The sequence below is a fragment of the Lathyrus oleraceus genome, chromosome 7 (assembly GCF_024323335.1).
Source record: "Lathyrus oleraceus cultivar Zhongwan6 chromosome 7, CAAS_Psat_ZW6_1.0, whole genome shotgun sequence".
NCBI classification, from domain to species: domain Eukaryota; kingdom Viridiplantae; phylum Streptophyta; class Magnoliopsida; order Fabales; family Fabaceae; genus Lathyrus; species Lathyrus oleraceus.
In genome coordinates this window covers 487,806,368-487,878,456 of record NC_066585.1, presented here as the reverse complement: position 1 = coordinate 487,878,456, position 72,089 = coordinate 487,806,368, and the positions used below count along the sequence as shown (strand labels likewise).

The following is a 72,089-nucleotide window of genomic DNA, read 5'->3' as shown; positions in this document are numbered from 1 at the left end:
TTCAGTCGACGACGATCGAGAACTTTCTGGCGGATGACAGATGTAGAACACAGTCTTGTCAGGATGTAGTTACTTTCCAAATCCCTAATTTTTGCCTAGATTGCCCCAGTGTGAGGTACTCAATCTAGCGGGATGCAAATTCTTTTTTTTTTCAATGTCTCTAACTTTTACCTGGATCGCCCTTTCGGGTTTTCAATCCACCGAGACGCTCCTTTTTGCCTAAGTCGCCCTCTCGGGTGTTCGACTTAGCGAGCTATTCTGCTTTTTAGGCGAAGTATTTCTTGACTGCATCTGAATTCACAGGACGAGTGAAATCTCCCAGTCCATTGTTGTAAGTGTCAAAGCACCACCTGAAAAGGCTCTCTTGACAACATATGGACCTTCATAGTTTGGAGTCCACTTGCCCCTGGAATCGGGTGCGAAAGACACGACTTTCTTAAGCACGAGGTCACCTTCTCGGAACACACGAGGCTTGACCTTCTTATCGAATGCTTTCTCTGCTGATATAACTGACCATGACACATGGCAGTTAATCTCTTCTTTTCGATCAGATTCACTTGATCGTAACGACTCTGAATCCATTCAGCATCAGTCAACTTGGGATTTGAGGGTGCTATTATTCTTTTGTTTCTTTCTTTCTTTCTTTTTTCTTTTTCTTTTGATTTTGATTTTGATTTTGATTTTGATTTTGATTTTTCAACCCCCTCTCTTTTTTTTATTACATTTGTAATGCCCCAGTTTGACTGTTTTGCTGATTCTCGAGATGCAGCTGAGTGATCTTCTTTTCTTGCTCAAGAAGTCGGGAACTCTCGTCAGGAATCCTTTCAACATCATCTTCCTCTGCTTCGAATACAGGGAATTCAAAATTGGGAGATGGCGTTGGATCATTATGTTCAATGGGTTTTAGAATCAACCTGCATAATGATTTTGATATGAAAAGCTTTTTGGAAATCAAACAAGGCAATCATTATGCAGATGAAAAGATTGCTTTTATTCTTGTTTTTAGGGTTTTTTGTGATCACCAATTTCATGCAAAAAGCGAAAAGGGAAAACAAATGGAAAAACAAATATTTTACCATGCTTTATTTGAATGAAAATATCATTGCACAAATGTTGCCAACAATGTCATCACTTCTCCTTTTGGCATGGGAGAAGGGTTTTTAAACAAAGTGATTATTACTCTGACTTATGAACGACTGTAGGAACACCCACAGCGACCCAATGGTGGCAGATCCCGCCAGGGATGACAAATGTCAGTATCCTCTGCATCATCAGCTTCCCCACTCTGATTGACGTGGATAAAACCTCCACTCTTGAACAAACCTTTTTCGTTGAAGACCTCAGAAGAAAAGTCATCGCCAGCCCGGGACTTGTTGTCTTCAAGCTCGATTAACATTGGGACATAAGTTCTCAAAGCTCAGAATACCTGATCTCATAAGGTCTTGAACCTTATTCTTCAACTGAAAGCAACTATCCACATCATGACCAGGAGCACCCGAATGATACACACAATGCTGATCAGGCTTATACCACCACCGAGGGTTGACGGGTATAGCCGGCGGGTCTCTGGGAGTAATCAAGTTCCGCTCTATCAAAGAGGGATACAGTTCTGCATACGACATAGGAATCGGATCAAAAATGATCTTCTTCCTCTCATTACTCGTACTAGCTTGATTATCATTGTGAGGCTGGTAAGCCTGCTGTTGAGGACGATGTTGTTGATGTTGATATTGCTGAGTTGGCCTTCTTTGCTGTTGGGGTTGAGTTGCTGGAATAGTCACAGCAGCAACCTGACGATATTGTCTTCTGTTCACACTCCTCCGACGGTGCACAACATTTGTTTCACCCTCTCCCCTTCTGGGTGCCCCAGAGGATGGCTTTTTAGAACTGGAAGATGAAGAACTAGAATCTTGAATCTTCCTTGCTTTGATAAGACTTTCAGTCCTCTCTCCACAGATAACCACATCGGAAAAGCTACCGAACGGGCAACTCCCCATACGGTCCATAAACACTCCTTGTAGCGTCCCAATAAACATATCGGTCAGCTCTCTCTCCAGCATCGGAGGTTGCACCCTTGCAACTAACTCACGCCATCTCTGGGCGTACTCCTTGAAACTTTCACCAGATTTTTGGAATAAGCTCTGCAGCTGAGTTCGGCTCGGAGCCATGTCCATGTTGTGCTTATACTGCCTCAAGAAGGCTTCACCCAAATCCCTCCAGCTTCTAATGGATTCTCTCCTCAAGTCCATATACCAGTCCAAGGACGCTCCAGACAGGTTGTCTTGGAAAAAGTATATCCACATCTTCTCGTCGTCTGTATATGCTGAGATTTTTCTGTAATAAGCCTGCACATGGGTGCGAGGACAAGAAGTGCCATTATATTTATCAAAGGATGGCGCCTTGAATTTATAAGGGATCCTCAGCCCATCAACCAAACCCATATCGGTTACATCAAACCCCAAAGAGTTCTGACACTCCATGGCGCGGATTTTCTCAGCTAGGGCATCAACTTTCCTATCCCTCTCTTCAGTTCTCACAACTTCATCATCCTCACTGAGGAGAGTAAACATATCCTCCTGTCTGTCAACTAACGGAGCAGGATGACGAACTGGAGCACGGGTTGCTCGAACATTAATAGTCTCTGCAGCAATAGGTTGTCCATTGATCCTAATACCCCTCAATTCATCACCCACAGCATAGTTGTTGACAGGAATAGTGGAAGCAACATTGTCATTAACAGGGACCCCCTCTGGTGAAGCACGGTTGACCGGTGGAATCACAACTTCCTGTCTCTGGGCTAAGGCTCGCAGCTCCTCTTGCCCTTGTACAACCCCTTGCATCATGCTCATAAACTGGGCCATGTTAGCCCTCATTTCTGCCAACTCAGCTTGAACTTGGTCCATACTTCTCTGTTGATTCAGTCTTGTCGCGTAGCGGTGCGGACGACGATCAACAATCCTTCCTAAGACAGGAACTAGAATGAGAAGTCTCTTCAAGAACATCTGTAATGCAAGAATGATATGTATATGATGCGTATGATGCGGATGCTGTTTTATCATGAATGATCCTGGAAAAGGATATGCGTATGCGGGTTAACTTTTCCTTTTTTGCATTTTTCATCATTCATTTTTTCACTTTTTTTTACTTTTTTTTTTTTGAAAATAAACATGCTATGATGCAAATGATGCAACTATGATTGGCTGGTTGTGCATCACAAGGCACAGGATCAGAGCTTCGGCATGAATTCGGAACCGGAAACCACAGATCAAAATCATCTGGAACCCAAGGTCATCTGGAACCCATACTTCAGAACCAAGTCACCAACAGGACCAAACAGAAGTCACCAACAGGGTACGATCACCAACAGATCAAGTCACCAACAGTACCTGTAAAATGATTCATTCCCGCCCCACTCACGGGTGTCATCTAAGCCAGGGTAAGGTCAAGAGAAACGCAAGATAAACAACCCTTTCAAGAATATCATCATATACACACCAGATGTATGCAACGATAATACCCCATCAGGATCTGAACTGCTCGTGATACCATGTTCCGCTAAGTGGCGTTATACCACCCGCTTCCCATGAATCACTCTATTCCTAGGTGTCCTAAAGTTCACTCATAGCCTGGGTATTGGGCCTCTTACCTCTTGTAACTCCCACCCCACAGAGAGACAGATACGCAACCAGCCTAATGATAATATGATGCATGCAAACACATAATGCATATATATACAATCACAGCATGATAAACATAAATGCAATAAATAAAGCAGTAAAAGCAACCACAAAACTCTCCTAGAGAGCGCTAGGATTGACTCGCTTAGGGAAGATGGACCAACAAGAGGTCAACTTCTATCTTATCCCCAGCAGAGTCGCCAGCTGTCGCATTACGCGAAAAACCGGCGGGAAAAAGACACAGAGTCGCCACCGTGCGTTATTTATCCCAAAAGGAGGGAAAGGAAACGCTCAAAGTAAACTTGGAAAGGAATGGTCTCGCGACCAGAGATGCAAGGATCGGGAGTCGGTTATGCGAACGGAAGGTATTAGCACCCCTACGCATCCATCGTACTCGATGGGATCCACGCTCAGAAAGGATAGAAGAAAGGTTGCTAGATAACTGCTCAAGACTGCACAAATTGGAGGGAAACACAGATGACAGACGGAAGAAATGGACTCGGCAGGATATCGCATCATGGGCCTACGTAGTTTGTCAGACACAAACATCAGAGTCGACGTAGTTCGGGGATATGGGAGACGTGCTCGCTAGGACATCGCATCCTATGCATACGTATCTTCTCTAACCAGAGAAAGAATCAGAGCACTCGTAGCTCGGCTAACGCACGCTAAACAGAACACACACAGGAAACTGACTGCCAATCGTTGGGCTTACGTCAGACTCCAACACACAACCACACACAGGAAACCAACTGCCAATCGTTGGGCTTACGTCAGACTCCAACAAGCAAACAAGAGGGTTGAAAAAGAAAAAGGGCGCCCGGAGAGATCAGCTCATCTCCTGCCTATGTACCTCATCTGGTATGAGGATCAGGGCGACGTAGTTCCCCTTAACAGGGAAAAACTTCTAACCTAACCAGAGACTAGGGAGATAACAAGCTACTAGGGAGACTACGACTCGAGCCTAGAAGTTGTCATGCATACGATCCCTACGTTGAGGTCTCTAGTCCTAACTCGCACAGGAAGCAAGCTAGCCTAAACATCAATCAAGCAAGCACAAGCACAAGAGAGCAAGCACACACACTATATGCAAACAAGTGGCTCATACAAGGCTGGGCTTTAGTCAAGGGGTCAAATCAACCTCGACAAACAAGCCAACTGGAAGGGGTGTTTTGAGCTCTTAACCCTAACATTAAAAGTTAGGGTGAAGCAGATGAAATAGGAAATGAGGGTAAGACCTCACAGCTCTTATCCCTGGCCTGGGAGAGCTTCAAACAATGAAAGTGTGGGAGTCCAGAATGTGGGACTCTATTCCACAATGACTGACACAAGATCTTGGGTTTTTATTCAAAGTACATCAACACATGGTGTGAGCAAGATGAAAGACACAATTGAATAGCAGGGGATGGATTGCACATCCCTTGTATCTGCCAATGCCTCTTCACTTAGGAGGTCTTTAACTGTACAAGGCACAAAAATAAACAAGCGCAAACATTGCCTCTTAAGGAGGGCTTCAGACAGGTGTCTGCCAAAGTAACATGACAAGTCTTCCAGACTACATGAAGAATAGGAAATTACCTAAGTGGTATGCCAACCACAAGCAAAGCAAAGCAACTCAAATAATGAGTTAAAGTGGCTAAAGTACCTGTGTAAACAACCAAACAATCAGTATAGTATTCAGACAAACAAATAGTATAAGGCCTAAGAGGCAAGCAACTCAAATTGTTTCATCATTCAAAGAACCTACAAAACAGCAAATGTTAGTGGAACACATCATTTTGCATCTCAATTTATGAGATCAACATCATCCATCAAGACTAGGAGCTTGAACCTGAAATGCACAACTCAAATGTGAGTTCAAACCCCTAGGTCAAAGCCTAGGGTCAAAAGTGGGGAAAAAATTCAAAACAGGAGCTAACACTCAACACAAAGCAACTTTAATCAATCATGAACATGTCCTAAAAAGGACCAAGTCAAAAGCATTAGGAAAATCCATTTCATGTGCAAGAGAAAGCAACGGGCAAATTCAAAGCTCACCAGTGATCATCATGAATAAAAATTCCACATCAAAACAGAAATGACATAAACAATTCTGGAAATTTTTGTGAGCATACAACATGTCCAATAGAATCAACATACCAAAAATCATAAACAGAGAAGCTCATTTGATATGGACATAAAAATGCACAAATTGATCATCCAATTGTGTGACACAAATTGTCACACCTAAAGTACATGTGTCCCAAACAGTGGAGATAATAGCAAAAAATGCCAAATAAAATCACACAAGTCCATTAACATGTTAAGAATCATTATGCAAAATTTCATGGCATTTGGACCAATATCAAGCATTTCACAATGGAAAGAATAAGGCAATGTCACAAAAGAATACATGTTCAAAGAATCTAGCACCATTCAAAATCCAGCCAGGCACAATTCCAGAAATTTGCATCAAAAAATAGAAGACATTTCAAGGATCATGTAGCAAAAAACCTGTAATTAATTGGATTATTCTACTATTTTTCATCATTTTTTGAAGTTCATGAAAAAAATGAAATTAAAATTGAAATAACATGAAATAATGAAAATGAATTAATAAAATGTGGAATTGTCACAGGCCACATTCGAAGCATGTTTCAGGCGCGCTACAAAACTACGTCGTTTCAGGCTAATGGAATTAAACTGAAAAAAAGAACAGAAACACGCTAGGCTGGGATCGAAGGGGGTAACGCGGATCAAAAGATGTTCCAGGCGCGTTCTTCATCAAGAACCCTAGCGCTGCACACAAGGTGGCGCATGGTGGAAACCACCGTCTTCCTCATGAAGACGGTGGCGGTGAACAGTAACATCACCATTTTTTTCCAGATTTTGCAAAGCCATATACCAAACGAATCGTCTTGACATGAGGAAACCAAATCTACAATTATTTCATCCTAAAACCTAATGAATCATGCAAATCGATGAAGAACATATATGAACATTCAAACTTTAATCTCATGTATCTCACTCAATTCTTATCCGTTTTTCAAGAATTTTATATCAGTGTAATCAGGAGAACAAGCACTACAAGACTAGGGCAATAGAAATAAGAATTAAGATGCGCGAAATTTTGACCTTCTTGAAGCTTCAACAATGGCAGTGGTAGATTCAAGTGTCCAGCAGCATCCAAACCTCTTCTATCAACCTTGTTAACACCTCTGAAGTTGATCTGGAAGCTTGAAACAAATTGGATCTAGCTTAAACTCAAAGCTCCATGTTCATGCTCATGTATGGAGATGCTTGATTCTTCACCAATTTCATCAATCAAAAGCTTGAATTCTACCAAAACATGATCAAGAAAACAGAATATGCAATAAAAATCAAGTGTTCTTTGAAGAATTTTTGAATTATGGTGGAGAGAAAATTTGGAGGGAGATTTTGGATCTAGATCTAGAATTGTGTCATTGTGAAAATTCTGTTACAATTATCTATTTATATGCTGGCTTAATCCATTTCCTAGTCACACTTAACTTGGCTAATGAAACTTTAATTCAAAAATGAGGTGTAGTGCAAAATTTGGTTTTTTCACCCCATGCATGCAACATGCACGTGAACAGTAATAATGGCCATGCAATTTCACTTAAAATCCTCCTATGAACATGTTGGAATGGTTAAAAACTCCATATGATGCACCAATTTTGAATTCATGATTTTCCCTCCAAAATGGGCATGAAAATGCAAGTGATCATGTGATGAAATTTCATGCAATATGATGAATGATTTGGAAAGTTCATGTCATGAGAAGAATTTTGCAAAAAGGAGCACTCCATTTGGAGTAATGAGTCAAAAGTTATGTCCTCTTGAAGTTCCATGCACACTTGGCAATGATTTGATCATATCTCCTCAACCATTCATCATAAATTCATGATCTTGAACTTTTTGGAAATGGGAGAGAAACATCTTCAACTTTCATGTTGGACAAAAATTCATTTGAAGCTTCTTTGATGTTGGAAAGTTGAGTTGAAGTTGGTCCAAAAACTTGCCATTTTTGGAAACTTGAAATTACAGGTCACTTTCCATTTTGGGAAACTTTTGATCTGGCTTCAAAATCTTCAATGTAGACACTTGTCATGATGAATGAACCTCTTTGGGACATGAATGAAGTGTCTCAAACCATTTCTCCACCTCCTAGCCCTCAGTTGACTTGCAGTTGACTTTTATGGGCCTCAGATGACTTGGACATGTACCGATGACCTTGAGCCTCTAACACTTGGTCAAGTTGCTTCAAAATGAACCTTGATTCATGTAAGCTCTCTAGAACAACCATAGGGCCTTTTTTCTCATGGAAATGCCTTGCCTTTTGCACAGATGAATCCTCTTGATACCAGTCTTGACTGATGGGATGCAATGTACTATGCAATGTTAATGTAATGTCACTGAAATGTTAATGACCTAAAAATGAAATGAATGAATGAATGGAGGGTGCAAATTTGAGGTGCTACACCGTTTAGTAAAAACCAAGATCCATTTGCTTAAAATCTTGTCCAATCCACTCTAATTGATGCATTCATATTCAAATCCACATTAAATGTCCACTTAGCCAAAAATCCAATAATAGTCATGTATCAAAGCTACTAACCAACTTAATAGCACTATGGCAGTAATATCAGGAAATGTTCCTAGCAATATTATCCCAACCAAATTTTTACAATCAATTTCTAATGCAAATACATGGTAATCACATTCCAAATAATTCATGTCATTGCATCTTACTTTACAAGCAACTTTGATCTTGATAAAGCTAAGTCATAAAATAAACATTATAAGAAAAATATACAAAGCTGCCAGGTGAAAACAGAACACAATGGAGAATAGCAACAACAACATAAAACGGCAACGGAATAACAACTACAACACCAGCATCCAAATCAAACTAAGCAGACCTGCACAACGTGAAAATCCAAATTCGCGGCACTTTGAATCGGTTGTCTCTGTTCAGTGTCGAGAGTGATGGGATGATAGCATGGACATAGTCTTCTTCTAAACCTTGTCATGCTAATAAAGGACCTCCAATGATCATAACCTCTGCTGACAAAAATGTGAACCGCAACGTCCAAACTTCCCACTGTTCGCTGTGAAATTTGGCGAACAACCTCTGGTTTACCAAAACGTGTAGAATTGGGTTACTTGCAGGATCAACCACACAAATCCTAGGACATGTGCAAATCTAGATGGTCTTGAAGATGTTTAAAATTACTTCCATATCTTTCAGTTCTGTTTCTCTAAGTGTTTTACGTCGAGATGTGTTGATTACAATGCTACGTAGATGTAAATTTAACAAGATAAAGTAAATGGCAGAAGTTAACTGATGAAATGTAAAGTGTCGAAAAGTAGAAAGTGCAGAAAGATAAATGACTGGAAAACATAAAAGGAATCGGTAAAGAACTTTGAACTTTATAAAATAAACTTTGAAAGAATTGGTGTTTGTTTACACATACATTTTCCAAATGTGACTCTTTTCTCTCACACGGGTACTTTGAGTGTTTTCAGGAATTTTGTATAAGTAATTTTTCACACCCTTTTTAGATAATAACTACCCTATATATACACAAATAACATAACTGTCATTAACGACTAAATCCTAAAACTACGACACATGGCTTTCCTCCTTTCGCCAGATGCTTCCACGCGTCTTCTGCCAATCGTCACAACCTTTTAAATTCAAATTTACTTTTAAGTCGAAATGACGTCTTCCTTCAGGATTTTGTCGAAAGTATCTTACTAGTTGCAAATATCTTTGTCGAAATGACGAAACCTCCATTTTGTCGAAGTGTCGAACCATACTAATCAAATCGTTCCAACCCATGTCATCATTTGTCGAAAACATCACTTTTACACCAAATCTCATGGCGTCGAAAACGCACGTATACAAATTGCCCCCCAGCAAAGACGTTTCGACTGTTTGTTCTAGGAGAAACAGTCATTTGTTGTCAATCAGTGCTTTGATGCCATGTCACTTAAACCTCATTAAATGTAATTCTGATAATCTCAATTTCCAATGCAGATTCATCATTACACTTTCTCCAAAATGTCACGTCTAGCCCACGTTCACAGTCTACTTCCATCATTTCCTCACATCATGGTTTCTTTTCAACTTCTATCTCTTCATTATTTCTATCAGAGATGGCCACGTGTCCCACTAACACCATTACCAAAAACGTTTCAACATCTTCTTCCTATAAATACCCATAAACCTGTTCTTTAAACCTTTTCACGTTTCAGATTTCCTTTTTTCATACCCATTTCTCAAGCTTTTCACATTTTCTGAGAAATCTTCTTCAGTTTTTTCAGCAATGGCGCCTCAAAAACCCTCAAGCAGTAAACACTCCAAGAAGAAACAAGACTTATCTTTTCCTCCCGTGCATGATTTAAAAGGGCCAATGACCATAGGAAATCAACAGTATGTTCCGGAACCTCCAAATGAAAAGGAAAAAGACTGCATCTATAAATCTCAGGTACTAATCCCTGTTCTTATTTCTGGAAATTATCACGCTATGTTAGGTCCCCTTCCGAACCTAGAGATTAAACCAGAGCGTTTAAGAGAGTTTTTTCCATCTTACTTTCACACAAAACCCATAGGCGCTGGAAGAAAACCTCAGCCTAAAGAGAAAGTTGTAGAACAGAAAGATTCATCAAGTTCGACAGATATTGGAGAGTTGGACTTAGCCTATTTGAATTTTCCCAGGATATTTAGAACCTGCCCATGGTCGAAAGATCCTTCTGACTACATATCTTGGTTAGATAAAATCGAAAAAGTTAAAGGGTCTTTTTGGAAAGAAGTAGGCATTTTCGACCTTATCCAGTTGTCGAGAGTAGGACCCAATATCTGTCCAAATATGCTTTTGGCTTCTCTCTATTTTTGGGATAGTACTTACAACACCTTCCACCTTCCTTGTGGGATGGTTACGCCTACTCTTTTCGACGCAGCAGCCATTGTGGGTCTTCACCCCAATGGTATAGATTTCGACCCTACTGTCTTAAGTGAAGATACCATTGCCTTCGAGACTAGCCTTGCCCCATACTCCTTATTCATGTCCTATTACCATGATAAGAGTACCACTGAAGTTTTAGATGTCGAACATATAGCCTTTTTGACATTATGGCTGTCCAAATATGTGTTCTGTTCTCGCTCTCTTCAAGTTGCCAAGAGATTTATTACCATAGCCAATCAGCTTCATGCAGGCACGAAACTATGTTTGAGCGAAATGATTCTGGCGAATCTCTATGAATCTCTGAGTGAGAGTGTACATTTCTTAAAGAACACCAAAACCCAAGGGAAAATCAACTTATCAGGCCCTTTTTGGCTCTTGCAATTATGGCTTAATGCCACGTTTGAAGCCAATCTGCCTGTAGCACCAGAAATAGATGAAGAAGAAGTAAGCGATAGGACTGTCGAATGGCCAAGGTTAGTGCTACTAACGCCAACTGACGAAGGAATCAGCCTTCGACAAGCTTTTAAAAGCTATGTTATGATGTTTGCTAAAAGGTATCAATTTGCTTCGACTATGGCACCTTTTGCTGATAGAAAGATTGGACCTAAATGGTTTACCCAACAACTGCCTCTGGAGATGCAAAAGGACGAAAATACATTTCTGAATGTTTGGGAATCATTCTTAACCCCTAGGCTCCTCTTTTCTTACCGTACCACTACTAAACATCAAATTGCTTTGATAGTTTATCAACCCAACCTTGTCTCTAGACAGTTTGGTCTAATCCAAATCAAACCTCAACCCATATTTCCCAAAAAGGGATCCATCATCTTTTACAACTCCCTTCACACTGAAGACGAAGGCAAAGAGCTGTCGAAGAAACTAGCTGATGCTTCTCTCGACATTCGACCAGTTATTTTTCGACCATCATTCTTATGCACTCCTGAGTTTGATGAATGGTGGAAGGATTATTATTCCAACAAATTTTTCGATGTAGCTGCTTTTGCTACACATTTGACAAATGCTTTTGCTTTTGTGCAGGATCGGACCAAAAAAGGTATTCAACGACATATTAAGGAAATACAGAAATTTCAAAAATATTTTGAAACTGCGTATAGACCTGATGATCTTAGTCGAACCATATGTGAAGCAGCGGCTGAATTAAAACATAAATTGACAGAGAAGTTTAAAAAACTGTCATTGCCTTCCAATCTTTCACCAGAGGCGCGCTATGACCTTGCTTTCACTTGTCATCCACCAAAGTTTCCTCCCCTGCCAACTGCTGACTTTGGGGTGGCGTTTGGTTTTCCACTTCCAGACTGGTTCCTTTGTGGGGATTTTATGAAAATTCTTCGTCAAAAGTATCAAAAACCTGCTGAGCGTGTGGTTCCGACTAAGTATCATCTGGGCGAATATCCAGGACACCTTCATATTGGAATAGAACACGTTCGCGTGGAAGATACCATTCTTGAAGGTGTTCACAGAAAAATATGATTTTTCTTTCTGTTATTCTAACTGTCTTATCATGTATCTCTTATATTTGTTTCTGAATTTTATTTCTTTCCTTAGCCGTGAAGATCCCTGCTAAGAAAGCTGCTGTCGAAGCGTCGCCCAGTACTGCTAAAAAGCCTTCGACAAAGGTGCAAAACTTTTTCTCTTCTTATTATTTTCCTTCCATTATTTGGAACTAACTGGCTTTGGCCTGTATGACTAGGTAAGTCGAAAACCCCCAACAATCCAAAAGAAAAAGAATGAAGAGGAGAAAGAAGAGGATAAAGTCCCTAATGAAGAGTCTGGTGATGAATCTCCAGAGTTAATCCCTCCCCCTCAGAAGAAAAAGAAACTCATGAAGGTCTCTTCCCAAAGGTCCATTGCTAACCCAACCAGGAAGGATCCTGCCAGTGCTTCTCCTGCCAAGCCTCAGTCGAAAGATATGGGGAGTGGGAAGTCCAGTTTTAATACTGAAATTCCTGAGGTAATTTTTATTTCGACAGCGTATGTTTTACCTTTCCTACATCTTTCCTTCTAAATCTTAGAATTTATTTTCAGGAACAAGTGGTTGTCGAAAAAACGCCTGAGAAAATTCTGGAGGAAATAGCCCCAGAGGCAGATGTCTCCACAAGTGACCATGATATGCAGACCGTAGGAGAGTTCGACACCACTGTGGGTGAAGCCTCTGAAGATGAATCTCCTCCTCATCCAGGATTACGTGCTGCACCTCAGGGTGATGATATTGAAATGGAGGTTGTGGTCGAAGATACTCCTGAAGATGAAGCTGCCAGAGACGGGGACAATCAGTCGAAACGAACAGAGGTCGAGCACACTTCGACGCGAAACACTCCACCTGCTCCTGACCGGGTCCAAGGGAGTAGCAAATCAACTGGTTCGACCAGTTTCTCTCGCGAGGAGCTTGAAAATCTCAAAGTGCAAAGACCTTTGGAGTATCTGAAAGCCATGCTTAGCACCCGTTTCAATTTCCAGGATTCTTCTCAGAGTAGTTCGACCACTTCTGGGGCAACTTCTGAAGCACCATCACTTGGCAGCCTCCTGACCAAGATCAAAATGAAAATCCTTGATGTCGATTTGTTTAAAGTCTTGGAAGAGAATTCCCTTGCTCAAATTAGTCTTAAGAAACTCTTGAAGCAAGTGAATGTTTTGGAAACTTCTGCTGAGATTGGAAGTTTTGTGATGGAGTTGATGACTCTTATTGACTTGGCCACTGCGGATCTCCATCGTCAAAGGGATCTTACCGCTCAAATCTCCTCCAAGTCTGACACTCAAACTGCTGAATGGGATGCCGTTTCGACTTCGACTGACAAAGTTTCAAAATTGCAAAAGCTTTCTGAAACGTACGTCGAAGAAGTTGCTGCTTGCAATGACAATATTCAAAAATGGAAAACACAGATAGCAGCACTTCAAGAAAAATCTCTCAAGAGGAGAAACGTAAGGCATCTATTCAGCAACCCAAACAGAGCGAGATTGACGAAGAATTGAGGGTGGGTATTCGACATGCGGAGAAAGCCCATCAACTTAGCCAAGAGATTGAGACTCTCTCTACTCACAAAAGTCTTTGTGATCATCGACTCCAACTCCAGAGGCAGAAGTTTGCCACTTTGAAGGATACTTTTGCCAATTTTAATTTTTAGTCGAATTTATTTTAGCAACTTTCAGCCCTGTGAGGCTTTCTTTGTAATAACTTTTGAATGCCATTTTTATTTGGCCCATCTTATCACAATTATGTTTTGCACTCATTCTGTTACTATTTTTATTTCCTGCAATATAGGCTTATATTTTTCAAATACTTGCCATTTATTCTTAGGATTCTCTTATCCTTCTCTATTTCTTCTATTTCATATGCGCCGTTTGAGAATGTTCTCAAAATCTGGAAAGGTCCTTCCCATTTAGGAGACCACTTTCCCATTAATTTATCTTTTCGATCCATCGGAAGGATTACTTTCCACACAAGATCACCTATTAAGAAGGTCTTGGATCTCACTTTCTTGTTGTAAAATCTTTCGACTCTCCTCTTTTGTCTTCTTATTAGGTCTAGCGCGCGCAATCTCTCTTCGTCTAGGTCAACTAGTTCGTCCATCATCATGCTCCAATACGTATCTGATGGGATTTCATGATGCCTTTGCACTCTAACTGACTGCAGATATATTTCGACTGGCAAAACTGCATCATGTCCATAAGTCAACTTGAATGGAGTCGAACTTGTTGCCTCTTTGGGGGACGTTCGACAAGCCCACAAGGCTTGATCCAAAGTCTTATGCCAATTTCTGGGTTTTTTCCCCACATGCTTCTTAATCAAGTTTATCACTACCTTGTTGGCTGCTTCAACCTGCCCATTTGCTTGAGCGTAGTAAGGTGTCGAAGTAAGGAGCTTAAAACCTGTTTCTTGTGCAAACTTCTGCATGTTTTTACCAGTGAACACAGATCCTTGATCTGTTGTTATTGTCTCAGGTATCCCAAATCTGTAAATTATGTATTTTTGGATAAAGTCTATGACTGCTTCTTGATCCACATTTACCAATGGTATGGCTTCGGTCCATTTTGTGAAATAATCTATCCCAACCAAAATGTACCTTTGCCCTTTTGAGGAAGCTGGTCGAATCTCCCCGATCAAGTCCAACGCCCATCCTCTGAATGGCCAAGGTTTTATAATTGAGTGCAACTCACTTGCAGGGACATGAGGTATGCCTGCATGTACTTGACATTCCTGACAACCTTTTGCGAATTCGACACAATCTTTCAGCATTGTTGGCCAATACATCCCTTGTCGAAATAGAAGCCACTTCATTTTGTGACCTGCTTGGTGCGCGCCACACGCTCCACTGTGTACATTCGACAAGGCTATGTAGGCTTCATCCTCACTCAGGCATTTCAACAAAACTCCTTCTGCAGTCTTTTTGAACAATTCATTTCCCAAAAGTACGTAACTCAAAGCTCTGTATTTTACCTTTCTTTCTGCTTTCTGATTTGGGTCTTGTAGATAATCTTTGACAGGCTTTCTCCAGTCTGTTATTCCTGAATCATCTATGTTGAATATCTCGAAGTTTTCTTCGTCACCGTATCCTAATCTTATTGACTCTAGATCTGATGGGGACAACTTGGTGGACACGACTCTTCTTCTGACTTTAATGGCTTCTTCTAACTTTTCCTTCGACACTTTGTATCCGGACGCTAGTTGAGCAAGATCATTCGCTTCTTGATTCTCCAACCTGGGAATGTGCCTGAAGACGACGTTGTCGAATGCTTTGAGAAGTCTATTGGCTATTACAAAGTACATGATTAAATTTTCTTTCACGCACTTATACTCTTTCGTCAACTGCTTTATTACCAGTTCGGAATCACCCATTATTTCGACTCTCGTTGCCCCCAATTTCAACAAGATTTCAAGTCCAGCGATCAAAGCTTCGTATTCTGCTTCATTATTTGAACACAGACTTTCAACTTTGTACTTGAATTTTGTTGGAATTTTTTCAGGAGAAATAATCAACATCCCAACGCCCGTTCCGTTTTTATGACTGGAACCGTCGAAGTACAGTTTCCAAGGTTCCAGTTCGACGTATTCTACGTCTTCGTTTATAGAGTGGTCCGCTATGAAATCAGCGACCACTTGTCCTTTCACTGCTTTTAAAGGCAGATATTTCAAGGAGTATTCTGTTAAAGCTAAAGCCCACTTTCCAATTCGACTATGTAAAATAGATTTAGATAACATATACTTTATTACGTCGAAATGGGAAGAAATATATACATCGACAGGTTTTATATAATGCTTTAGTTTAATACAAGAGAAATATACACACAGGCATAACTTTTCTATAATGCTATATCTAGTTTCGGCATCGTTCAGGACTCTACTGAGATAATAAATGGCCCTTTCGACGCCATTCTCATCTTCTTGACACAACATACTTCCTAATGTTTTGTCTGATGCCGAAATGTACAATCTCATATTTCTTTTTCTGCAAGGAGACATCAGGATTGGGGGATTAGCCAGGTACTCCTTGATTTTGTCGAAAGCCGCTTGCTGTTCTTGCCCCCATGCGAAGTCTTCTTTCTTTAGTCGAAGTAGAGGAGAGAAAGCTTGTGTCTTCCCACTGAGGTTGGAGATGAATCTTCTGAGAAAATTGATTTTCCCTAGCAGAGACTGCAATCCCTTTTTGGTTGATGGCGCTTTCGCTTCCATTATGGCCTTGGCTTTATTTTCGTTTATTTCGATCCCCTTCTTATGGACCACAAAGCCTAAGAAATCACCCGCCTGCACACCAAAAGCACATTTAAGTGGGTTCATTTTCAAACCAAACTTCCTCATCCTTTCAAAGGATTGTCGAAGATGATCTATATGATCTTTTCCTGAAACAGACTTAATCACAATGTCGTCAATATACACTTGCATGAAAGTTTCGATGAAATCATGAAAGATGGAGTTCATGGCACGTTGGTAAGTCGCTCCAGCGTTCTTTAAACCAAAAGGCATTACTACCCATTCGTACGTTCCTATGGCTCCAGGACAACGGAAAGCCGTTTTAGGAACGTCTTCTTCGGCGATAAAAATTTGGTTATAGCCAGAGTATCCATCTAACATGCTTAAGTACTCATGGCCGGCTGCAGAATCTATGAGCATTTCTGCCACTGGCATAGGATATTCGTCCTTTGGGGTAGCCGAGTTTAAGTCTCGAAAATCAATACATACCCTTAGTTTGCCATTTTTCTTAATTACTGGAACAATATTTGCAATCCATTCGACATACCTGGTTGTGCGGATGAACTTGCATCTTAGAAGTCTTTCGACCTCTTCTTTTATCTTCGACAGGATTTCTGGTGCGAAGCGTCTCGGAGTCTGCTTTACTGGCTTCTTCCCTTCCATTATTGGCAACTGCATTTCGACCAGATTTCTGTCAAGACCAGGCATTTCGTCATAATCCCATGCGAAGCAATCTTTGAATTCTTTCAGCAACTGGACTATTTCGACCTTGAACTGGGGGTCCATTTTTGCACTTATGTACGTTGGTCTCTGTTCTGCCCCCACTCCCAAGTTTATTTCTTCTAAAGGATCCTGCGCCACCATCTTCTCGTTTGTTGACACTGGATCTTTTTCGAATCCCAGGGGTTCGTCGTCGTAAATGGCGTCAAGCTTTTGGTGTTGCCATCCGCCTATTTGGTTGGTGACATGATCTTCCGCAACGTCCTCTTGGGGACATCGTTCGTTGGAGTTCTCTTGGTTGGCTTCGACAGCCATATTTTTTACTTTGGCCTCAAGGGCCTCTTTTAGTTTGTTCTCGGCTATGTAAGCCGTAATCTTTTCGATCGCTGATTGTTCACTCGTCATCGTCGAATTCACTACCCCATCCCGTCGGCGCTATATGAGTGGTACCCCATATGTAAGTCTCGCCAATCACTTCTTTATCCCATTGGAATCCATGCGTTGGATGCAGGTACATGGAACAATAGGCATTGTCTGTCGTCTTCAAGTCGAATCCTGCCGGACTGCAAGGAGGTATATGAGCCAAGTTTTTGTCGAAGCTCTGGCTGTTGACAGTGTTTACTTCGGTCATGAAGTAGCTTTGGTCAGCCTCGATGTTTTCGACGATTCCATCTGGCCTCCATATGGCTATCCGCTGGTGCATTGAAGAGGGTACCGCTCCTATGCCGTGAATCCATTCCCTACCAAGCAGCAGGTTGTAGTTGGCTTTTGAAGCGATGACTATGAACATCGTAGGTCTTGTTATGGTTCCTACAGTCAAGTTCACTTGGATGACTCCCATGGTTGTTCCTATCTTCCCTTCGTAGTTCGACAGCACCATGTTGTGGGGCTTCGCGTCCGAATCGTCTTTTCCAATCTTCTTCAGCATGCAGTGGGGCATCAAATTCACTGCCGCTCCCCCGTCCACCAGTATCTTATTCACGCCTACATTTTCCACCTTTCCTTTTATAAACAGAGGTTTCAAATGCGCTTTCATGGAATCGTCCGGTCTTTCGAAAAAAGCGTTCTGCTCTTCGACGCATCCGTTGTTCATCACATAGTAGCAGACGGGCTTGTGTGCCATTGTTTCTTCCTCCATTTCGTCTCCTTCATCCTCAATTTCCATGACTCTGTCGTAGTCTCTAGGGAGAACAGAGACAACGTTGCAAATCACGTTGAAGGATGCCTCTGAGTCAGAGTTAAAACTGTCGGTTACTTCATCCTCTTCCTGCATCTTCTCTTTCGACGCCACTGATTCGACAACTCTGCTAGGATTGATCTGGAGGGGAGTTTCTTTCCTGCTCCTTGTCTGACGATTGTTGCTAGATTCTGCTTCGTTTGGACCATTCATATTCCTTTTCGCCATCTCCGTTTCTGCCCTCTTTTGCCTTTGGAACCTCCTCCATTGGGACCTGGACATGGGATTTTTGCCTTTGTAATTCTCTGATGGGTATGGTCGTGGCTTGTGTTTTTCCATTTCCTTCTTGCCCTCCATCGACGCACCTCTCTGAACCTCGAACTTTCCCCATTTCTTCTGCCCCTGGGCGTCCCTAATGGGTTGAACCCATTTGTCGTCTGTGGCTTTGTCAGATGGTTTATAGGTGTTCTGGCGTCTCTCTCCGTGCCTCCATTGGTGGTGATTACTTCTCCTTGGGTCGTATCTCACTGTTCCCCAACTTTCTTTCCTTTTGGTCTTATCCACCGCTTCCAGGTTGGTTGCTGCCTTCCTGTCGAAGACTGCGCTGCAGCGTGGGCACAACATTACTTCGGTTTTCATCCTTTGGCATCTCTTGATGAATTCCATTAAGTTTTCCTCCTCTCTAGGGTATGCCAGCCTTTGGTATTCTTTCTGACGGCGGTCTTCGCCCTCTTCGACTTTGTCCTTCTGAGATATTTCTACCATATTTACCCCAACATTTCGTCCGTCAGCGATGCTCAATTCGTTCATCTTCCTGATGAGCCTCTCTTCCTCGCCTTCGACGCCTTGTGGTGTTTGGCCGAATTCTTTCTCTGGGCAGCAACACCAAGATATGGTCCTGGGACCATGTTTGCAACAGCATTTGTTCCAGTTTCTTCTGGGGTCTTCCATTGTCCTACGCAGAATCCCACTGATCACGGGCTTCGAGGGACCGTTAGCGGCTTCCGCTTTGATTTTTGTGATTTCTTTACTGAAAGGCCCCATAGTGCTGACGCAGTTGGCGATATCACCATTCTTCGTTCTGGTAGAATCAAAGCCTCCAACAGCCTCGTTTTCAAACGCTGGGTCTTCAGTAACCCTCTCCTTCGTATTAGGGGTATGCTCCGTTTCGTCGCCTGTTTCCTCATTGTTTTCTGAAGAAGCATCTCCCCAACCGCTTGGTTGGATTGTGTCGATGTCGCTCTGAGAGCTTGCCGGCGCGTTGTACTTCACAAGAAAATCATATTTCCCACTTGGCTGTCCCAAGCGGTCCCAATTCTTCTCCTGTCGAAACTCCACATTCTCGACAGCATTGTCAACGTCCTTCTTGTCGAACCCTTCAGTAGTTTCTATTCTTTTCTGGCTTGCGAGATCATCAGTAATCTCGACCATGTTGACATTTGCGTCGAAGCTTCCAGGGGCTTCCACCATTTCCGAATTGCCATCAGGAGCAACTTTGGCCTCCACCATATTTATGACGGATGGTTCAGCGTAGTGAGCTTCGACTGCTTGCATAGGATTCGAGTCGATCTTCATTTGTTGTTTTGGTTTATCACCGAACTTGAGCCTCCCGTCACGGATAGCATTCTGCACAAGATCCCTGAAAAGGAAACAACGAGACGTCTTATGGCCCAGAAAATTATGGTACTTACAAAACCTCTCTTTTTCTGTTGTTCTACAGGCGGTTCTTTAGCGCCTGGTGGCTTTATTAATTGACCATCTTTAACCAACAGATCGAAGATTTCGTCACATTTAGTAATGTCGAACGTATAAGTCCTTTTGGGGAACTTATCGTTGGCTTCGATTGGGTTCCCGTTCGACGGCGTTAGTACTCTGCACGAATAAGGTGGGCCTTGCTTTAGTTCTGCTAGGTCGATCTCCTGTTCGTCGAAGTTACTTGGTTCGTCTACGTCGAACTCATCATCTTGGCGAACCCCTACGTAGGCTACCCTCTCTTTTTTATTCTTATTTGCCCTGAATTTTTCGTCCCTTAATCTTTCGACCTGTCTCACTCTATCCGCTAATTGTGCCATATCCCTCAGATACTGGGTATCTAGTTTCTTCCTTATGGAATAATCTAGTCCCCCTACGGCCATTTCGACCAACTCATGTTCTGGCACTGGGGTGAAACATCTAGCCTTTAGCAATCTGAACCTATTTAAATAATCATCTATTGGTTCGGAGTGTTTTCTCTTGACACTGGCTAATTCTTTCAGGCTTATTTTCGTTTGTCCCATGTAGAATTGTTCATGGAACAGTCTTTCTAATTGGGTCCACGTGTATACTGAGTTTGCAGGCAAAGATGTAAACCAAGTAAACGCGTTTTTTGTCAAGGAACTAGGGAAGTATTTTATTTTCAAATTTTCGTTACGGGCTATCTCTCCTGCCTCGATCAGATAACGTGCCACATGTTCTATAGTGGACTCACTAGTGTCCCCTGAAAACTTTGTGAACTTAGGGACTTTCCACCTTGGTGGCAGTTCTTCTTGCAGAATGTACTCTGATAGTGGGGATGCGTAACTAGGCCTTTGTAAACCCATGTTCATCCCGTTTTGTGCCATTATCGTTTCGACCATGGCTGCCAAGTTGTTTTCGACAGGCGGATTATTATACCGTATCCGTTGTTGCAATACAGCATCCGCGTCCTGGCCTCTCTGGATTACTATCCTTCTAGGCTCTTGTGGAATGGGGATTTCGACACGAGGCTGTTCGACTACATCCTCTTGGTTTCTGACGTTCGTTTGAGGATTGTCTAACGGTATCTGGTTTATCGTAGGCTCTTCCTGGACCGCTACCGCTGGGTTATGAACCACTTGCTCTCTGTGTCGAGTTTGAGGGACTCCAAAGAAATCAGCAATGCGCGTCATTTGCGCTGCCAATACTTGGTTTGTTTGAGTGGTGTTCTGTATCAGTGGATTAAACACCGCTCCCATTTGTTGCGTCAACATTTGGACCATATCGTGATTACTCTCGTCCATCTGCTGTCTAATCACTTGCGCCGAATTATTCGTTATTGGCGGCACGTAAAGTGGTTGTTGATTCAATCTACCCATGTTTCCACCATATCCTGACCCTTGTAAGGGTGAAGACATGTTGGCCATCGAATCTGAATATATTAACGGGGAATTATGTAAACTTGCCATCACCGAGGTTGGCATTCCGAAGGGATGTTCCCTACCAGGCGGAGGCAAGGTGAAATTCGTTACGAAAGGCCTAGAAGTGTTTCCCACAGGGGGGGTGTCCCAATGGGCATTTGTTGTGCCCTGAAGGACGAACTAGGCGCGTTTTGCGACATCGAAACCGCTGGTATCGACCCTGCTGACGAAGGTACGGCCTCTGACACAGGGACCGATCCTATATTGCCTTCTGTCGAAGGGACAGGGTTAGATACTGGGATGGATTCGTTGGGATTATTTGGCTGGTTCGCCATTTTCCTTACTCTTGTTCTTTTAGGTATTTCTACTTCGGACACGGCTAATTTACCGCTTCTCAGTCTCATACAATGAAGAACAAATTTTGATTAGTGATTATCTAAATTTCTAGATTTCTGCACGGTCCCACTGGGCGTGCCAATTTGTTCGCTGTGAAATTTGGCGAACAACCTCTGGTTTACCAAAACGTGTAGAATTGGGTTACTTGCAGGATCAACCACACAAATCCTAGGACATGTGCAAATCTAGATGGTCTTGAAGATGTTTAAAATTACTTCCATATCTTTCAGTTCTGTTTCTCTAAGTGTTTTACGTCGAGATGTGTTGATTACAATGCTACGTAGATGTAAATTTAACAAGATAAAGTAAATGGCAGAAGTTAACTGATGAAATGTAAAGTGTCGAAAAGTAGAAAGTGCAGAAAGATAAATGACTGGAAAACATAAAAGGAATCGGTAAAGAACTTTGAACTTTATAAAATAAACTTTGAAAGAATTGGTGTTTGTTTACACATACATTTTCCAAATGTGACTCTTTTCTCTCACACGGGTACTTTGAGTGTTTTCAGGAATTTTGTATAAGTAATTTTTCACACCCTTTTTAGATAATAACTACCCTATATATACACAAATAACATAACTGTCATTAACGACTAAATCCTAAAACTACGACACATGGCTTTCCTCCTTTCGCCAGATGCTTCCACGCGTCTTCTGCCAATCGTCACAACCTTTTAAATTCAAATTTACTTTTAAGTCGAAATGACGTCTTCCTTCAGGATTTTGTCGAAAGTATCTTACTAGTTGCAAATATCTTTGTCGAAATGACGAAACCTCCATTTTGTCGAAGTGTCGAACCATACTAATCAAATCGTTCCAACCCATGTCATCATTTGTCGAAAACATCACTTTTACACCAAATCTCATGGCGTCGAAAACGCACGTATACACCCACACATAACCTTCACATAACTCATAAAAAACTGAAAAACCGACATAACGGAACTGACTTCAAACTAAGCCGCTTCAACCAAACCTTCTAACAAAACCCGCATAAAAGAAAGCAGCACATAACAAAATCAGGGGAAAATTGCAAACTAACTTTATAACAGAAATTCCACCTCCTTAGCAAACCTCTTAACCAACCGAAATAATAGAAATCTAACTGTCAAAACAAACTCAAACCAAACTCTAACAGAATTCAACAAACTCTAACTACTTCCAACTGTCATAACCAACCATCTCTCTAACCTTACTCTCCTATAAGAACCATCCTCCATCTTCAATTCAAGCTCTCCATCATCTTTCCCATAATTCAACAATTCACAAATTCTTCAACCATCCCTCTTCTCTTCTTCAACCATCACCATTCTTCAAAAACCACCATCAACCTTCCACCACACTCTTCAATCCTTCAACCTGCTACCTTCTCCATCTTCCATTCATCAACAACCATTCAACCAAAAAACTCCATAACAGGACTCCGCCTTTTACATCCACCAAACCTCCCTTCACCTCCACCCTGCAACCCGCCACGGAATCCTCCAACTTCTCCCAATAACCACCAGCTTCCACCATCTGCTCTGAATGAGGTCCACATAAAAAGTCGTCAACCTGCATAATTTTACGAAATCTCCTCCAATCAACAACAGAACGTAACAGAAACAGAAGAAGAGAAACGAAGTCGAATCAGAAAAGGAGAAGAAGTGAAGAAGAACGGTAGGGCAAGAAATTGAAGGGGAAAACTCACGACGTTGTTGGAGGAGAGAACCTCACCTTCATCGAGGATTCACATTTCACCATGCTGAAGAAGCGATTTCGGCATCATAACAAGGTCGCCTTCAATAATCATCACTTCAACTATCCTCACATGAGCTCAACCCACACACGGCGAAACTAAAGAGCGCTTCAACAACGATCCACGCTTTGCCGTCGGTCGTCGCGATTAACGAATAACTGTAAGAGAACAACTAGCCGTAATGATAGATCAATACCTTAACTCTTCGATTCATCATCATCACGAACTCATCGGTAACTCGACGAAATGCTTCATCGCTAATCCTCATAGATCCTCGCGACCTCCTCATCATCAACAACACGAATCAAGGAATTAGCGACCACGGAAGAATGCGACGGTTGAATAACGACAAAAGCGTCACCTTAGCCACCACGTCGAAGTTATCAGGTAGTTATTCTTTCATTCAGCTTCTCTTCCATTTCGTAGGTGTGAACAGGTTGCGAATTGGATTTTCGGTTTCGACTTCACTTGTACTTTGAATCGGATGTGAGTCGTTCGAACCCTCGCGGATGTTAAGTTGTATTACTGTTGCTGATTATTTCCCGCACCTCCCATGGTCCAGATGCACCCCTCTGCATTTGGATTCCTAAACCTCAGGCCCATGTTGGCTTGCTAATTCCAGGCCCAATCTGCTATTATTAACATTAGGCCTAATTAACCTAGTTTAATTTTAGGATTGGAGTTAATTGTAGGATCTTGGAATGTCAATTAGGTATAGTCTAGAATTTAATTGTGATAATTGCTTTAGGATTAATTAGATAATCACCTTTGATATTGTTGACTTTAGTAAGTTTATCTTGACTTAGATGTTGATATTTATTTCGAATTATAGAATTCCATTTGATCTTGACTTTTGATAATTGTTTGATCATGTTGGAATATAGTTTAGAATATTATTTTGGGTCATTGTTAATGATTTTGTTTAGAATTTAATTGTTGATTGTCATAATTGATAATATGATCCATTTAATTGTCCATTTTTTTCATGTTAGGAATTTAATTAGATTTAGATTTTAACATGATTAGGATTTGTTTGTTTGTTAATCCATTTGTTAACCATGAAAAAACTCCCTAAAAAAAATATACTCGATTAGTCATATTAATTTTTGATTAGAATTTCCCTATAATTCTTGACTCTTAATTCATGCTTAGGAACAACAATTGATTAATTCTTCCACATTCATGTCTTGACTTTAATTCCATTTTAATTGTGCAATTTCCGTAATTGTGGTTATTAAATCCAAATTGAAATTGATATTTCAATTTGGTATGATGTGTTAACATGTCTAGTATATTCACCATGATCACTATATCATATCATTCCATCATCATACCATCTCATTCACTTGAATTAGCATTTTAATTCCATTTTATTAATGCATACTAACCATTTGTTTTTTTTTTGTGGTGGCGTGTGAATGAGAGATCCAAACCATCCTACAAGTTATTCCTTTTATTTTTATAATTTGTAAAGTGTAGTTTTCTCCTCATGTCTTTGTGTTGTATTGTGTGGGTTCCCCCCATCGTGGGTTAAATGTTCCCCCTCCCTTTAATCATGTAATAACTTAGATTTATTTCTTTCTAGCTAGTTTACTATGCATGTTAATAATCAAAGATAAAACACAAAACGATAAACAAAGCATTTTCAAAAGAAACAAAAGAAACTTGATCCAACGTCAAGTTGTTTTTTTGGAATAAAACTCACACCATTGCAACATAAATGCTTGATCCAACATCAAACATTCTCTATTCACTCCAAGATCCATCATTTACATCTCTTCTCCATTCTCTTCTCAATCTCATTCTATCTTACCTCCATTCTTCACTCGCTATTTTCATAATAAATGCAAACACTTGATTCAATGTCAAGTTTCTTTTTCAAAACATTTTCATAACAAATTGGAATGCAAATGGGGTGTACATGTTTGTACACAACATTCAAGTAATTGGGTTGTCGGCCGTACCTAGCCTGAGGACCCGACACTTGGCTTCCCCCCCTAAAACATCTAATCATTCCAACAAGTTAAATCTAGGCGCTATGAGGAAGAAAAAGAATAGCTAGGACTCCATTGTCCTCTCGATTCCCAAGTACTTTGATTGTTGACTATACTTAGTCAAGGGTTAGGGACTTGTCTCCCTCTAAGTTCCAACGATTAAACTTGCCAAACTCCTTTCATAATCAAATCTCTTTTTGGATGAAAAAGAGTGGTTAGGACCACGTTGTCCTCTCAACTCCCGAGTTATTGGATCGTTGACTGTATCTAGCCAAGGGTCTAACGCTTGTCTCCATGCATAAAATCGACCCTAACCAATCAAACTATCTTTTGCCTTAGTGCACTCTCTTCAAAACCTTTCAATAAGGACGTGTTACTTCCGTTCTACCGTGAACGAAGCTTAAGCCTCCATGTGTGAGCAAGTAATGTTTAACTGCTAGAGTGCGAACCAAGCATATCCACTTTACCGCAAACAAGAAAATACTTTTTGCTCCCATGATAGAGTATACAAGCAAGTGAACAGTAGCGCGCGAACGTCAATATTGTTCAGTAAAAACCACCAAACAAATACGCCATTTTTGAGCCGAACTACGAAGCTCTGACTTCCTTATTGCACGTATGGGGATACGTAGGCACAAGGGCCTAAATCCTTGGCGAGCACATTAACTTAAAACTTATTTCCTCTCTCATCTCATTCATAATAGCAAGCAACATACAGATAAGTAAACATCCATACGCATTAGATACGAGCAAGTGGTTCCCATGGAGTACCATGGATATGAGGGGTGCTAATACCTTCCCCTTGCATAACTGACTTCCGAATCCGCTCTTGGTCGCGAGACCATTTCTCTCATTTGGGGTTTTATCGTTATTTTCCCTTTCCTTTGGAATAAATAAAATCCGGTGGCGACTATGTATTTTTCGCGGCGCTTCAATTACCATGACAATAAACACCTCTAACAACATTTTGCGATCAATCCTTGACAAGAAAAAATTATCTGGGATAAATTTTCTGGATTGGCACCAAAATCTGAGGATTGTCCTCAAACATGATAGAAAGTTGTATGTCTTGGAGAAACCCGTTCATGAAGAGGAATTTCCTAGTTCTGCACCTAAGGCAGAAAGAGATGCTTATAAGAAGCATGTCGATGATGCCAATGAAATTGCTTGTCTCATGCTGGCTACCATGAACTCAGAGTTGCAAAAGCAACATGAGAACATGGCAGCGTTCGATATGATCGAACACCTGAAGATGCTCTATCAAGAGCAAGCAAGGCATGAAAGGTTTGAAGTTTCAAAAGCCCTTTTTCAAGGCAAGTTAGCTGAGGGAGCCCCTGTAGGTCCCCATGTGCTCAAGATGATTGGGTACGTGGAAAACCTTGAAAAGTTGGGTTTTCCCCTCGAAAACGAACTTGCGACTGATTTGATCTTGCAATCGTTGCCAGATAGATTCAGTCAATTTGTCCTAAATTTCAATATGAATGATATGGACAAATCTTTTCCTGAAATGTTAGCCATGTTAAACACTGCTGAGCAGAACCTGAAGTCAAAAGAGAAGTCCATTTTGATGATCGGAAATGGAAAGAGACAGAACAAAAGGCCCACCAAGCAGGGTGATAAAGGGAAAGGCAAGGAAGTTGTCAAACCCATACCCATTGTTGCTGCTTTGAAGCCTAGTGGAGGCATAGCAAAGGCAGACACCTACTTCCATTGCGGTAAGACCGGACACTAGAAGAGAAACTGCCCAAAGTACCTGGAAGATACGAAGAATGGAGTAGAGACTTCAACTTCAGGTATTTTTGTTATTGAAATAAATTTATCTACTTCTGCATCATGGGTATTAGATAATGGATGTGGTTCTCACATTTGTACAAATGTGCAGGGGCTAAAAGGAAGTAGAGATTTGGCAAAAGGTGAAATTGACCTACGAGTTGGCAATGGAGCAAAGGTTGTTGCTTTAGCTGTAGGAACTTATGTATGACTTTACCTAGTGGTTTAATAATTCAGTTAGAGAACTGTTATTATGTACCTGCAATTAGCAGGAATATTATACCATTTCTTGTATGGACAAGTTTGGTTTTTCATTTATAATAAAGAATAATTGTTGCTCAATTTATTTGAATGATATATTCTATGCTACTGCACAAATGAGCAATGGACTATATGTCCTTGATCTCGAAATGCCTATTTATAACATTAATACTAAAAGGATGAAACCCAACGAGTTAAATCCAACTTACCTTTGGCATTGTCGATTAGGCCACATAAATGAGAAACGCATTTCCAAACTCCATAAAGATGGACTCTTGGACTCTTTTGATTATGAATCATATGAGACATGCAGATCTTGTTTAATTGGAAAGATGACAAAGTCTTCATTCACAGGAAAATGTGAAAGAGCTAATGATCTTTTGGGCCTCATACATACTGATGTATGTGGACCACTGAACATACCAGCCAGAGGAGCTATTCAGTACTTCATCACATTCACTGATGATTTCAGTAGATATGGTTATGTGTATTTAATGAAACACAAATCAGAGTCCTTTGAAAAGTTCAAGGAATTCAAGAATGAAGTACAAAACCAACTAGGTAAGAATATTAAAACTCTTCGATCAGATCGAGGTGGTGAGTATTTAAGCCTAGAGTTTAATGACCATCTCAAAGAGTGTGGGATCCTATCCCAACTTACTCCAACTGGAACACCCCAATGGAATGGTGTATCTGAGAGAAGAAATTGAACCCTGTTAGACATGGTCTGATCCATGATGAGTCACGCCGATCTTCCAAACTCCTATTGGGGACATGCACTATTGACAGCAACTTACACACTTAACCGTGTTCCATCCAAAAAGGTTGAGAAGACGCCATATGAGATATGGAATGGTAAGAAACCACATATGTCTTGCATGAAGATTTGGGGTTGCGAGGTTTATGTGAAACGACAAATTTCAACTAAGCTTGAGCCCAAATCTGACAAATGCTTATTTGTGGGGTATCCTAAAGAAACAAGAGGGTATTACTTCTACAATCCTTCTGAGGGCAAAGTATTTGTCGCTCGAACTGGAGTTTTCCTATAAAAGGATTTCATTTCCAAAGGAATCAGTGGGAGGAAAGTAGAGCTTGAAGAAATTCAAGAATCACAAAGCATTGATACACCTATGGAGGAATTAGAGCAGGAAACACAAGTAGTTGTGGAAGAGCAACCTGCTCAAGTAGAACAAGACCGGTGGAGGTCAGGCAGGATATGTCACCTACCTGAGAGATATGGATATCTCATAACTGATCAAGGTGATGTATTACTCATGGATCAAGAATGAAGATGAGCCTTGTGTCTACAAGAAGGTTAGTGGGAGCATGATCGTTTTCCTGGTATTATATGTAGATGACATATTACTCATTGGAAACGATGTCCCTACCCTGCAACAAGTAAAGTCTTGGTTGGGGAAATGATTTTCTATGAAGGACCTAGGTGAAGCAGCCTATAATTAGGAATCAGAATATATAGAGATAGATCACAAAAACTGCTTAGCCTAAGTCAGAGTACATACATAGACAAAGTGCTGAGACGCTTTAATATGCATGATTCCAATGGTTATGTGTTCTGCTTAAACGGTGGCGTTGTGAGCTGGAAAAGTTCAAAGCAAGATACAGTTGCTGATTCTACAACCGAGGCTGTATATATTGTTGCCTCAAGTGCAGCAAAGGAAGATGTTTGGATCAAAAGGTTCATTAGTGAACTTGGCATAGTTCCTAGCATTGTGGATCCCATTGGTCTCTATTGTGATAACAATGGTGTCATTGCACAAGCTAAGGAGCCTAGATCTCACCAACGATCCAAACACATACTTAGGCGTTATCACCTCATTCGAGAGATAATAGATAGAGGAGATGTAAAAATATGCAGAGTACCTACACTTGACAATATTGCTGACCCACTGACAAAGCCTCTTGCACAGCAGAAGCATGATGGCCATACTAGATCTATGGGCATTAGGGATATGCCTGATTGGCTCTAGTGCTAGTGGGAGATTGTTGGTGTAAGCCCTAGAGGCCAATACTTTTGGTACTTGTATCGAATTATTTATTAATAATAAAAAGGCTTTTTCTTTATTATGTTTATTTAATAAAGTCCCTAAAATAGCTAGTCTGTTTAACGTATCAAGTGTGACTTGATCATGAGATCACATTAAACATAAGGACATTATTCTTAAAGTATCCGTAGTCGAGCTTTATTGTGAAGTGGGATAACCTTAAAGCATTAAGACTATTATGTATATAGACTGATGATCACATCTCATGGATCATGGATAAGGAGTTATCAAGTTTTAAACATAGGTATGAATGTTAAGAGTAATATTTATACTGGATTGACTCGCTATGAGATACTATATAGAATGTTATGCAAAGTGTCATAAGTTATTCTCATGGTGATAATGGTGTATACCACCCTTTGACCTGAAACCACTATGGACCCTAGATGTAGAGTCGAGTGCTTTATTGCTGATCAAACGTTGTCCGTAACTGGATAACCATAAAGACAGTTGATGGGTACTCCACGAAGCTTGCTAAGGGACATGAGTGACCTAGATGGAATTTGCCCATCATGCGTAACAGGATAAATGTCTATGGGCCCAATATTGAACTGGACAAGGATGACACGGTCTATGCCTTGTGTTCAATATAGACATAAGGGCAAAATGGTAATTATATGCATAAGTATTATCAGATAAGGATTTGTCAGATCACATGACATTTTTGTGTCTTGGGTAGCAGTGATGTGTTGCTCGATACTGCTCACTGTTTATTATGTTAAATACGTGATTTAATATAATTGTCGATGCCGCGAAAACCTACAAGGTTACACACAAAGGACGAATTGATGAGAGATAGAGTAATTAAGGAACACCGTAAGGTACGGTGCACTTAAGTGAATTATAGAACATCGTAAGGTACAGTGTACTTAAGTAGAATACGAAATATGGTAAGGTACCACACGCTTAAGTGATTTTGGCATATTATAAAATATGGGCCACTTACACTTAAGTGGATTTTTTAGCTTGAAGCCCACACAAGTGGTTCTATAAATAGAACCCTTGTACAGAAGCATTAAGTGCGGTTGCATTTTCGTTTTCTCTCTCTCTCTCTCTCTCTCTCTCTCTCACTCACTCACTCAAAGCCTTCATTTGTAGCAGCTAGCACTGAGATTGAAGGAATCCGTTCGTGTGGACTGAGTAGAGGCGTTGTCATCGTTCAACGTTCGTGATCGCTCCGTAGATCTGCATCAAAGGTTTCAATCGTCACAAGAGGTAACTATTCTATCACTGATCATGCCCATTCGTAAGGATCATTAAAGGAGAAAATTTTAAATTCCGCTGCGTTTTGGATCGCCAATCTCCTTCACTCTTAATCATGACCATTCATTCGTTTTACTTTCTTTAAGTGACTTGATCTTTTTGTCATGGTTGGCCCATTGGTTATTTTTGTTGTGAGTGTATTATTTATTTTTATGGGGCGTGTTAGTTAACACCAAGAGCGTTTGGCTCAGTTGGTAAGGGGGTTGACCCATGACCCCAAGGTGAGGGGTTCAACCCCCACCCCAGCGCCCCCATTATTTCTTTTATTCTCCCTTTTTCTTTTATTTTGTCATTTTACCTTATTTATTTCCTTTCTTTTTTTATTTTAATTTCTTCACATTTATTCTTTTTTTAACCAAACATTTTGAAAATACACTTAGTTTAAATATCATTCTTTATTTTTCATCCATCATTTATTTTCCATTAATCATTTTATTTTTTATCATTTTTAATTGGACATTTATACCTTTTGTTTTGGACGATGGTTGATGACATTCTATTTGGTCATGGTCATTGGTTTTTAGGGTTGATAAAATCTTCAAGATTTCAAACATATCAATAAATGATCGGTGGATCATTCATGATACTTTGAGGTATTGATATATTGTCTCTATTTAATAATATTTTGAACCATTTGATGCATAAATGAGACCCCACTTGTTGATCCTTACTTATTGATCTATTTAATTGTGTTGTGTCCATTAACCACTAATCATTAACACATTTCTTGACCTCTAACTTGTAAATTATTGAACCTTCACTTGTAATTATCGGGGTGATATAATCTTCCATTTTTAAATCATTGATAGATGGACTTGGGGTTGTATAACTTTCTTTGGTTCAAATCTATTGATGGATGATCATGTATCATCTTCAATACTTTGCATCAATGATAAGTTATCCCTTGATACGATATATTTTGAGTCTTTTAACTTGTAGATAGATAATCCCTAGATAGTTACCTTGTGTCGTTTGCTTACTAACCACTAACTATTCATCAGTAACCATTGATATTGTGTTATCTTGTGATTTATTTTTCTTGTCAACTTATTGTATTGTAACTTTACTTTCAAACACTCATCATCATTGTATATATATCTCATGCATCTTTACTCCATTGTCATTTACTTATTGTCATCACATAATCAAAAATAACAAAAATATGATAAAATTAAAAGACAAAAAATGATGCATTCATCTGTAACCAAGTGTTGGACTTAGAGGATTTCATTAGGACTCTTGCATGGAGACCTTACCCTAAATCTTGTTCATATTCCCTAACTTGGATTTTCATCTGTAACTTGCAATCTTTTATTGTAAGAATGATATTCATGGCACTACCATAGAGAGAAATGCTTTTAAGACCATTATCCACTTGTTAACATAGGTCACTTTGCACAGATAAGGTTTTCTCTTGGGCTACCTTATAATGAGACTCTTTATTTCTTGCTTTGTTACTTTGTAAATATCCATGAATATCACCATTCAAAATAAATAAAAAACAATAAACCTTTGATCCAACGTCAAGTGACATTTTCTTAATCAAACCCCAAAACATTATAAAAATACCATTAGAATTGTGTGCCACGAGCCTTAAGTGGTGGAGAATGAGTAAGAATGAAGCTTTCCTACCATTACTCTGAATATTTTAGACGCAAGACGTTTGACTTGTTTGTTTAAAATATTCACCTCTGCCCATAGTCTCAAGTGTAATTCTAATAAAAAAACATCTCTTTTCAAATACCATAAAAACAATATCAACTCACCAAACCTTATTTTTGCGCCTTAGGGCATCACATCGAAATCCTTTTTCAAGGTAAAATCAACCCACACACAAACATTTTCTACTCCGAACTACGGAGCTCTGATTCTTTATCCCCGATGAATGATACGTAGGCACAATGATCCTAATCCTTGGCGAACACAATCATAAAAAACCACAATCTCATTCTTTCCCTACTTTCATAATAATAAAGATAAAACCAAAAGATAAATACATACGCACGCCGACAACTTAAATGGTTCCCATGGACGTGGGGGGTGCTAATACCTCCCCCCTTACGTAATCGACTTCTGAACCCATATTTGGTTGTGAGACCGATCCTTATCTCTATTATCTTTATTTCTTTAAGGAGAGTTTTATCAACTATTTTTCATTTCCTTCTTTAGGAACTAATAAAATTCGGTGGTGGCTCTGTGTCATTTTCTTTTTGGCGCTTTCGATCAGTCGTTTTTTTTTGCGGTAGCGACAAGTGTCACAAATGCAAGTCTTCTATCTGAATTATTATCTGACCTTTCAATTACAACGTCAAACTCCAATTTGGCAGCCTCCGCGCGGATCCATTAATACATATGATCATGAACAACAAACTCTTGTTCATTTGTAAATTGATTGTCAATATCTATCTTGACATCAATAGGTTTGACATCCGTAGACACGATAAATTTGAGGACAACATTGAGGTTCACTATACCTAAGACAAATAATAACAAAAAAATGTTCAAAATCTGTTCAAATTGATCTATAAACTAATTCGAAAATACATTTTTTTTGTATGAAATTCAACTAAAACTCAGAAATGTATTTCCAGGCGTAACATTTATTTTTTTCAACTTAGAAACCAGATTAATAGAAATAATGAGAAAGGAAATACATATACGAAATCTTAATTTTCAGTATTTTTTCTTCATTTTGATGTAAAAAACAGAAAAATATTATTTTAAAATAGAAAATTTGATTGTATATGAAATGAGGTTTTGAAAGAGTTTTTGAATAAAATTGATATTTTTGATCATGGAAAACATATATGAAGATTCTTGATAAGAATTCAAATTTCACAAATATTAGAGTTTGAATCATGGACGATCCAACTCCTTTAAACATTTTTTTTTATGAAAATAAAAATTCAATTTATGTGGACAATTCTCCTCAATCCTCACGAAGTTTCGCCAACATCAACCAATAAGATGCCTATAAAACTCCTACACAAAACCAACGGTCCAGATTTATTCAAGAAACACACGTGTACGTCATCGAGAAACCCAACCACGAAATTGGCTCAATTCAGTTTCATCCTATCATCACCTAGACGAGGAAAAGATCGAGTGCTCCACACACATTCAATAGGGTTCTGACTTCACCGCCGTCGTAAATATCTTCCGGTTAGGGTTCCGACCATAACTGAGGGTGCAGATCGTGAAACCTTCCCGTAGCTTTCAGCTATCGAATTTTTTCGCCATTTTCCAAGGTAATCGCTTACTCACAATCCTTGAGCTCAAATTTTGGCTAATGTAATGCTGAATTTTATTTTTGTTTCAATTGAGTTTCTAGGGTTTTGTTTGGTGAATTCCGTAACTTGATACGTTCATTAGCTTTATTTATTTATTTTTTATTTCTGTTGTTTTGTTGTTGCAGGAGCTGTTTGTTAGGAACCTCTTTGGAAAAAGAAAGTTATCACTTGAAGTCAACAAATCTATAGTGGATTTTTTGAGGAATATTTTTCACCTGCAAGAGTTGAAGCAAATGGTATTTAACTATCTTATCATGAGGATTATTGAGGGTTCAATGGTTGGTAATATGATAAAGTACATGTACATGTAGATCAAACTATAGATTTGTTAGAATCCGATCCCTTGATTTTTCTGATTAATAGTTGGTGTCATTCACTTATTCTTCCAAATTGAAGCTTTCACTTTAGAGGAGCCAACTGCATATAATAAAGGGTATGATAAGCTTTGTGTAGTTCGATAAAATATATACTCTGAACCATGAATAAACCATGCTTCTGTTAGATACACAATTAAAATAGGGGCTTAAAGGAAAATGGTTTGTGATAAAAAGCCTTACATAAAAAGCTACTTCTAGATGAGCTAGTTAGGAAGCCTGTGAATTTCTTAATTGATTAGAAGGCTCAAACTTGAGGGATAAATAAACCGTAGGAGGTATATTCAAACCATTTTAATCCCGTTTTTAGACTTATTGTCTAGTCGATGAGATTCTTAGCAACTTGTAATAAACCTAGATGAGTGACACAACCCAAACTTAAGTTTATCTTCTTTTCTGTTTCTTTTTCAATATTCTAGATTGTCACGGTCCTATTTCCTTTGGTAGACATTATCAAACTTTCGTCATATGCTCTTGCATCAACTTCATTAGGCCATGCAAAAGAGTACTTCATCCATGGCAAGGGTGAATAAGCAAAGTTGTAATACTAGTGGACATGTAATAGAAGCCTGGAAGAGTAAAGAAAAGGGGTTGGGGATGCTAGGTAGCATTCTACTATACAACTGGGATTCATTAGGTTGAGACTGGAAACCAAAGGAAATGTGGAAAATCATTAAATAATATATGACCAAAAGACGAGTTTTATTCCATTTGTACTTACCAAACCCTTCTTCTATAGCCCATAGGGCATTATGGTACTTGAAGGACCAATCATTAAGAACATCCCCTATCAATACTTGTAGGGCTATAACCACATGGTACTACCATAATTAACTTATCATTGCCTAAGATAACCCAATTACCTATAAAAAAACAGAATCACTTGTGAAATTCACACAATGGTTTAATTATAATAAATCCCCCTTACCCTTGTATTTTACAGAATGCAATAATAGGCCGCCCTTTCCCCCTATATTCTGCCATGTTGGGATACGTATAGAACCATTTTGCCATTTTTAAAAGTAGCCTTTTTTTTTATCATATTCCAGTTGGATTGATTGAATGAAATAAATAAACAAAATTTATTTTAGATGTACAGATGTTTATGAAGCATTATTGATTTATTTTATTTTTCCTGCAGTCTTTACAAAATAAGGGATTTTGGACGGTAAAAGGATCTGGACATGTTAGTGACAGAGAGCCAGTATTTGATAATCCTTCCAAAACTGAACCAAAACGGCCTCATCAATGGTTAATTGATGCAACTGAAGGGGAATTTTTGCCAAATAAGAAGCAAGCAATAGAAGATGCAAATGAAAGATCTAGTTCAGGATTTTCAAATGTTAATTTTACTCCGTGGGAGAACAATCACAATTTCAGTTCAGTCCCAAACCAATTTATTGATCGGTTATTTGGATCTGAAACTAGGCCTGTCAATTTCTCTGAAAAGAATACTTATGTTTCTGCTGATGATTCTAATATGAGATCAAAGATGATCTCCAATCATTATGGAGATGATGCATCTTTTGGCTTGTCTATATCTCATTCTGCTGAAGATTCTGAACCATGTATGACTTTTGGGGGAATCAAGAAAGTCAAAGTAAATCAAGTTAAGGATTTCGACATTGTACAAGCTCCAGAGGGACATGATTTTGATAGGCAGAGTAAGGGTGATCTACACGAAGCCTATAATGGGGAAATTGAGACGAGATCTGGGTCAACAGGGCAAGCCTTTGACAAGGATGGCAATGTTGCTTTACTGGGACTCACCTATGGCAGAGGGGATGCCCATATAAGATCGTTTGTTACCCCCTTTGGCAACTTAGATAACACAGTCCTATCAATTGGCGAATCCTTTAATAAAGAGGACAAAAATATAATTTCTTTTGGTGGATTCCCAGATGAACGGGGCACTATCTCTATGGGCAGGGCTACTACAGACTATGAACAGTTATATAATCAATCATCAGTTCATGTGTCAACAACAGTTCATGAAAAAGAGTTAGATGCATCAAATTCCGGTGTAGCTGAAAGTACTCCTTCGGTGGCAACAATAAAGCCTGAATCTGTGACCAAGAATAAACAAGATATCAAAAGGAAAGAATCTCCAAACACCTTCCCAACTAATGTCAGGAGCTTGATATCTACTGGTATGCTTGATGGTGTTCCTGTGAAGTATGTCTCAGTGGCGCGGGAGGTAAGGTTTGGTCTTTGTTGTCGATTATTTCATATAGTTTGAAATGCTACTTTATAAGCTATATTCTTGTGAATGAAGGAACTCCGTGGGATTATAAAAGGCTCTACCTATCTTTGTGGGTGTCAGTCATGTAACTATTCTAAGGTTAGTAATTTCTTGGTATACATTCTGACCCGACACCTCAGTAATGGTTTTCAAATTTCTTAAAACCTATAGATTACTTATTGATTGATGCTTTATATTATTAGGGTCTGAATGCTTATGAGTTTGAAAGGCATGCCGGTTGCAAAACAAAACATCCAAACAATCATATTTATTTTGAGAATGGGAAGACCATTTATCAAATAGTACAGGAATTGAGGAATTCCCCGGAGAGTTCATTGTTTGACACAATTCAAACTATTTTCGGTGCACCAATTAATCAGAAGGCATTTCGTATTTGGAAAGGTAAAGAAATTCCCGACCCTTCCACTTTAAACAAAAACTAACTAATTTCTGTAACATAAAGGACGAGTTTTGTTGTTAGGTATGTCACTAATCCCATTTATTAACTCTCTTGCAAATGGTCTTCAGAATCATTTCAAGCAGCAACACGTGAGCTTCAGCGTATTTATGGAAATGAAAGACGTAACCTCTAAGTCTCCACCACCTCTGTGCAAACTTAACATAGGTTAGGTTCTAGTGTGAATAGCAAGATAGATCAGTTTTCAGTATTTTGTATCTTTGTTTAGCTCCGGTGCCTTTGGTGCATCGTGTACCTTAGTAGTTTTGCTTAAAAGATTGGAAACTTTATGTAACTTTTGTCCAAATCATTGGGATTAGGTGCTTTACTGGCAGAATCGTGGAGTATAGTTTCGAGAAAGCTGATGCTCTTGGGTGATTGAAGGAGCAAAACTTAATAATTTCGGGGAACTGGACTCCTATGAAGTGTCATGTGACTTTCTTATTTGTACTCAAATACACAAGGAAAATTCACGTGAATATTTTATTAGTTCCTCATGGGTTGATGGATTCTTGAGAGGATCGTAGATAGTTTCTGTTTGTTTGGGCGGTTGTTCTTGAGAGGATCATTAATAGATTCTGTTTGCTTGTGCGTTTGTTCATTTTGGTTGACTTAGGCATGAATTTGGTGCATTTTGGATCAGTTTTGAAGAAATAAAACCATCTTATCTAAAAATAAAATTAAATGTGTTTCAGTTTGGTTTGGATAAAACTCAAATAACATTTATTTGATATAAAAGAATATTGTATTAATTCTTCATGGATTGATGGATTCTTGAGAGGATCATTGATAATTTCTGTTTGTTTGGGGGGTTTGTTCCAATGTTTTAAAAATCGGATTGGAGATTGAATCGGCGAAACTTATAGTTTAAGTTTAATTGGTTCAACTGGTTAAACCTACATTCAAACTACTTATTAAATAAATTAATAATATAAAATTAAATTTCATAGATATGTCATACATAATAATATATTAATAATTTAATATTACAAAGTTAATACAACAATATTAATGATATATATTCTACCCTTCATTTCAACCTTTATTCAAAAATAATTTGACAAAATTAAAGAATTATAATAAAATAAATTAAACTAATTCAAATCAATATTAAAATAATAAAATATAATAATTAAAGTAAAATTTAAATAATTAAAAATATCTAAATTAAATAAGATAAAATATTAAAAATAAATAATACATTATACTTTATTAAACAACAAAAAACGAATTTGAGTTGAACTATGACAAATAAGTCTTAATTGACAATAATAAACAATATTGATTTGAACGACAATCAATATTATGTCGATGATGATGTAGTGTGATTGAAAGAAAAATTATAGTGGAGTGTGGTTGAAAGAAAAATTATAGTGGATTCACAAAATTTAGAAGTTTGTATGGTTGTAAAAAAATATGGAATTTTTTGTGATTGAGGAATGTATGTTAAGTTTTGATATTGACATATTATTATTAAAAAAAATATTTAAAAAAATAGTTAATTTGTTGCATTTTTTTGAACCAGACGATTTTATAAAACCGACTCCGATTCTTTGGTTCGAATATTTTGGACGGTTTAATTCGGCTTTTTCGGTTTTGACCCACTAACGATTTTGAAAGATTGATCCAACCAGATTCATCTTCGATTCCCGATCCAACCGGTTGAACCGGTCGATTCGATCCGATTTTTAAAAAATTGATTTTTTATTTTAGATGAACCAGATGACTCGAATAAAAGATAATTTAAACAAGTCTAATCTAATTTAATGTAGTTTAATTTAAATTAATATTTTGAATATTTAAATTACAATAGGGTTAAAAAAAGTTTGGTGCCAAATTTCACTTTTAGTTTATCTAAAAATTTCTTTTAAAGAATGATGCTCATAATATTTTGCATCCACACTTTTAGTCTCTCCTGCTAACAACCGTTAATTGAATCTGATGTGGCATGTCACATGATTTTTTTTTTATGATTGGACATACATGTGACAGTGTCAGCGTGACAAGATACTGATGTGTCATACCATATGGTTAAATTTAACATTGGTCATGAATCTAAAAAATATTGTAGTTAAACGGTAGCTAAAATCGTAGCTAATCTGTAACAAATTTGATTTAATCTTTGATCAGCTTCCTTAGATTGCAGATACTGAACTTATACTAAGGGAAATATTGCAAGATATTCGTGATCAACACGGAATCACTGTTTCTTACATGAAAACTTGGCGAGGAAAGTAATGAAGCATGGCTACGCTTCACGGAACATTTGAAGAAGGTTATAGTCTTCTCCCTGAATAAGGGTTAATCTGGAAAAAGCCCCTGCCATATAGGGTGAATCTGAAAAAAGCCCGTGTAAAATTAAGAATGATGATAAAATCCAGTTGACAACCACGTCAGCAATAATAATAATAATAATAATAATAATAATAAATAATAATAATAATAATAGAGATTAATTACTATACACTGTCAGTGTAAAAAGTTTTACACCGTCGATTCATCACCATCATCCGTTTGTATTACTTTATAGATTTTTTAAATAAAATTCAAATTTCTTTTAATATCCGACATCTATGATTAACTGACGGTGTAAAATCCTTTTACACTGACAGTGTATTTTAATTAAACACATAATAATAATCACATGGAGCGCCATGTCACCTAGAATATTGACCGATATCATTTAGGAGACAAAATAGAGGAACTTTTAAATGATAAAGATGAAATCTTTGTTTGTTTTTTATAAGATTTTTTTTCCGAATTCACCATATATGACAGGGAAAAAATGAGTATTAACCCAAAATATAATATGTTAAAATATTATGTATGATGAAAATATAACATATTGAACAACTAAGAATGATGATAATTGATTATTTTTTAAACATATGAAATAGTTAAAATTAAATTGAATTGAAGTATTAAATTTTATTTTAAAAAATTAAAAATTAACTAGGAAATAATTAATAAATTTAATATCATATTAAAAATATTAAAATTTAGATAAAATTATAATTTTGATCCGTTCATTTATCAATCATCTATTTATATATATATTTTTAAACAATTTTAATCTTTGTTTAGATTAAAAAAAAAGTTAAAATATGTGTTTTTAATGATGTTGAATGAAATGAAACCCTTTCATTTATTTCTCCGAACATTCTTCTTGTTCAACCTTCCTTCACAACCTTATTCTGCAACTATTGTTGACCTTTTCTACCTCTTCATCAATTTCGTATCAACCTCATCATCATTAATCTATCGGCCATGCTTAATTAAGGATAAAATTTAGGACACCTTTATACATTTTCACAAATCTTTAGTTAAAACTAAAAAATATTCTTAGAGTTCGGAGATATATTTCTGCACGCACTTATTTTCCATAAAATTGAACGCAAACGAGTGAGTCACCCTTATTATATTTAATTTTAGTTTGGAGTTGAATCTCCGAACGTGTATTTGATATATTTCTGAGATGCATATTTAAAAATGGCATTTGTACTTCAAAATAGAAACAAAGACAGTATAAGATAGATCCAGAAACCACAACAATTTGACATTAATTAAAATACTCAACATTACATAGATAGTCGTTAACATAAATTTAACATTACATATCGTTGTAAACGGATAGTTGAGGACGTTGCAACATATTGATAATATCTTCGACGAATATTGCAATAATTACATCCACTTCAATCAGATCCTTTGATGCATAACGACGAAAAGTACTCCACGTAACCTTTAAATCTTCATCCATCTATAGTTCAAAGTTGGTGAACTATATCTTCCCTTTGCTGTCAAACGAAGGTGAACGATATTCGAGTTTGACAACTCTTCGATTTTCGGATACCGAAAAAGAGTATTCATTTTGGATATCAGATGAGCGAAAGGTGTGCGTCCTCAGTGACCCTAAATTGAAGTGACGGCTTCACGTCATTGAAATGCACAAATACAAGTGGAGATATGCGTTCATTCTCTAATTGTGGTGTGTTTTGTAGTAAATATGGGATAAGAGACACCATATTCATACAAGTTTTAGATCACTTTGTATCTTAGAAACCTTATCCTATCAGCAAGGTCCTTTTTGGAGTTGCATGTTCGGATACACCATTTTTTTACGAAAAAAATGGTGTTTACAGATATGTACATCCGGATACACCCTATTATCCTGTGTAAACTTAAACAGAAAATGTAAATTATAAAATTTGTAAACAAAAACAATCGACATTTACACCATCATTGTTGAATATATATTACTTATGTATTAAATTATATCAAGATTACATCGTTGACGATAATACATTAAAAAAAATATATCGATTACAATCTAAAATGCATAAAAAGATGCATCACCGCCTAAATCTACTATTGGTTCCTCCTTTGAATTTTCCTTATTTTATTCTCTTTCAAACTCTCTCAATTTGGTGAACTCTTCAGCCTGTCCAAAAAGTGATTCGACCAAGTTTCTGCCTCTTTTGTGAAATGTGTCGTCCACTTAATGATGTAGGTATACGACACCCCCCCGCTTTCAAATAAACCTCAACAAAATGTAGCGATTTTGAAAGCCATCCAATACACACGATGTATCCAGATGGATCTTGAGGTGGGTCACTCTGAAGTGGAAAAAATGTCTCCAAGAAACCATATCCTGTCAGATCGATACACACCATGTTATATGTACTTGCTATAAGATGACTCATTTCAGAGAAACACATCCATTTTGACTCCGATACGGGACCGTTAACACAAGAAATAAAAGCATCGTGAATTGCATCAAAATATTCTTTTTCCTCGTGTAACAATGTGTAGAATTCATTAGTGCAGTGTCTCGATCGATGACAATTACATTTTCCATCTTTTCTTGGCCCTTCAACAAAGTCTTGCACATTTTAAGGCCTGTGTAATGTTGTCATCTTTTTCGGATTTCAAAAATTCAAATCTCACTGAAAAAGTCTTCTCCGTAGAAGTAACACCAACAATTTTCAAAAGCGAAAATCTATACTTGTTGGTCTTATACATTGAATCAATTATCAGGAAAATGGGAAATATGTTGAACAACTTGATACTTTCGAGATGAGTCCAAAATATTTCACGAACAATGAGTTTATTCTCACAAACTCTATACCTAGAAACATAATGGTCATCATCCAAAAATTTCAAAAGTTGTTGCATTTAGGATCTTGGACCTCTTATCGCCATGTTATTTCGATAACGCACATTGTATACCTGCTTGATATTTAAAACACTTTCAGGTCTTTTCCGTTTCAAATCTGCAGTATGTTTTTCGGCGCCACCCTGATTAAAGACATGTTTGAAACAATTTCCTACTCCTCCAGTTTAAGGCGAAATACGATGGAATGATCGGCTGACTCGATTCTCAAGGCATGATTATGTATACCAGAAACCACATTAAATTTTTATATATCATTCACCTTACAATATTCATGCAATTTAAACGAATACTTACATTTTCTTGATCCGGTGTCATCACGTTTCAACTTTTGAATCGGTGGAACGTATGTGCCACTTCTCTCGCATCTCATGGTTGCAAATGTTTGCCTTCAATTATAACCATTGTTGGGCCTTCCAATTACAATTCCAAAACCCAATTTCCCGGCCTCCATGCGGACCCATTGCAACATATGCTCACGAGTAGTAAACAGTTATTCATTTCTAAATTGTTGACCAACATCTATCTCGACAACAACTGGTCTAGTACTTGATTTAACATCATCATTCACCTCATCTGATTTAATATCATCCTTCACTTCATCCGATTTTACATAATTACTTACAACAACTTTGGGAAACATATCTGGGTGCACCATATCTAATACGAACCAAAACAGAAAAACGATTTAAAAAACTCATGGTAACAAACAAATTTGGAGATGCACATCTGAAACATAAAAAGGTAAATTCTGAGATGCACATCTGAACGTAACATACATTTTTTCAGCTCAAGAACAAGATTGTTGCAAACAATGATGGATGAAAGGAGTGAAATTTACCTTAAATTGCAGCTTCTTTTGCTCCATTTGATGATTTGGAATCGAAATGTTGATTGAGAATGAATTTTTTAAAGGGTTTTGGATTATGAAGGTGGTATGGAGTGTGGGAGGGATGATTATGCAAGGTAGTGATATAATCAACTTTTCACTTGACATTTTTGGAGATGCATCTCCGAAAATGTCACTGAACGGTTAAATAAACCAACTCAATGAAAAACGCGTAGTAAATGGGTTCAAGGGTATTTTTGGAGATGCATCTCCGAATTTATCCCAGAAAATTACGGAAATATATCTTCGAATCAATTTTTGACAGTAATGGAATGATTGTTTGATTTACAAAGGATGCCGTGGTTTAAAATTCGTTTAAAGATGCATCTTTAAATGCACCCGAATGTAATTTAAAAAATTTCAATGATGCGAACCACACCAAAAGGTGCTGGAAAAAGAAATTTCCTAAAATTTGAAACAAAATCAAAAACCAAAATTTGAACAACATAAACCAACCGAGAACAAAATGAAGGAAGCAAAAACATTTGACAGTTTTTGTCATTAAACCTTTACAACACTATTTCCCTTTCCAACTTTCATTTCCCTTTCTTTCTTGTTCCCCTGTTGGCATTTGTATCTTGTTTTTGTTTTTCTCTTGCTTCACTATTTCTATCCAAGAACTATTGGAGAAGTATTACATAAGGGATGAAGAAGAAACAATGACACAGAATGCAACAGATTTGGGAAAACTCATCAAGCTTAAGTTTTTCTTTTTTTCATTTAAATTCATTCATTGTATGGGTTTTAAAAAAGAGAAAAAATTGAGAAAGAGAGATAGAGGTAGAGAAAAATTGTAATGAATTTGTTTATTTCAATCTGCTTATGAAGAAGATTGAGAGAGAATAAAACATTGTTTTACCTTTCATTCTAATTTATTTTTCTTAACAGTTTTATTAAATACTAGTTTTTAAAAATAAATATAAATAACATGGAAAATAAGATTGAAATTAATTGTGAATGAACTAAAAATTGTAATTTAATCTAAAACTAATATATACAATTTGATTCAATTTAATTATAAAAAAAAATTAGTCGAAGCAGATTTTACAACAAAAAAAAAACATAAATATATCTAATAATATTCAGTTTTGTGAAAAAAAAAATTAATAATTTGGATTTTTACTTTAAATTGGTTTAAATGTGAGAACTTTGAACAAAGCTACAAATCTGAGGTTTGAACCAAACAGAGGTAGTTAGTTAGACATTGATTCACCACAATCACATTCAGTTTTTTGATTCAATATATATAAGTCCAAAACTACTTATCAAGCACATAATTAATAAACAATGACACAATGAAATCGTTAACCACAAGTCAGCATCATGATTATCATACAAGTAATTTCTTCTTCAATAATGTTCCCCACCACCAACTTGTAAAATGTGTTTTCAACCACAACAAGCTGATTTTTGTGCAGCCTGTCCCGCTCCTGCTGCAGAGTCTTGGTTGATTTTGATTGTTGTCGGCTGCAATAACAGAATCGGGAAGAATGAGATAAGAGAGTCGGGGACATTGGAACCGGTGAAAGATTTTAAGAATAAGATACTACCTCTGCCTTGTTGTCAGTGTCAGCAAGCCTTTGTTTTATGTCTCTTGCTATGGAAAAGAAAACTTCCTCCACATTTAGATTTGTCTTTGCACTCTGCAATGGAGCATTCTTCACGTGAGCATGGTAACATAGAATTTAAGGAAGTTTTAACATTTTTCGAGTAATAAATCACTTACAGTTTCGAAGAATTTGATTCCATATTCATCAGCTAGTGCTTGGCCTTTGGACGTTGGCACAGCCTAAAAAGAAAGGCGAAAGTAAATATACATAATATACAATCGCAAACATCAGAATTCTGACACGAATAGATTCATACAAAGATTCGGGAAAGGGACTTGCAGATTTAACTGATTAATTGATGTAATAAACCAACGAATTAGTCCATAAAACATCCTCAATGATGCAATTCAACCTATCAGCAAATTGGCATAAACCATTATCGGAGTACGTTTGACAATTGTAAAGGTTACTTTTTCAAGCCTCTATGCTTTTAGATTTACTGGTCTTTTGTTCAAAATCAACTTTGTGTTACGAAGATATTTGATTTAGTCATGTAACTCCACTCGCAGATAGGAAGAGAGGACCTAGAGAGTTAGTTAAGGAGCACGACAAGGGGAGAAAACGGAAGAAGCGGAAGAGAAATAACATAAAGCATCATTAAACATTGGCAACAAATTTTGCATACCCTTTTGCTTTCGTCCATGTCTGCTTTGTTCCCAACCAGTATTTTGTTAACATTATCTGAAGCATGTTGCTCAATGTTGCGAATCCAATTCCTGATATCTGAAATTATCATAAGCTAAGTGGATATTCCAACCGGAAATTAAATTTTAAGTTTTGCACAAATCAATATAATTCAAACTAAAGGAACATCACGGAGCATTACTGTTAAACGATGCTTCATCTGTAACATCATAGACGAGCAATATCCCCATAGCACCACGATAGTAAGCTGCAAAGAAACAAAGATTTTACGAAGCCGTAAGTGCTACAATCCACATGCCAACAGCCAAACATGTATCATTATGCGACGATCATAAACCTTACCGGTTGTAATTGTCCGAAACCGCTCCTGCCCTGCAGTATCCCAGATTTGGAGCTTGATCCGTTTGGCATCAAGCTCAATGGTTCTTATCTTAAAATCAATGCTGCATTAAGAAGTTCGCGCGTGAATATGATGTTAGAGAAACCTCCGGCAAACAAAACTCTGCAGTTTTACTACTAAACCGTAAAATCATACCCTATAGTCGTGATGAAACTGGTTGTGAAAGACCCATCAGAAAACCGCAAAAGAAGACAACTCTTTCCAACACCTGCAAAAAGAACCAACAATAAGTTTGTACTAACGGTAAATCGAGGTATGTTTCAAACAAAAGAAACACAATTATACAGATACTTGTAACACAAAGTATCACGAACGCAACAGCAGAGACTAATAACTCGAGACAAATGGTTGAACAAATAATGAACGGATCACATGCAAAACAACAAAACAACATGTTCATACACAAACAATGATAGAAATGCTGGGTCAAATCAAACCAGATCAAAATTTCAAATTAAAAACAAATCTAAACTAAAAAACAAGGTCAAAAGAAAGGTGGAATATGAATATATTTACCGCTATCGCCGATCAAGAGAAGCTTAATGAGGTAATCGTAATCGGCACGAGCCCTTGCCGGTGGAGCAGCCATGAAAACGAAAGAATTTTAACGAAAATGGTGTTGTTTTTTTCTGTGTGAAAATTGAAAGATGGTGTGAGAGAGAGAAGTGGATCTCCTCCAAAGTTCAAGAGTAGAGGAACATGGAGATTTTAGAGAGAAAATAACGGTGCTAATTTTTTGGAAAAATTAAAAAATTAAAAATTAAAAATTAGGATTGACGAGAAGAGAAGAAAAGACAGGTGATTACAACCTTGTATTGTGTACTTTGAAGCTGTCTCTCCTATTATTGTGTTGTGTGTAGCTCCTCTTCACTCTCGCTCCTCTTTCTCTCTCTAACTTTTTTTATTGTTTCTTCGTATATGTGCAAGCTCATGCCAGCAATTCTTCTCCCTATGCAGCCAGATACAGACTTGCAAACAAGAATTTGATCGTTTCTTATTTATTAGCAAGTGCTATAAATCAACCTTTACACTTTATTTTTACTACTACTACTTGGTATATGACAAAAAAATTGTATAAAATAATAGAAACATAATACCATATTCTTCTTATGTATATTTATTGAGATTAATTACTATACACTGTCAGTGTAAAAAATTTTACACAATCGATTCATCACCATCACCCGTTTGCATTACTTTATAGATTTTTAAAATAAAAGTCAAACTTGTTTCAACATCCAACAACTATAATTAACTGACGGTGTAAAATCCTTTTACACTGTCGGTTTATTTCAATTAAATCCATATTTATTATAAAATGAAAAGCGAAATATATTAAATTGAGAGTTTTAAAATATAATTTAAAAAAACTAATATTATATTAAAAATTGAAATTATTTAATATGAAAAATTATAAACATGGATTATTTATAAATGATTGATCTTATTGTGATATACTCTAGTATGAAATTGAAGATCTGCGATATAAACAAAAGGACTTCTTCTAGTGCGGCGGTGTGAGGAAAAATTATTTTGGAAGCATGCATATTAAATGGTTGTCTTGTAGTCGAAATGTTTTGCGTTTAGGATTTTTCACGTAGTCTTAGATTTTGAGACATAGGAGATCGTTTTTGGAATACTCGAGTTTCTGGGGATCAAGGCCAAGTCGGGACCATTGGTGGTTGTAGAGTTATATTTGTGGATGACAGAGCATCCTCATCCAAGAACAGTGTCGCATATGCGATATCCACAAGGTTCGCCCTGACACTTATGACGTGTATGATGTTGTTGGTCAAAGGAGAGAGAGTTCACCACTATCCCGTGAAGATTAGACGGCCAACAACTTCTCCTGGTCATAAGGGAGTAGTTACCACCTATAAGGGTTATCCAAACCTTAGATCCTAGAGGCCTCTATATATACCTCTCCCCGAGGGAAGAAGAAGACAAATCTTAACTGATATATATCATACTCTCATATACGCTTATACCTAAGTACACCATTTCATAGTAAAGTCTCTCACCTCACATGTGCAGATCCCTAAAACCACCATAGTCACCACCGTACATCCTTTTCATCGCTGCGGACAAGCCCTAACCACTGTTATTTGGTATACACCTACAAAGGCCTCTGAGTCCCCTTGTCCTTACAGGAAGAACACACACACCTTTACTTTTTAACCAATATAGTGGTGTCCACCGCGGGGCTCGGTAAAACTAACCTGGATCACACCTTCTCCATCAACATCACCCTACTCACGGTTACCTTTTACTCCTACACTTAGCCATTTTCGGCCATGGTGTCATACCCCGATTTTGGTCCTGAATTTTTTATGTTTGTTTAGCATACTTGGCCTAACCTTACTTTGGTTTTTATGTGAGAATTGGTCTTGGTCCAAAGTCATGGTGTTTGTTCTTGAGATTGTTAATATGTCTATGGTCTGGGTCATCTGAACAACCGGTTTTCTTTTGTTTCAAGCCACTTTCTAGTCATGTTATTGGTTCATGGATAGTATGCCAAAACCCTAACCTTATGGTCTCATTTCATGGTTTTGTTCATACACATTATCAGTCAAGTTATTTTCTTTTCAAAAAAAAAGAGTCAAATATTCAAGTCATGATTAAACCAATTGTGAAAACCAACTTCAAACCTTTTTGTTAATCCATTTCAATTTATTTCATGTCATTGTAAACCGTTACATGTGAGTCCATACAAGAAAAATACAAAAAAAATGAACTTTGACCGATTGTTGACTTTGGTCAATTTTGACCAAAGTCAACACAACCTCTTTGCACATTTGGACTCTTTGCATTGGTGGGACATCAACTTGATGCTGCAACGGTTGTCACTTGTCTTGCTTGTTTAACACACTGATTTCTCCACTTAATTCATTCCCTTGGATTTTATCTGGAACAGTACGTGACAATATATTATTTGGGAAAAGCTATCATCCTGAAAGGTATACAGATACAGTAAGAGCGTGTGCGTTAGATGTTGATATCTCATTGATGGCTGGTGGTGACATGGCATATATTGGAGAGAAAGGAGTCAACTTATCAGGTGGATAGAGAGCTCGTTTTGCTTTGGCAGGAGTACTGTATCATGACTCGGATGTTATCATGCTCGATGATGTCCTGAGTGCAGTTGATGTACAAGTTGCTCAGTGGATCTTGCACAATGCCATTCTTGGTCCTCTTATGAAAGGAAAAACTAGATTGCTCTGTACCCACAACATTCAGGCAATATCTTCTGCAGATATGGTTGTAGTATTGGACAACGGACACGTAAAGTGGATGGGAAGTTCAGCTGACTTTCCAACTTCTTCATATACAACATTCTCCCCATTGAATGAAATGGATTCAACTTCACATAATCATCAGCAAACTCAGGACACACCTAACATTGCTACAGTCTGGTCTAGAATTAACAAACCACATGTCAAACCTGCATTCAACCTGCAACATCAATAAATCCATCATCAATGCCACAAAGACACCAGCAGTAAATGGATACAGAGGGCCTAGACCACCTGCCGGCCTTGTAGATCGAACGCATTCACCAACCTTCTCACATTGGCGATGGTTCTGCAGCTTCTGCTAGACAGCCTGATGGCACTGCACCGTCTTCAGAGGGAATTGGTTCAATAACCAGGCTAGCTTCAATTGATTCCTTTGATTCAAAATGGCAACAATATTTGGATCCCGGGGAATCTGTCCTTATGATCTCCATGGTGAAGAAATTTCAAAAAAATTACAAGCAAGAAGGGTGTATCTTTCTTCCCGTCAACTTCCAATTGGTGATATTACAATGCTTCTGCAATGGTCTATTGGTGAAGTTCCTGAACTTGACTATGCACTCCCACACCTGCTGCAAACAACAGGAGAACTGCATGAAATGTACACTTAGCCGGAATTCCACTAGATATCAGATGGAAGCATTAAAACCTGCATCTGCAAAAGATCCAAAATGTGCATGAGAAATCTGAAAATGCAAGACATAATAGCAAAGCAGTCAGGTTGTTGCTGGAGAAAATGACACAATGTGCAAGTAGAGCCTACATGAGCATACTCGAAAGATGGGTCTATGAAGGAGTGATAGATGATCCTTATGGTGAAATTTTCATTGCAGAAGACAAATCTTTTCAAAAGGAGAGTCTTACTAGAGATTATGATGCTAAGTATTGGCGACAACGTTACAGCCTCAAAGATGCATTAGGAGGAACTTGCAACACTGTCATGATTGCAAACATAAGCCCAAGTACCCTTTCATTCGGTGAAACTCAAAAACACCCTTCATTGGGCTGATAAAGCCAAGGAGATTCGAACAAAGGCACCTGATGCAAACGAGAATCTATTACCGGTACCTAAAACAGAAACAGAAAAAACGGTAACAGAATGGAACCATTTTCACCAACTAACCTCCAGTCAAATCCTGAATTCTATCAACATTCCCAAAACTGATACTTCAAAGGAAAAACCCTTCTTGCAGCACTCATGCACCTCTGTGAGAAGGCAATCTTACAACTGATTTATGCACCATCCTTCAAATGCATCGGTGGGATATCTTCACCTATTGGAAGGCTATGACAGAAAAGGCAAGGCTTCTCCAATGCCATTAATTTAACAATTAACTCCAAAAAAAACCATGCCATTGCCAAAACGTCATCATACACTGGTCCAACACGATACCCTTTGGCCTTATACCGTGCCGGACTTCCCCAAACAGTGGATAAGCCAGAATAAATTGGTGGCTGACGGCCCCCCAAAATCATCGGAAGCGCAATCAACATAGTTGACCAGAAAATGATTTCTTTCAGCATCATCAACTGACTCGTGCTAGTTACAATATTAACCATAGCCCGGAAAGCCGCAACCTAGAGTGTTTCTCCACCATTGTCAATAAGATGAAGCGGCATGTTAAGAATTGGGTGAAGAAACTGAAGTAAAGCAGTGGAATCAATATTCTTCAAACTATTAATGGCCTCTAGTAGTTCAGAACCCCAAGGTGGACTTGTTCAAAGAATGTGTCGATTGTATCCGCTGCAGTAAAAAATCACAATAACTCAATAAGGCAGTAAAATTTCAAAAAATTCCCAAAATTGGCATTAAAACAAAAACAAAGGGGAAAGCACATGCTCAGATTACCGTTCCGATTCAAGCATCAAAAAGGTCAATCCCAACTGAGCGCATGGAAAGTGGTTTGCAGAAGATATTCTTTGGAATTCCAGACAACAACCCTAAACCCTAAAGCTGTGAAGATAAAAGGAGAGGAAGCGAATCAGTAAGAAAAAAAAAGGGAGAAAGGATTGAGCGGCGAAAAAACTTCAAAAAAAAGTGAAAACCCTAATCCTAAAATAAGAGAAAACCAGCACTTGAAGAGGCGAAGGGAAAGGTTCGATTGTTACCTGAGCTGTCGTCTTCATCGAAGGTCCGAAGGTAAGCTTCCTGTTTTGTAACAGCCATTGATCTCTTGTATGTTTGAGAGAGATTGTTGAGAGGTGAGCGAATGAGAGGTTGTGAGAGATTGTGAAGGGTGAGCGAGGGTTGACGGTGAAGGTTGGGGGCGCGAGAGCAGAGGGAGTTTTCATTGAGAGCGATTGAGAGAGACTCGTTGGGAGAGTGAGAGAAGTGAGCGAGGTTGAGCTTGATAAGCGATTCTGAGAGCAGAGAGAGGTTTCGCTTGAGAGAGTTTTGAGTTAGAGAGATTTCTGAGATTGAGATTGGGAAGGAGGACGATGAGTTTAGGATTCGTTTGCGTCCTCCATTTCTTTTTTTTTTTTTTATTATTATCATTTGGTCTTTAAATTAAACAGTATAAGGCAGATCATTTAACTCCATTTAAGTGCCCTTTGAGTGTTTTCAGTAAACATTAATGTGGGTGTTTAACAATGATTCCATTTTTCTATTCCCAGCCTCTTAAACCCAACAGCCAAGCGGCTGGGTTTAATTACGGGTAGTCCAACAGACTTTCTTTTTATTAGTTTTTTATTTTAATTCTTTTTTTTTAATTTATCTTAGTTTATATATCTAAATTAGCATTGTAAATAACAACTAGTCATAAATAGCCTAGTGGAGAGAGGGTAGTATCATAGTCTTGAGTGGGGTGGGTTCAATACTCATGTGTGGCATTCTTTTAGCATTTTATTTCTTTTAGCTATTTTACTTTCTTTTAGCATTTTCATTTATTCTTATGTTTATGCCTTTATTACACTCATATTTTCATTTTGTTAATAATGCAAAGTTGTTGTATTTTAATTTAAGTCAAAACCATTTTTAAACTATAAAAATCATATTTTTCTCGATTTAATATCGAGCCCATTTTTCACACCCTTGTAAGTCGATTGCTTTTTAAGCATCGCCATCAACCTCACATAGCTTACTCTTGGGCTTTCTTACAATGAGCCGTTTCCCTTACACTTACACTCATACGTTTGTTTAATGCTCATTTATTTCATTCTTTGATTATTTGATTCGATTATATACTTGTTTATATCTTACTTGTTTGATTAACTGTGGCCTACTTGTATGGTGTTTGAGGCATATATTTATATTGCTTGATTGCCATGTCAACCCCCATTCATAACAAATGTATCCCTCTCCCATGAAATGTATAATATTCTTTCATTCTTTATTCATCTGTTAATACAAGAAATAAAATGAATACCCAATAACCATTTCAAAACAAGACCAAAACCTCGATCCAACGTCGAGTAATCATTTTTTCAAAACCGAACAGAACAAGCACGTATTCATCCACCCTTTTGTAAGTCGATTGCTTTATGCATCGCCATCAACCTTGTAAGTCGATTGCTTCATGCATCGCCATCTACCTTTATCCCCAACACCTCTCCTTGCTCCACTCGTCGATTCTTGTTCCGATTAGGTAGCACCCATTAGATAGAACCCTTTGTATGATAACATAGGTAGGATTCCCACATTCCTTTGCATGCTAACATTAGGTAGATATTCCCATTTGTAAATCCTAAACACTTAAGTACATATTGCATGACAACTCTAGGGCAGAGCTTCCCCTTTCTTTTAGACCTTTCCGAGCGTCTCCGATCTTGTGGCATGTAGTCCGTTCTATTGCAAAGAGGTAACTGCCTAAGACTCGATTCAGCGAGCTGCGACACCTACTGCTAGGGCGTGAACACATTGCCCACTCTCTTTTGACACAACTGGTGTCCTCCTTCTCTAAGTCCATATTCAGATGGCAACCCCTATGTAGGGGAACTACGTCGCCCTGATTCTCATACCAGATGAGGTACGTAGGCAGGAGGTCGTGCGATATCTCTCCGGGCGCCCTTTTCCTTTTTTTTGTTGTGTTGTGCTTGTCAACCTTCAACCTTTTGTTTGTTTTGACGTCTCAGCGTCTCTGTGTGTTTGGCAACTTTTAGGCTCGAGCTAGTCTCCCTCTTAGTTTGCTTGTTCACCCTTCTCCCCTATGTAGGGGAACTACATCGCCCTGATCCTTGTTCCAGACGAGGTATGTAGGCAGGTGGTCGTGCGAGACCACTCCGGGCACCTTTCTTTTTTCCTTTTGTGTGTGCTTGACAGTTATAGGCTCGAGTTCCCGACTCCCTATTAACTTGTTTGGTTGTTGTGTGCTTGGAAGCTGATGTAAGTCCATCGAGTGGCATTCGGGTTCCAATGTGGTTTTGTTGGGTTCGGATGCTGATGTAAGTCCAGTGATTGGCAGTCGGGCTCCACGTTTGCCCCTTTTGTGTGTTTTGGTTCGGATGCTGATGTAAGTCCAGTGATTGGCAGTTAGGCTCCACGTTTGCCCTTTTGTGTGTGTTTTGGTTCGGATGCTGACATAAGTCCAGTGATTGGCAGTCGGGCTCCATGTTTGCCACCTTTTTGTGTGTAGGTGTCTTGTTTTGTTTGGCGTGCGTGAGCCGAACTACGGCAACTCTGATTCTCATGTTCAGATGAGATACGTAGGCACAAGATGCGACGTCTTGCCGAGTTTGACTAACGACTAACAACTAATCCTTGTTTTCTTTCGCCCTCGTTGCGATCCTTTCTCTCGCCCTCGTTGCGATCGAGACATTCCCTTTCTCTTGCCCTAGTTGCAATCGAGACCCTTATTCCCGTAGTTGGCCGAACTACGTTTTGCTCTGATTCTCATTCCCGATGAGATACGTAGGCATAAGACGCGATGTCTTAGCGAGCACACTTATCCTTAACCCATAGGTAGCCGAGCTACGAAGACTCTGATTCTCATATTCAGATGAGATACGTATGCAGTGGATGCGACATCCGTGCGAGTCATTTTCTTTGACCCTCTCTTTTAGTAAATAGTACATTAGATAAATACACACCCTTTAGACAAGAACAACAAGAGTGGATCCCGTAGAGTACTACGGATGCGTAGGGGTGCTAATACCTTCCCTTCGTATAATCGACTCCCGAACCCAAGATTTGGTTGCGAGACCTTGTCTTTTCCTTTCCTTTCTCCAGGCTTACTTCGAGCGTTTCCTTTCCCTCCTTTGGGATAAATAACGCACGGTGGCGACTCTTCTGTCATTTCTCTCTCGCCGGTTGTTTTTTCGCATACTGTATTTTTCGGGTTGCGACAGCTGGCGACTCTGCTGGGGACCTCTAGTTTCCCTAGGCGAGTCCCTCCTAGCTTTTGTAGGTTTCTTGTTTGTTGGGTGTTTATTCTTTTGTACAGTTATTTACTTTCCGCATTTACCTGCTTTACCTTATTGCATTCATGTACATATGCTTGCTGTATCTGGGGGTTGTTTGTTTGTTTGTTGGGTTGGGACTGTTCTATGAGAGATAAGCCCACTACCCAGGCTTGAGTGTACACATAGGTGCTAGAGTGGATAGTCATGAGGCTTGCGTGGTATGTTGCTACGTTAAGTCGTTCATGAGACCCACATTCCAGACGAGGTTTCTGTTGGATATATTCTGTCCTATAGGTGTTCCATAACGACAGATATTCCTTTAGAAATCGTCGACTCTGGTGACCATTTCCCGAGAACTCAGTCGAGGCCTCTCCTCCGAGACGTGATTATGTTAGCTCTGGTGGGCGCATTCTCGCTGCTCAACCCGAGGACCCCGAGACTGGGAACTTGCTTTAGGATATCCTGTTGAGGGGAGTCAGCAGAGGTCTTTTATCCTGTAATAATGTCAAACCTTCAGTGGTAAACGTATTATTCTCGACTGAAGGGCTGAAGCTGACAAACTTCTGTTCTTAGAACCTACCTGTGAGGGGAGGGTTTGATCTCTACAGATACGGTTTCTGCCAGTGGTGCTGTGATGGTGACTTTGGTTCAGCCAAATTTATGGACGTTTATTTCTGGGACGCCGGAGTTCTGTCCGTGGTTTATCAGCGGGTTCCGTTTATTTCGGATCCCTGGGCTGAATCTGTGGGTGCTCACTCAGATGGTGACTCAGTTCTCCAGACATGGGTTCAGATGCCAGTTGATCAGATTGACTTTGGGTTTCAGATGGTTGTGATCAGAGTTCAAGCCGAAGCTTCGGATCCTGTGTGCCGAGATGCACAACCTGCCAGTCTTGGCTCCATCCTTTGCATCATAGCATGTTTATTTTCCAAAAAATAATAATGCATGAAAAAAAAAGTTAACTCGCATGTGCATATCCTTTTCAGGATCATTCATGATAAAATAGCATCCGCATCATATGCATATCATGCACATATCATCCTTGCATTGCAGACATGCTTGGAAGAGACTTCTCACTCTGGGTTTTGACTGAGACGGATTTGTTGATCATCGTCCGCACCGCAACCAGATTGAATCATCAGAGGAGTATGGATCAAGTCCAAGCTGAGTTGGCTGAGATGAGGGCAGAACATGGCCCAGTTCATGACCATGATGCAAGGAGTTGTTCAGGGGCAAGAGGAGCTGCGTGCCTTAGCCCAGAGACAGGAAGCTGTGATTCTGCCGCCCAGTTGTGCTTCACCAGAGAGGGTCCCTGTCAATTATCAAATTACTGTTGTCACTATTCCCGTCAACAACTATGCCGTGGGTGAAGATTTGAGGGGTATTATAATCAGTGGACAGCCCCTTGCTACAGAGACTGTTAATGCCAGAGCAACCCTTGCTCCGGTTCGCCATCCTGGCTCTTCAAATCCTTCAAGTTCTAAAAAGCCATCCTCTGGGGCACCCAGAAGGGGAGAGGGTGAAACAAACGTTGTGCACCGTCGGAGGAGCGTGAACAAAGGACAGCATCGGCAAGTTGCTGCTGTGACTATTCCAGCCACTCAAACTCAACAACAATAGAGAAGACCAACTCAGCAATATCAGCATCAACAACATCGTCCTCAGCAGCAGACTTACCGGCCTCCCAATGGTAATCAAGCTAGTACGAGTAATGAGAGGAAGAAGATCATTTTTGATCCGATCCCTATGTCATACACAGAGCTGTATCCCTCTTTGATAGAGCGGAACTTGATTACTCCTAGAGACCCGCCGGCTATACCCGTCAACCCTCGGTGGTGGTATAGGCCTGAACAGCATTGTGTGTATCATTCGGGTGCTCCTGGTCATGATGTGGATAGTTGTTTCCAGCTAAAGATGAAGGTTCAAGACCTTGTGAGGTCAGGGATTCCGAGCTTTGAAGACTTAGGTCCCCGTGTTAATCAAGCTTGAAGACGGCAAGTCCCGGGTTGGTGATGGTTATTCTTCTGAGGTCTTCAACGAAGAGGTTTGTTCAAAAGCAGAAGCTGCTGATGCAAAGGATTCGGACATTTGTCATCCCTGGTAGGATCTATCGCAATTGGGTCACTGTGGGCGTTCCTACAGTCGTTCATAAGTCAGAGTAATAATCACTTTGTTTAAAAAACCCTTCTCCCATGCCAAAAGGAGAAGTGATGACATTGTTGGCAACATTTTGTGCAATGATATTTTCATTCAAATAAATTCATGTTAAAACATTTTTTTTTCCATTTGTTTTCCCTTTTCGCTTTTCGCATGAAATTGGTGATCACAAAAAACCTTAAAAACAAGAATAAAAGCAATCTTTTCATCTGCATAACGATTGTCTTGTTTGTTTTTCAAAAAGCTTTTCATCTCTAAATCATTATGCAGGTTGTTTCTTAAACCCATTGAACCTAATGATCGGACGTTATCTCCCAATTTTGAATTCCCTGTATTTGAAGCGGAAGAAGATGATGTTGAAAGGATTCCTGACGAGATTTTCCGGCTTCTTGAGCAAGAAAAGAAGATCACTCAGCTGCATCTCGAGAATCAGCAGAGCAGCCAACTGGGGCACATAAAAAAAAAAAAAAAAAAAAAAAAGAGGAGGGTGCAAAATCAAAAGAAATCCAAATCAAAAGAAAGAAAAAGAAAGAAAGAAACAAAAGAAAAAATAGCACCCTCAAAGTCCCAAGTTGATTGATGCTGAATTCGATCGAAAAGAAGAGATTAACTGCCATGTGTCATGGTCAGTTATATCAGCGGAGAGTGACGAAAGCACGCTATAAGAAGGTCAAGCCTCGTGTGTTCCGAGGGACCCTGTGCTCAAGAAAGTCTTGTCTTTCGTACCCGATTCCAGGGGCAAGTGAACCCTAAGCTATGAACGCCCATAGGTTGTCAAGAGAGTCTTTTCAGGCGGTGCTCTGAGACTTACAGCAATGGATGAAGAAGTTCACTCGTCCTGTGAATTCCCGATGCAGTCAAGAAGTACTTCGCAAAAAAAAACAAAAAAAGAACAAAAGCTCGCTAAGTCGAACACCCCAAAGGGCAACTTAGGCAAAAAGGAGCGTCTCGGTGGATTGAAAACCCGAAAGGGCGATCCAGGCAAAAGTTAGAGACATTGAAAAAAAAAAGAATTCGCATCCCGCTAGATTGAGCACCTCACACTGGGGCAATCTAGGCAAAAATTAGGGATTTGGCAAGTAACTGCATCTTGACAAGACTGTGTTCTATATCTGTCATCCGTCAGGAATCCTCGATGCGTCGTCAACTGAAGCTCTGAATACATCGAAATTCAGAATGGTAGAGTAAGGGTCATTATGTTCAATGTAGCCCTCTCCAATATATATCACCGATTTCAAACTTGTACAGATCTATGGAGTCTCGCCCTTTGCAGACTACCATTCCATCACATCAATTTGAGCTTTTATCCAATTATTTGCACTCTTATTTATTTCAACTCAACAAACGTTTTGCATGTTTTAATTGATAAAGTATCATTGTTTTTCAAAATAAATAAATTTTTCAAAATTGTTCTCAAACTAAGTGAATATTCACAATGATGGAAGGATACTTAGGAGACCCACAGTGCTCTCCCAAGGGCGGTATGATTACCAACAGGTAAGACAATTGTTCGTATCTCGAGCATGACTGTATCTTTTCCCTCTAGAACCTCTCATGGTTTCTCCTCAGCGAGATTGCCCAGTGTAGTGTTGGTTGAAGTTGTTCATCTTCATGTCCCAGGCAGTGTAGTTTTTTTTCTTCCAAGTCCCTATTAGCACCTATAGTGAGGCATCCCCAGTAGAGTGCTGTTTGAGCCCTATTGTGGGGCATCCCTAGCAAGTTTGCTGTTTGGACGCTTTTTGTGGGGCAGTCCTAGGCAGAGCATTTATTGAAGACTTCAACTTTCCTCTCTCCAGCAGAGCAGTCTTCCTCCCTCCCCCAGCATGGGTGCTATTCTTGGAAGATTCAGTATTTGGTGGATTGACATCCAGTACTCCATCATGTCCTCAGATAGATCCCCAGCGGAGTTGTTAGCATGAGGAGCTTTATTAAGGCCTATTTATCTTCATCAGAGATCTGGTTGCTTCTGAGTATCTCTGATTTCCAGCACGAGTTGTTGTGGCGCGTCCGCCAGTATGTTGAACTCTTTTCTCCGGTTATGACTGACGATCCCTCCGGAAACCTCTGGTGGCCTTCCTCCCCAGCAGGATGGTGTTGCTCCCTGATATCCCAGTCTCCAGTGGATTTTCTTGGCTCTCTGGTGACTTTGGTTTTCCCTCTGAAAGAGTGGTGTCGGATGGTTGATTCCCGGACCTGTGTGTTGAGCACGTCTGTTTGTCAGCATTCATCATACATTTTTAGGTATCATGCATACATGCATAATCATAGCATTCAGATACTCATGATGCAGCTGTTGCCGTGTATCTGTTGATGGTTGTCTCCTGCTATTTGTTGATACAGATCTCTCCAGTAGATCCTCCCTAGCAGATATGGGTGTGTCTGATCTCTCCATGTAGAGCCAACCCCTTAAGCAGAAAGTGTCTATCCTTTCCTGCCATTTCCCCACTGAGATACATCCTCGTGGATGACGGTTGTTTCCGTTCCCTCCCTACACGGGATGGGTTTTCCCTATTGAGTTCTTTCCTCATTAGGATGAGTCCTGTTTCAGTCTGCCTTTTTGGATCGATCCTAAATTGGTTTCCTGTTGGCTGTCTCCCGTGCTTCCCTGGGGCATAAATGAATAATCGCTCACTAATCGGCACTCATTCATCTTATCCTCAGCGGAATTTTTGGGCTTCTACCTACAAACCGGTAGTTGTAAGTCCTATTTCTGTGGTTTTCTACCTACTAACTGGTAGTTGTAAAATCCCATTTTCAACCCCTAGCAGAGGTAACCATTGTGGTTCATTCTGATTGTTGGCGGATTTCGCGGTCTTCTACCCACTACCCGGTAGTTGTAAATCCTTTTTTCTCACTTTGTCTCACAGTAGATTCGTTTGGTGGCTTCTACCTACAAACCGGTAGTTGTAAGTCATATCTTTGTGGTTTTCTACCTACTAACTGGTAGTTGTAAAATCCCACTTTCATCCCCTAGCAGAGTTAACCCTTTGTGCTCATCCTATCGATGACTGGCTACCTTTCTGTGGTTTTCTGCCTACAAACCGGTAGATGTAATCCCCTCCTTGCAGTTATCAGTATCCAGCTTGCGGTATTGATACTCTTTTCCCCTCTGGATACTTGCCTTGATCAAGCAGTATTGTCCCCAGTGGGTCTTCCCCTTTCTTTTGGGTATTTGCTCCAAGTTGGCAACTTTTATCCTCTTTTGGTTGGTCATCTTTTGCATGCCTAGTCCTGGTACCCTAATGCCTTTCTTTTCGGTCGATTATTCATTTGACAGCCTACAACCCGGTTATGGGTAATCTTCCATGCGAGTGTACTATCTGCATTTTGACGGCTACAGATAATATATCTCATGCACTCTTTGGTCAATCTTTCGATTGTTATCCCCAACTTGCATCTTTGGCATGCGTGCCGGCTCACGTATCACTATTTTGTTATCTTCGCCGATGCTGATAGACATGAAGTTTTCCCGGTATCCAGACCGAAGTGGCATTCAGGCCAGTTCCCGGTATCCAGACCGAAGTGGCATTCGGGCCAGTTTCTGATTTCCAGATCGAAGAAGTTCTCAACAATCAGGACGAAGAACTTGTGGCATTCAGGCCAGTTCCCGGTATCCAGACCGAAGTGGCATTCAGGCCAGTTTCCGATTTCCAGATCGAAGAAGTTCTCAACAATCAGGACGAAGAACTTGTGGTGTTCAGACCAGTTCCCGGTATCCAGACCGAAGTGGCATTCAGGCCAGTTTCCGATTTCCAGATCGAAGAAGTTCTCAACCATCAGGACGAAGAACTCATGGTGTTCAGACCAGTTTCCGATTTCCAGATCGAAGAAGTTCTCAACAGTCAGGACGAAGAACTTGTGGCATTCAGGCCAGTTTTCCCGGTATCCAGACCGAAGTGGCATTCAGGCCAGTTTTCCCGGTATCCAGACCGAAGTGGCATTCAGGCCAGTTCCCGGTATCCAGACCGAAGTGGCATTCAGGCCAGTTTCCGATTTCCAGATCGAAGAAGTTCTCAACAATCAGGACGAAGAACTTGTGGTGTTCAGACCAGTTTTCCCGATTTCCAGATCGAAGAAGTTCTCAACAGTCAGGACGAAGAACTTGTGGTGTTCAGACCAGTTTTCCCGGTATCCAGACCGAAGTGGCGTCCAGGCCAATTCCCGGTATCCAGACCGAAGTGGCATTCAGGCCAGTTTTCCCGGTATCCAGACCGAAGTGGCATTCCAGGCCAGTTCCCGGTATCCAGACCGAAGTGGTGTTCAGACCAGTTTTCCCGATTTCCAGATCGAAGAAGTTCTCAACAGTCAGGACGAAGAACTTGTGGTGTTCAGGCCAGTTCCCGGTATCCAGACCGAAGTGGCATTCAAGCCAGTCTTTCCCGATTTTCAGATCAAAGAAGTTTCCGGTATCCAGACCGAAGTGGCATTCAGGCCAGTTTTTTTCCGATATCCAGATCAAAGCGGTGTTCAGACCAGATTTCCGGTGATCAGACCAACATTGATACTCTCATATTCCGATGCTTAGTGCGGCGTTCAGGCCATGGGTATTCCTGTGTTACCATTTATTTTGGTATCCAGGTCGATTTTCTGTTTCGGTACTCAGGCCGATTTTCACCGTACCAGACGAATTCTTCTTTTGGGGATTGCTTCTTTGTCGATTCTGACAGGCATGGTTAATTATTTCATAGGGATTCAGGATCAAAATCCGGGTCTTCTTAGTATTTAACCATCTCCCACAATGATCATATGAAGAACGTCCTGCTTCATATTCTCCAGTTGGAGATGTTTAAATAGGGGCAGCTGTCATACCCCGATTTTGGTCCTGAATTTTTTATGTTTGTTTAGCATACTTGGCCTAACCTTACTTTGGTTTTTATGTGAGAATTGGTCTTGGTCCAAAGTCATGGTGTTTGTTCTTGAGATTGTTAATATGTTTATGGTCTGGGTCATCTGAACAACCGGTTTTCTTTTGTTTCAAGCCACTTTCTAGTCATGTTATTGGTTCATGGATAGTATGCCAAAACCCTAACCTTATGGTCTCATTTCATGGTTTTGTTCATACACATTATCAGTCAAGTTATTTTCTTTTCAAAAAAAAAGAGTCAAATATTCAAGTCATGATTAAACCAATTGTGAAAACCAACTTCAAACCTTTTTGTTAATCCATTTCAATTTATTTCATGTCATTGTAAACCGTTACATGTGAGTCCATACAAGAAAAATACAAAAAAATGAACTTTGACCGATTGTTGACTTTGGTCAATTTTGACCAAAGTCAACACAACCTCTTTGCACATTTGGACTCTTTGCATTGGTGGGACATCAACTTGATGCTGCAACGGTTGTCACTTGTCTTGCTTGTTTAACACACTGATTTCTCCACTTAATTCATTCCCTTGGATTTTATCTGGAACAGTACGTGACAATATATTATTTGGGAAAAGCTATCATCCTGAAAGGTATACAGATACAGTAAGAGCGTGTGCGTTAGATGTTGATATCTCATTGATGGCTGGTGGTGACATGGCATATATTGGAGAGAAAGGAGTCAACTTATCAGGTGGATAGAGAGCTCGTTTTGCTTTGGCAGGAGTACTGTATCATGACTCAGATGTTATCATGCTCGATGATGTCCTGAGTGCAGTTGATGTACAAGTTGCTCAGTGGATCTTGCACAATGCCATTCTTGGTCCTCTTATGAAAGGAAAAACTAGATTGCTCTGTACCCACAACATTCAGGCAATATCTTCTGCAGATATGGTTGTAGTATTGGACAACGGACACGTAAAGTGGATGGGAAGTTCAGCTGACTTTCCAACTTCTTCATATACAACATTCTCCCCATTGAATGAAATGGATTCAACTTCACATAATCATCAGCAAACTCAGGACACACCTAACATTGCTACAGTCTGGTCTAGAATTAACAAACCACATGTCAAACCTGCATTCAACCTGCAACATCAATAAATCCATCATCAATGCCACAAAGACACCAGCAGTAAATGGATACAGAGGGCCTAGACCACCTGCCGGCCTTGTAGATCGAACGCATTCACCAACCTTCTCACATTGGCGATGGTTCTGCAGCTTCTGCTAGACAGCCTGATGGCACTGCACCGTCTTCAGAGGGAATTGGTTCAATAACCAGGCTAGCTTCAATTGATTCCTTTGATTCAAAATGGCAACAATTTTTGGATCCCGGGGAATCTGTCCTTATGATCTCCATGGTGAAGAAATTTCAAAAAAATTAAAAGCAAGAAGGGTGTATCTTTCTTCCCGTCAACTTCCAATTGGTGATATTACAATGCTTCTGCAATGGGCTATTGGTGAAGTTCCTGAACTTGACTATGCACTCCCACACCTGCTGCAAACAACAGGAGAACTGCATGAAATGTACACTTAGCCGGAATTCCACTAGATATCAGATGGAAGCGTTAAAACCTGCATCTGCAAAAGATCCAAAATGTGCATGAGAAATCTGAAAATGCAAGACATAATAGCAAAGCAGTCAGGTTGTTGCTGGAGAAAATGACACAATGTGCAAGTAGAGCCTACATGAGCATACTCGAAAGATGGGTCTATGAAGGAGTGATAGATGATCCTTATGGTGAAATTTTCATTGCAGAAGACAAATCTTTTCAAAAGGAGAGTCTTACTAGAGATTATGATGCTAAGTATTGGCGACAACGTTACAGCCTCAAAGATGCATTAGGAGGAACTTGCAACACTGTCATGATTGCAAACATAAGCCCAAGTACCCTTTCATTCGGTGAAACTCAAAAACACCCTTCATTGGGCTGATAAAGCCAAGGAGATTCGAACAAAGGCACCTGATGCAAACGAGAATCTATTACCGGTACCTAAAACAGAAACAGAAAAAACGGTAACAGAATGGAACCATTTTCACCAACTAACCTCCAGTCAAATCCTGAATTCTATCAACATTCCCAAAACTGATACTTCAAAGGAAAAACCCTTCTTGCAACACTCATGCACCTCTGTGAGAAGGCAATCTTACAACTGATTTATGCACCATCCTTCAAATGCATCGGTGGGATATCTTCACCTATTGGAAGGCTATGACAGAAAAGGCAAGGCTTCTCCAATGCCATTAATTTAACAATTAACTCCAAAAAAAACCATGTCATTGCCAAAACGTCATCATACACTGGTCCAACACGATACCCTTTGGCCTTATACCGTGCCGGACTTCCCCAAACAGTGGATAAGCCAGGATAAATTGGTGGCTGACGGCCCCCCAAAATCATCGGAAGCGCAATCAACATAGTTGACCAGAAAATGATTTCTTTCAGCATCATCAACTGACTCGTGCTAGTTACAATATTAACCATAGCCCGGAAAGCCGCAACCTAGAGTGTTTCTCCACCATTGTCAATAAGATGAAGCGGCATGTTAAGAATTGGGTGAAGAAACTGAAGTAAAGCAGTGGAATCAATATTCTTCAAACTATTAATGGCCTCTAGTAGTTCAGAACCCCAAGGTGGACTTGTTCAAAGAATGTGTCGATCGTATCCGCTGCAGTAAAAAATCACAATAACTCAATAAGGCAGTAAAATTTCAAAAAATTCCCAAAATTGGCATTAAAACAAAAACAAAGGGGAAAGCACATGCTCAGATTACCGTTCCGATTCAAGCATCAAAAAGGTCAATCCCAACTGAGCGCATGGAAAGTGGTTTGCAGAAGATATTCTTTGGAATTCCAGACAACAACCCTAAACCCTAAAGCTGTGAAGATAAAAGGAGAGGAAGCGAATCAGTAAGAAAAAAAAAAGGGAGAAAGGATTGAGCGGCGAAAAAACTTCAAAAAAAAGTGAAAACCCTAATCCTAAAATAAGAGAAAACCAGCACTTGAAGAGGCGAAGGGAAAAGTTCGATTGTTACCTGAGCTGTCGTCTTCATCGAAGGTCTGAAGGTAAGCTTCCTGTTTTGTAACAGCCATTGATCTCTTGTATGTTTGAGAGAGATTGTTGAGAGGTGAGCGAATGAGAGGTTGTGAGAGATTGTGAAGGGTGAGCGAGGGTTGACGGTGAAGGTTGGGGGCGCGAGAGCAGAGGGAGTTTTCATTGAGAGCGATTGAGAGAGACTCGTTGGGAGAGTGAGAGAAGTGAGCGAGGTCGAGCTTGATAAGCGATTCTGAGAGCAGAGAGAGGTTTCGCTTGAGAGAGTTTTGAGTTAGAGAGATTTCTGAGATTGAGATTGGGAAGGAGGACGATGAGTTTAGGATTCGTTTGCGTCCTCCATTTCTTTTCTTTTTTTATTATTATTATCATTTGGTCTTTAAATTAAACAGTATAAGGCAGATCATTTAACTCCATTTAAGTGCCCTTTGAGTGTTTCCAGTAAACATTAATGTGGGTGTTTAACAATGATTCCATTTTTCTATTCCCAGCCTCTTAAACCCAACAGCCAAGCGGCTGGGTTTAATTACGGGTAGTCCAACAGACTTTCTTTTTATTAGTTTTTTATTTTAATTCTTTTTTTTTAATTTATCTTAGTTTATATATCTAAATTAGCATTGTAAATAACAACTAGTCATAAATAGCCTAGTGGAGAGAGGGTAGTATCATAGTCTTGAGTGGGGTGGGTTCAATACTCATGTGTGGCATTCTTTTAGCATTTTATTTCTTTTAGCTATTTTACTTTCTTTTAGCATTTTCATTTATTCTTATGTTTATGCCTTTATTACACTCATATTTTCATTTTGTTAATAATGCAAAGTTGTTGTATTTTAATTTAAGTCAAAACCATTTTTAAACTATAAAAATCATATTTTTCTCGATTTAATATCGAGCCCATTTTTCACACCCTTGTAAGTCGATTGCTTTTTAAGCATCGCCATCAACCTCACATAGCTTACTCTTGGGCTTTCTTACAATGAGCCGTTTCCCTTACACTTACACTCATACGTTTGTTTAATGCTCATTTATTTCATTCTTTGATTATTTGATTCGATTATATACTTGTTTATATCTTACTTGTTTGATTAACTGTGGCCTACTTGTATGGTGTTTGAGGCATATATTTATATTGCTTGATTGCCATGTCAACCCCCATTCATAACAAATGTATCCCTCTCCCATGAAATGTATAATATTCTTTCATTCTTTATTCATCTGTTAATACAAGAAATAAAATGAATACCCAATAACCATTTCAAAACAAGACCAAAACCTCGATCCAACGTCGAGTAATCATTTTTTCAAAACCGAACAGAACAAGCACGTATTCATCCACCCTTTTGTAAGTCGATTGCTTTATGCATCGCCATCAACCTTGTAAGTCGATTGCTTCATGCATCGCCATCTACCTTTATCCCCAACACCTCTCCTTGCTCCACTCGTCGATTCTTGTTCCGATTAGGTAGCACCCATTAGATAGAACCCTTTGTATGATAACATAGGTAGGATTCCCACATTCCTTTGCATGCTAACATTAGGTAGATATTCCCATTTGTAAATCCTAAACACTTAAGTACATATTGCATGACAACTCTAGGGCAGAGCTTCCCCTTTCTTTTAGACCTTTCCGAGCGTCTCCGATCTTGTGGCATGTAGTCCGTTCTATTGCAAAGAGGTAACTGCCTAAGACTCGATTCAGCGAGCTGTGACACCTACTGCTAGGGCGTGAACACATTGCCCACTCTCTTTTGACACAACTGGTGTCCTCCTTCTCTAAGTCCATATTCAGATGGCAACCCCTATGTAGGGGAACTACGTCGCCCTGATTCTCATACCAGATGAGGTACGTAGGCAGGAGGTCGTGCGATATCTCTCCGGGCGCCCTTTTCCTTTTTTTTTTTTGTGTTGTGCTTGTCAACCTTCAACCTTTTGTTTGTTTTGACGTCTCAGCGTCTCTGTGTGTTTGGCAACTTTTAGGCTCGAGCTAGTCTCCCTCTTAGTTTGCTTGTTCACCCTTCTCCCCTATGTAGGGGAACTACATCGCCCTGATCCTTGTTCCAGACGAGGTATGTAGGCAGGTGGTCGTGCGAGACCACTCCGGGCACCTTTCTTTTTTCTTTTTGTGTGTGCTTGACAGTTATAGGCTCGAGTTCCCGACTCCCTATTAACTTGTTTGGTTGTTGTGTGCTTGGAAGCTGATGTAAGTCCATCGAGTGGCATTCGGGTTCCAGTGTGGTTTTGTTGGGTTCGGATGCTGATGTAAGTCCAGTGATTGGCAGTCGGGCTCCACGTTTGCCCCTTTTGTGTGTTTTGGTTCGGATGCTGATGTAAGTCCAGTGATTGGCAGTTAGGCTCCACGTTTGCCCTTTTGTGTGTGTTTTGGTTCGGATGCTGACATAAGTCCAGTGATTGGCAGTCGGGCTCCATGCCACCTTTTTGTGTGTAGGTGTCTTGTTTTGTTTGGCGTGCGTGAGCCGAACTACGGCAACTCTGATTCTCATGTTCAGATGAGATACGTAGGCACAAGATGCGACGTCTTGCCGAGTTTGACTAACGACTAACAACTAATCCTTGTTTTCTTTCACCCTCGTTGCGATCCTTTCTCTCGCCCTCGTTGCGATCGAGACATTCCCTTTCTCTTGCCCTAGTTGCAATCGAGACCCTTATTCCCGTAGTTGGCCGAACTACGTTTTGCTCTGATTCTCATTCCCGATGAGATACGTAGGCATAAGACGCGATGTCTTAGCGAGCACACTTATCCTTAACCCATAGGTAGCCGAGCTACGAAGACTCTGATTCTCATATTCAGATGAGATACGTATGCAGTGGATGCGACATCCGTGCGAGTCATTTTCTTTGACCCTCTCTTTTAGTAAATAGTACATTAGATAAATACACACCCTTTAGACAAGAACAACAAGAGTGGATCCCGTAGAGTACTACGGATGCGTAGGGGTGCTAATACCTTCCCTTCGTATAATCGACTCCCGAACCCAAGATTTGGTTGCGAGACCTTGTCTTTTCCTTTCCTTTCTCCAGGTTTACTTCGAGCGTTTCCTTTCCCTCCTTTGGGATAAATAACGCACGGTGGCGACTCTTCTGTCATTTCTCTCTCGCCGGTTGTTTTTTCGCATACTGTATTTTTCGGGTTGCGACACATGGTTAACAAGAAAACTCCATCCCTTGCGACATAAGGTACCAACGATAGCGATGATGTCGATATCCTGGTAGAGATGTGTTCAACCATGGACAAGTTACGGCGCCATAACCAGACACTAGAAGATGATGCCCACAATATCAGACAGCGCCAACATGAGTTTAATCCCCCCGAAAGAGATGGAATTATTAGATCCCCAACCATTCTCAAATGAGATATGGGGGCACCCGTCATTAAGGGATTTAATCCCCCTCTCTCGTTGGCCAAGTTTTATGAGCGCAGTGACCCCTCTGAGCACGTCGCCTCCATTAACACACATATGACCATCATAGGAGCATCTGATACCCTAAAGTGCAAGTTATTATCTAGCACCCTTAAGGATGTTGCCATTCGATGGTATATGGGTTTATCATGTGCCTCTATCACCATCTATCAGGAGTTGGTAATAAATTGTGTGCACTAGTTCGGTGTTAACCGTCATAGAAAGATGCACATTGCCAGTATCTTCAACATACGACAGTGTCTGTCAGAATTGCTAAGGGACTACCATGCCCGATTTAACGAGGCCACCATCAGGGTCGTACCATCAAACCAAGAATTTTTTTAAGGGAGTTCCAAAATTGACTCAAGGCGGGACACTTCAACGAATCTCTCACCTAGAAGTAAGCGCTCTCGTTGGCGGGGGTGGTCACCATAACATAATGTTACATAAAAGGTGAGAAGGGCAACACTGAAAAGAAGGTGTGAGATGTCAAGAAGTGTAACACCCCAAATTAGATTAAATTATTTAATTGAATTATTTGGGTTTGTTTTATTTAATTATTGGATGTTGGTGGAATTTAAAATAAATTATTTGAATATGTGTTGTTGGGACATGGTAGAAATAGTAGGGTGTGGTGAGATGGTAGAGTAATTTAGAAAATGCTTATAATAATTATAATTTTATTTACTATTATTGATAAAATAAGAAATTAGAGAAAATATGAGTTTGGGCCAATTGTGAGATTTGAGGAGAGTTTGTGGTAAGAGGAGAGAAGCTAGAGTTAAATTGGGCAAAAATAATAATTAAGCAAAAAGTAAGGAGGTTACTATATATTTTAAAAGTTGGGAAAGAAGTTAGGTTTTTGGGAGAATTGTCATTACGTGAAATTGGAAGAAAGAGGCAAAGATGGAGAGTAAAGACTGGAGGTTGAGGAAGAACTTTAAGGATCAAAAGTGTTTTTGCTGAAAATCAGGTAAGGGTGGGAAATTATTTCAATAATAAGGGGTATCATTGAAGGGTAGAGTGGAGGGACTCATAACCTTCCTTAGGTTTTGTCATTCTTTTTATTGATGATGATAATATTGTTTTTATATGCAGTGATATGAATTATAACCATGTGTATTGATATGTTATTGTTGTGATATGAGTTATAACCATGTGTATTCCTATGATGTTGTTGTGATGTACTTGAATCAAATGAACCATGTTGAGTTTGATGGAAATTGATGATTTAGAGATGATGAATATGATGTTATTGTTGTAATGTGTTGTTGATACATGAATCCAAGAAATAATAGATGAGTTTCGGGTGTGATAGCAGTAGGAATTCAGATTAATATGATGAATTTTCGTAAAAATAAGTTGTTGTTACATAAGGTAGTGTTTAGATGATTAAAAACTAATTTTTAGACAAAAAATAGCACTATGAGTCGACCTATGAAGGTCATGTGCTGACCTCTTCGATGCATATGTCGACCTGTATAGGTCATGCGCCGACCTGTAAAGGTCATGAGTTGACACATGCAGTCAGCACATCAAACAGAATGCTACAAAATTTAAAAATAAGGTACATGCGTCGACCTGTACATTTTATGCGCTAACCTGTACATGTTATGTGTCGACTCATACGAGTCATGCATCGACACATAACTTCCAGAATGTTCATTTTGCATTGTTCGACGATTTTGACCATTATTTTTTATTTGTATATCCAAATGATGTGATGTTTGAAGCGTTAGAAAGCTAACACTCAGTTCTATAACGTGGAAGTGATTGGTGAAATGTTTGAATATTATTTCATGTGTGATATGCTGTCGTACATGGGTCAAAAACGAGTAACTAAGAACGGTAGTCTAGGGAAGCGACACTCGAATATCGTATCGCAATGACTCTTAACAAGTTAACCAAATAAGAAAATAAAATAGGGGGATTTCGATTTTGATTTAGAATAAGTGATTATAAAAAGTTATTATAAATAGTGATTATGAAAAGTGATTATAAAAATGATTATCAAATTAGTTGATCTACTATTTTGGTTTCCTAACTTATCATTGGTTAATATAATTTTCATGTCCTAAGCGGATTCTAATCCCTTTTCGATTATAGTTACGATACAAGAGAATTAATACTAATATATGATATGTGTTCCTAATTCTTTAATTAAACAAACAGATTCCGAATTAAACAAACAGATTAAGCACATGCGAATTAAGCAAACACGATTATGAAACATATATTAATCGAAATTAATCAACACTTATTATATAGAACTTTAATAAAGCATACAAGACATAAAACAAAATATTGAAAGATAAAAGACATTTGATTGAAAATTAAGAAATCTCAAAGTATCGGCGAAAACCGATTACAACATATCAACTTTGTGAACTTGAGTTCTCCATGGAATCGTCTAAGCAATATTGTATCTTCAAAATTCAGAATAGGATTACTGTAGCATTGAAAGACCTAATATAATAAAAGGGAAGTCCTAACCCTTATGGGATCCGACCCGAAAATTACAAAAATTGACCCAAACTAACTATTTTAATTAAGTCTGGAACTTCAACGAATTATTCGACCCTCTTTCACTCTGAATCTGCTTTTGACTTCAACATGAAACTTGTAGCTATTTCTCTTAGTTTTCCAACCATATTAGAATGCATTAATCCGACTCCTATAGCTCAAGTTATGATATGTATAGTAATAAGGTATTAAATAACTATTTATGCTGAAAATAAAGTACGAAAATAAAATAAAGCCAAAAATAAACTTAAATATAAAAACACACTAAAATAGTAAAAATAATATAATAAACTATAAAGTTGAATTAGTACAATAGTAGAAGAATGTGCATCAAAATGCATTGATCAAATTCCCCCACACTTGAACTTTTGCACTCCGAGCAAAATTATAAATTCAAAACCCAAAACAGAAAAAACAAGAACAAACAAAACATGCAATTCCAAAGGTTACCAAGATACAAGGTACAAGCAAAATTCTAAGTCTAAGCTCCAAGAAAATGGAATTAGTAAGTAACTGTTTTGTGACATTCAAAGCAAATATGAAAAACAGATTATCAAATAGTACATCAAAAGTAGCAAGATCCTCACAAGATAAAATTCACTCAACTCTCAAGTGTTTAGGTTGACTGTTTACACTCAAAGCACGTCATTAAAGAAAGTACTATTATGAGCTTGAAAAGACTCTAGAATCCACAATTGAATTATATGCACACAAAGATCAAAAGGACTTTTATTCAGTTGTAACTTGGTCAGGGCACAGGTGAGATCAATCCTAAGAGGGTACTAGGCTAAAATTCAAAGGGTCAAAAGAAAATTGAAAGAGCTGCAGGAGTTGAACTAAAAATATTTCGTTAACTTTCAAACAACAACTTCTCAACTATTTTTCTTCTCTTTTATCTTTTTATCCTCTTTTTTATTTCAGATCAGAAGGAATATGTAATGACATCCTTCTTTTCTTTTTCTTTTCTTTTCCAATTTTTTTCTTTTTCAATTTTTTTCTTTTGTCCTACTAACTTTTTTTTTGAATCAAATATCACAATTATAATTATTCAACCCCACACAACTCCAACAAGACTCTTTCAACCCTACGAATGGGTGATAATATTGTTTTTCACTTTCAGACTTGTAATGAGTTTAAACAAAGAATGAGATAATAGGTGTTGGTTCTATGTGTTGGCATCAATTTTGGTAAAACCTAGAGTTTTTACAAGTTGTCACAAGTGTTGTCTTGACATGAGATAACAGGTTCCTGCAGGATGTTTAAAATGTAGATGTGTAGGATTTAGCTGAGAATCTGAGATGTCAGACCCGATGTCAAGACATCTGTATACAGAACATTCAGTCTGAATGTTATGTATTGTGTGATTGCACTTTTTATGCTAATCTCTGTGTAATTGATGTGATGATTGAATGCGCCATTCAATCAGTAATTAAAACCAGAGTGATTTATTTTCCAACAAGATATGATCAGATGTCATAAGAAGAT

At 39.0% G+C, this 72,089-nt stretch overlaps 2 protein-coding genes across 6 annotated transcripts; one reads left to right on the top strand and one right to left on the bottom strand.

Annotated features, from left to right (window-relative positions):
* Positions 1–33,745: 33,745 nt before the first annotated feature.
* Positions 33,746–37,834, top strand: LOC127106880 (uncharacterized). Of its 4 annotated transcripts, XM_051044175.1 has the most exons (7): positions 33,746–34,118; positions 34,286–34,396; positions 35,676–36,731; positions 36,810–36,875; positions 36,980–37,178; positions 37,305–37,401; positions 37,554–37,834. In XM_051044175.1, exons 2-6 carry the CDS (start codon positions 34,394–34,396, stop codon positions 37,367–37,369), a joined length of 1,389 nt encoding a protein of 462 aa, XP_050900132.1. In that variant the 5' UTR covers positions 33,746–34,118; positions 34,286–34,393; the 3' UTR covers positions 37,370–37,401; positions 37,554–37,834. The 4 variants fall into 4 exon arrangements, with proteins under 4 accessions (XP_050900132.1, XP_050900133.1, XP_050900131.1 ...); XM_051044176.1 differs by having other exon boundaries at positions 34,289–34,396; positions 37,305–37,834; XM_051044174.1 differs by having other exon boundaries at positions 37,305–37,834.
* Positions 37,835–44,503: 6,669 nt separating this feature from the next.
* LOC127106879 (ras-related protein RABE1c) lies at positions 44,504–46,955 on the bottom strand. 2 transcript variants are annotated; one of them, XM_051044172.1, is made up of 9 exons: positions 46,760–46,955; positions 46,467–46,579; positions 46,086–46,158; positions 45,893–45,993; positions 45,732–45,797; positions 45,531–45,628; positions 45,022–45,084; positions 44,846–44,938; positions 44,504–44,762 (listed from the first exon to the last, which is right to left on the bottom strand). In XM_051044172.1, the coding sequence occupies exons 2-9, from the start codon at positions 46,537–46,539 to the stop codon at positions 44,685–44,687; spliced, it is 645 nt and encodes a 214-aa protein (XP_050900129.1). In that variant the 5' UTR covers positions 46,540–46,579; positions 46,760–46,955; the 3' UTR covers positions 44,504–44,684. The 2 variants fall into 2 exon arrangements, with proteins under 2 accessions (XP_050900129.1, XP_050900130.1); XM_051044173.1 differs by having other exon boundaries at positions 46,467–46,949.
* Between the last annotated feature and the right edge of the window lie 25,134 nt (positions 46,956–72,089).

Excerpts from the sequence above, each read along its gene's own strand:
- LOC127106879 (XM_051044172.1), bottom strand. The coding sequence starts at position 46,539 with ATGGCTGCTCCACCGGCAAGGGCTCGTGCCGATTACGATTACCTCATT. Across the intron at positions 45,994-46,085 it reads AGTTTCATCACGACTATAGG|CATTGATTTTAAGATAAGAA; the intron begins GTATGATTTTAC and ends TTCTTAATGCAG. Across the intron at positions 44,763-44,845 it reads ACACTGACAACAAGGCAGAG|CCGACAACAATCAAAATCAA; the intron begins GTAGTATCTTAT and ends CTGTTATTGCAG.
- LOC127106880 (XM_051044176.1), top strand. Across the intron at positions 36,732-36,809 it reads ATGTCTCAGTGGCGCGGGAG|GAACTCCGTGGGATTATAAA; the intron begins GTAAGGTTTGGT and ends TTGTGAATGAAG. Across the intron at positions 36,876-36,979 it reads AGTCATGTAACTATTCTAAG|GGTCTGAATGCTTATGAGTT; the intron begins GTTAGTAATTTC and ends TTATATTATTAG.